The sequence below is a fragment of the Coffea arabica genome, chromosome 9e, assembly GCF_036785885.1.
Source record: "Coffea arabica cultivar ET-39 chromosome 9e, Coffea Arabica ET-39 HiFi, whole genome shotgun sequence".
NCBI classification, from domain to species: Eukaryota; Viridiplantae; Streptophyta; class Magnoliopsida; order Gentianales; family Rubiaceae; genus Coffea; species Coffea arabica.
In genome coordinates this window covers 2,485,705-2,557,793 of record NC_092327.1, presented here as the reverse complement: position 1 = coordinate 2,557,793, position 72,089 = coordinate 2,485,705, and the positions used below count along the sequence as shown (strand labels likewise).

The 72,089-nt window shown below is 33.6% G+C and overlaps 2 protein-coding genes across 4 annotated transcripts; both read right to left on the bottom strand.

Annotated features, from left to right (window-relative positions):
• Window positions 1-17,360: 17,360 nt before the first annotated feature.
• On the bottom strand, window positions 17,361-19,976 carry LOC113707835 (purine permease 21-like). 2 transcript variants are annotated; one of them, XM_072065450.1, is made up of 3 exons: window positions 19,852-19,937; window positions 18,875-19,011; window positions 17,361-18,645 (listed from the first exon to the last, which is right to left on the bottom strand). In XM_072065450.1, exon 3 carries the CDS (start codon window positions 18,626-18,628, stop codon window positions 17,531-17,533), a length of 1,098 nt encoding a protein of 365 aa, XP_071921551.1. In that variant the 5' UTR covers window positions 18,629-18,645; window positions 18,875-19,011; window positions 19,852-19,937; the 3' UTR covers window positions 17,361-17,530. The 2 variants fall into 2 exon arrangements, with proteins under 2 accessions (XP_071921551.1, XP_027085971.2); XM_027230170.2 differs by lacking the exon at window positions 18,875-19,011 and having other exon boundaries at window positions 19,852-19,976.
• Window positions 19,977-26,955: 6,979 nt separating this feature from the next.
• LOC113708843 (protein REDUCED WALL ACETYLATION 1) lies at window positions 26,956-39,759 on the bottom strand. 2 transcript variants are annotated; one of them, XM_027231483.2, is made up of 16 exons: window positions 39,449-39,759; window positions 38,294-38,385; window positions 36,588-36,725; window positions 36,444-36,500; window positions 36,282-36,354; window positions 33,164-33,322; window positions 32,747-32,896; window positions 32,363-32,618; window positions 31,542-31,657; window positions 31,367-31,453; window positions 31,137-31,225; window positions 30,987-31,049; window positions 30,786-30,842; window positions 28,081-28,177; window positions 27,810-27,967; window positions 26,956-27,362 (listed from the first exon to the last, which is right to left on the bottom strand). In XM_027231483.2, exons 1-15 carry the CDS (start codon window positions 39,482-39,484, stop codon window positions 27,812-27,814), a joined length of 1,626 nt encoding a protein of 541 aa, XP_027087284.2. In that variant the 5' UTR covers window positions 39,485-39,759; the 3' UTR covers window positions 26,956-27,362; window positions 27,810-27,811. The 2 variants fall into 2 exon arrangements, with proteins under 2 accessions (XP_027087284.2, XP_071922157.1); XM_072066056.1 differs by lacking the exon at window positions 38,294-38,385 and having other exon boundaries at window positions 39,449-39,588.
• Window positions 39,760-72,089: the final 32,330 nt, after the last annotated feature.

Genomic DNA, 72,089 nt, shown 5'->3' with positions numbered 1-72,089 from the left:
GATGGTTGTTGAACACCCGATGTGCGGGTTGGATATCGGATGACTTTTTTTAAACTTGAACGCTTCCGCATTTATTGTATCTAAGTTATTGACTCGTATGGTGTGGTCCGGCATTAAGTTTAAATGGAATTGCTTGAGTCCTGGCGAGAGCTAGGCAGGCGTCCCGCGGATACCCTTTGGTTCGCCTTAGGGAGAAGTGGGGGCGTCACAGTTGGTATTAGAGCGCTAGGTTAGCGCTAGGTTAGAGATCTATATGGGAGACATATTGGATGCTCTACCCTTAAAACCTGAGACCGGATAATTTAGTTATACCTAAATAGGTATTTGGGGCATACTAGAGCTTGGGGTAGGCATGCATAAACGACATCCGAATTAGATAGCGATTTAAATTTTAACTCGAAAGGTGCTATTATTTTGCAGGGATGGAAAACGAAAATGGAGTTCCGGCAGCTAACGGGAATGGCCATGCGAATGGTCATGTAGTGCCTCCTAGGCCTATCTACTACCGAGCTTTAGGTGGGGGAGCTCGTGCACGATACTCGCCAGCTCTTTACTTTGCATCGCATAATTTATTTATTCTTGCACTAGGCACGCCTAGATTATGGAAGGACTAAGAGGTGGTCGAGGCCGTGGTTGAGGCCGTGGTCGAGGTCGTGGGCGAGGGACTAGACAGGCCCAACCTCAAAGGGGTGACCAGGGATCGGCAACTGCACCGATCCAAGGTTAGGAAAATATTGAGGGTAATCAAGTGGCTACTGCCATTAATAGGATGACTGATATACTAGAGCGCCTAGCTGATAGACAAGACCCTGGACCATTTAACCAACCTGGGGGTCAAGAAAGAGAAGAGGATAGAGCCTTAGAGAGGTTCTTGAAATTTAACCCGCCTAAGTTTCTTGGCGAACCTGATCCTGAGGTGGCGGAAAATTGGTTGGAAAGGATGACCAACATATTCACTGCTTTAGACTACACTGAAGATAGGCGAGTGAATTTCGCTGCTTTTCAATTTGAGGGAGTAGCCCGTGCTTGGTGGGATCTGATAAAAGGAAAATAGGAGAGAACTCAAACCCCGTGGACTTGGGAGAATTTTACAAGGGAATTTAATGAAAAGTTTCTTCCGCCCTTAATCCAAGAGAAGAGGGAGGATGAATTTATCAAGCTGAAACAGGGAACTCTTAGTGTAGCGGAGTATGAAAGAAAATTCACTAAGCTTTCCAAGTATGCCCCTGAGCTAGTGGTTAATGAACGAAAGAGGATTAGACTGTTTATTCAGGGACTTAATGTGGAGGTACAAGAGGGCTTGGCTGCAGCCCAAATCTCTACATTCACGGAGGCACTAGAGAAAGCTCAGAGGGTAGAAAATGCAAGGATGCAAGTGAGAGACTTCCACAGTAGAAAAAGAAACTTTCCTAGCCATACCTCTGGTCAAGCAAGTAAGAGTGCACAACCTTCCAAGATAGGAAGAGGAGTTGGTGGAGTGAAGTCTGTTGGAGCTTCTAGGGGAGCTCTAACTAGAGGGGGTCGTAGTGGAACAACTCAAGTTAGGGGAGCACCTCCTACTGGATCGGCTATGACTCCTCAAGTTACATGTGGATACTGCGGTAAATCCAACCATTCTGAGAACGATTGCTGGAGAAAGTCGGGGAAATGTTTATTTTGTGGTAGTACTGAACATCAAGTCGCCAATTGTCCAAAATCACCAAAGACAGGGGGAAATGCTCAAAGACCAGAAAAGTCAGCCTCTAAGCAAACCAGTGCCGAAGGGAGTCGACCGAAAGTACCGGCCAGGGTTTATGCACTGGATTATCAACAAGTTTCTGAGGCAACTGAGGTGGTAGAAGGTACGATTCCAATCTTTCACCGTTTAGCTAGGGTTTTAATTGATGCAGGTGCTACACATTCTTTTGTAAACCCTAATTTCATGAGTGGGATAGACTTGAAGCCAATTAAGTTACCATATGATCTAAAGGTTAAAACGCCTACTGGGGATCAAAGTCTAATTGCTAACTTGGTGTATCAAGATTGTGAAGTCTGGATTGGGGAACGAAAATTATCGGCTGATTTGATGGGATTGATGATTAAGGGATACGATGTAATCTTAGGGATGGATTGGTTAGCCCGTTATAATGCTCAGCTAAACTGTAGGACGAAGGTTGTGGAGTTGCGTATTCCAGGAGAAGCAACCTTGAAACTGGATGTAAGGGGTAGATTAGTTTCGGCTGCACTTATTTCAGGAATTCGGGTTAGAAAATTATTAAGTAAAGGAGCTCAAGGGTATTTGGCTTTTCTTATTAACACCCCTAGTGATAAGGTGAATTTGGAGGACATGCCTGTAATGAAAGACTTTCCTGATGTTTTTCCTGAAGAATTGGAGTCCCTACCCCCGGATCGGGAAATAGCCTTTAAGATCGATGTAACTCCGGAAGTAGCCCCTATTTCTAGGACGCCATATCGAATGGCCCCAACCGAATTGAAGGAGTTGAAATTGCAATTACAAGATTTGCTAGAAAGCGATTTTATTAAAGAGAGTGATTCTCCGTGGGGAGCCCCAGTTTTGTTTGTTAAGAAAAAAGACGGGAGTTTGAGGCTATGTATAGACTATAGAGGATTGAATAATGTTACAACTAAGAGTAAATACCCGCTGCCCCACATTGATGAGTTGTTTGACCAATTACAAGGGGCTGTAGTATTCTCTAAGTTGGATTTGAGACAGGGTTATTATCAGTTGAGGATTTTGGAGAAGGACATACCCAAAACTGCTTTTAACTCAAGATATGGGCATTTTGAATTTGCCATGATGCCATTTGGGTTAACGAATGCTCCTGCTGCTTTTATGGATTTAATGCATAGGGTCTTTAAACCTTATCTAGACCAATTTGTGGTGGTCTTTATTGATGATATATTGGTGTATTCTAAGAATGTGAAAGATCATGAGAAACACTTGAGGGTTGTTTTGCAGACCTTAAGGGAGCACCAATTGTATGCTAAGTTTAGCAAGTGTGAGTTTTGGTTAGAAGAAGTGACTTTCTTGGGACACATAATTTCTAAAGATGGGATTAAAGTGGATCCAGCTAAAGTTGAAGCCGTTTCGAAATGGAAACGACCGGAAAACCCTACCGAGGTTCGGAGTTTTATTGGTTTAACAGGGTATTACCGGAGATTCATTCAGGATTTTTCGAAAATCGCTGGACCCATGACTGAATTGACCAAGAAAAATGGGAGGTTTATATGGAGTCCTAAGTGTGAGGAAAGTTTTCAGGAATTGAAAAGAAGGTTAACAAGGGTACCTGTGTTAGCTTTGCCAAACGGAAAGGATAGTTTTGTGGTTTACACGGACGCCTTTAAGGAATGTTTGGGATGTGTTTTGATGCAAAATGATAAAGTGATAGCATATGCCTCTAGGAAATTGAAACCGCATGAAGGTAATTACCCGACTCATGATTTGGAGTTAGCGGCCGTGGTCTTTGCTTTGAAGAAATGGAGACATTATTTGTATGGAATAACATTTGAGGTTTTTACGGACCACAAAAGCCTTAAATACTTGTTTTCTCAAAAGGAGCTGAATTTGAGGCAACGTAGATGGATGGAATTTCTGTAAGACTATGACTGTACGAATAAGTACCATCCAGGGAAAGCTAATGTAGTGGCCGATGCTTTGAGCCGTCAAGTGCAAATGGCTGGATTGATGATTAAGGAGTTTCAATTATTGAAAGAAGTGAGCTACTGGAATCCTCGATTGGAACCAAGGAAGGTAATTTTGGGGAATATTATAGTAACTTCCAATTTATTGGAACGTATTAAGGAATTTCAAGAAAAGGACACGGAAGTGCAAAAATGGGCGGAAAAGGTTAAAATGGGAGAAAAGACAGATTTTAATCTGGGGTCAGATGGAATATTGAGATTTCGGAATCGGGTAGTTGTGCCAAAGAATGAAGGGCTTAGAAAGGAAATCTTAGAAGAGGCACACCGATCAAAGTTTACGGTACATCCAGGAGGGAATAAAATGTACCAAGACTTAAAGAGTCTGTATTGGTGGGAGAACGTGAAGAGGGAAATTGCCCAATTTGTCCAAATATGTTTAATTTGTCAACAGGTTAAAGCCGAACATCAGAAACCATCAGGACTTTTGCAACCTCTAGAAATACCTGAGTGGAAATGGGAGAATATCACTATGGATTTTGTATCGGGATTACCAAGAACACAGAGAGGCCATGATGCGATTTGGGAAATAGTGGATAGATTGACCAAGTCGGCCCATTTTCTGCCGATTAACATGAAGTACCCGTTGGAGAAGTTGGCCAGGTTGTATTTGGATGAGATCATTAGGTTGCATGGCATACCTGTGAGTATCGTGTCCGACAGGGATCCGAGATTTGTTTCGAGGTTCTGGCAAAAGATGCAAGAGGTATTGGGGACTAAGTTGAACTTTAGTACCACTTATCATCCCCAGACTGATGGACAGTCGAAGAGGACAATTCAAACACTTGAGGACATGTTAAGGACTTGTGTTCTGAACTTTGGAGAAAATTGGAGTAAGTTTTTGACTTTAGTGGAATTTGCCTACTACAATAGTTTCCACTCTTCTATTCAGATGGCCCCGTATGAGGCATTTTATGGTCGAAAATGTAGGTCTCCAATTTGTTGGGACGAAATAGGTGAACGGAAAATCCTAGATCCGACCACAGTATCTTGGATTGAGGAAGCTAATGAAAAGGTAAAGTTGGTACGCCAGAGAATTCAGGCTGCCCAGAGCCACCAAAAGAGTTATGCCGATAATCGAAGAAAGGATTTGGAGTTTACTGTTGGAGATTTGGTATTTCTCAAGATTACACCTTTGAAAGCAAGCTTGATGTCCGGGAAAGGAAAGAAATTACAGCCAAGATTTGTAGGGCCTTATAAGATTATCCAACGTGTTGGGAGTGTAGCCTATAAGTTGGAATTACCGCCGAGTTTATCTCGAACCCATAATGTGTTTCATGTATCTATGCTTAAGAAGTATCATCCGGACCCATCACATGTCTTACAACCAGAGAGTATTGAGGTGGATGAGACCTTAACTTATGAAGAGAAACCGGTTAAGCTTCTGGATAGGAAGGTGAAGGAATTGAGAAATAAACAGATACCATTAGTAAAGGTCCTCTAGAAGAACCATGGGTTGGAGGAGGCAACTTGGGAGGTCGAAGAAGCAATTCGAGAAAAGTATCCAGACCTTTCGTCAATCAAGGTAAATTTCGAGGACGAAATTTCTTAAGGGGGAGAGGATGTGAGGACTCGAAAATTCTATTATTCTTAAAATCCCTAATTTTGGCTAAATTAATTATTTATTTGGATTTTTGCCACGAATAATATTTTCTAGCCTTATTAGACCTAAGTACATGGTTTTATAGTTTCGTTATATTTTTAAAGTGTCTCATTTCAAAAAAAATTATTTTCTTAAAAGCTTGATTAGAAAAAAAAGAAAAAGAAAAAAAGTGAGAACGTGTCTAAACACTTTAGCCAATTGGGAGTGCAATAAGCTCAAAAATTTGAGATATATACAATGGTCCTAAAATAGGCAATTTTAGATTTAAAAACTCAAGTGATAGTTGGTAGTACGATTGTTCTAAGAATTTCTCGAAGGTTTCATTTTATTGCGCCTAAATTGGAAATACGTGTTTTCACGTGCGCGCTTAATTGAGGGACTTTGGACAATTATTTTGGGACAATTAAGAATGAATAATATTTATATGAATGTAAGTGCCCTAGAGGTTTAGTGCACTAGTGCAACAAACTTAAGAGAAATCGAACACAAAACGCGCGCGTAGGCGCAATAGTTGCAAATGATTTTTACGTACTTAAAATATTACACGAGTAGCGTTCCTTATACGCCAAAGGATCAGCAAACCATTTCCTTTCTTCAAGCTCCTTGGACGGCTAGCAGCTGCAAAGAAACAACCAAAAACTTTCAACATTCCCTCTACAAATCTTACTCAATCTACCAAACTCTCAAAAAAATTCAACTACATCTACCTCAACACTTGGGAAGTCCATTTAGCTGCAAAAGGAAGGAGCTATCCACGGTTTTCTTCAAGCTTCAAAAGGGCCGAAACTTCTGTCTTGACCAACCATCAAAGTAGGTAATGATCTAATACCTTAAACTTATCCTATGGAAGTTAAATTACACTTATAAGCTTGAATTTGCATATGGGTTGTGGTTGATGTTGGAGAAATTGGAAAAGTGGGCTCTATGAATTCCCACTATTGGGTTGTTACTGATTTTGTGCTTGATGATGTTTATAATGTCGGATTAGTGTTTAAGTTAGTGGTTTGTTGAAGGAAAATTCGCTGGAAACTCACGTTGGGTGCAAAGGCCAAATCTGACCATTTTGCCCCTGCTTTGTTCGGCCACTTTAATGCAGAAATTTGAGGATTTAATGGCTTGATTGTGTTGTTTACATGTTGTAGAAGTTGTGTACAAATTTTCAGTGAAAAATGTTGAGTTTTGGTTGTTCAAAAGAATTTATTTCCCAAAGCTGGTAATCTGGAAACGGTTGCCGTCGTAACCAGACCAGTGTTCGTATTTCGACCATAACTCCGTACTCCGACGTCGAAATCAAGTGTCGTTAGCGGCATTTGAAACTAGACATATCCATATTTCCAACGGTATATAATGCACGTTCTGGTTCCATGTGTGTGAACCGCACCACTCTTCTGAATTCAGCTGCCCTGTTTCTCCGTTCTGCCGAAATGATTTGATGATGCTGCAACTCTAGGCTTAATTTCGAGCCAGTTGCATGCTGAAACTTAAAACGATTTCTTCTGTGAAATTTTAGCCCTATGAATGTATTTTCTAACAGTATCAACCATGTCCAAATCCAAGTTAAATTGAGTGAGTTATGATCAAAATACGATGACTGCCTTGTTCTTGAAAACCTTAGATTTGGACAGATTAGATGTGAGACTTGTTGTGGCCTTACCAAATGAATTTCTTGGTGCTAAACACCTACCAAATGTACCATGTATACTCCTTAGACGTTTCTTGTACAAATGAACCATGCTTGGAGGTTTTCCTTAGCCGAATGTTTGGAAACGGAGAGAAAGAGAGCTAAAGGCAGTTTGGCCTTAGTAATTTCAAACTTTGGTTGATTGGTTAACCACCTTCCCGAAGGTATTTTTCCACGAAAGTCGATAGAAATATCCCCTTCATATAGGAGTATTATACTGTAAAATTTGGTATCAATCCAAGTCCGTTTCGACACTTAATTAAAGGTCCAAAGTCGGAACCAAATCTGGAAATTTGTTAACAGTCTTGAAATTTACCCAACTTTGAGCTACCATATCTTGGTTCTCGAAACTCCGATTCTCGATCCGCTTGTTCTGCCCTAAACCATACTTACACCTCTAATTGAACTATAAATTTCAAGGGCTGGTTTGCAACGAGTGAATTCTGCCGAATTTTCAATGTTAGCGAAAAACCAACCCCGGCTCAATCCTGGGTGATTTGGAACAGCAACTTTAAGCTCATTTTTGAGCACTTTCCACTTCGATTCATGGAAAAGTGTCTTCCAAGAACTTGTAGTACTTTCTAAGAGGTTTCCAACGGTATAAAGTTTTCCAATTCTCGACTTATACCGAGTGAGTTACGATTTTTCAAAGATTCATAACAAAACTGAAATTTTCCAACTTTCAAGGAAATAGAGTTTTTCAAGAACCCTTTATTCTTTTGATATTATCTAAACGTTTTATCCCCGATTTCTTAGATAAAGACTTAAATACTTTTGAATGTTATCAAACCCCTCTCGAACCTCGATTTACGAGTAATTGAGGTTCATTTTCACGGAATCCCCTAGATTAATACTGGTGAACGAATTATTCCTCGATATTTGGGATTTGGATGATAATTCACTATTATTTGCTCAGGCGCACACGAGGACCTTCAAGAGGATCCACGGTGGACGCTTGAACTTTCCTTGACCTTATTTACACCTAATACTTGGTGAGTGTCAGGTGTATGTAAACTTGTTACATGTTTAATTGTTATTAATGATTGGAAATCTTGAAAGTGGAGTCGAGTGTGTACTTTACCACACTCGTTCTCATTAGAAATGAAATATTAATGGTTGAAATGCATTGAATGAATGATTGAAATGTATTGAATGAATGAATGAAATGTAATGGTATGCTATAGTTGCCTACGTCGTTGGAGTGAATCTCCTCGACACACAAGTGCACATGGGGACGCCCAAATCTCATTGACCGACCTTGGACTCGAGCAGGCATGGGCTTGGTCGGGAACCTTGGCGAGCCATGAGATATATAAGCTTGACCTAGTGAGAGGTCTTGCTTGGCATACTCGAGTAGTATCGCCACAAACAAATGACAGGCGGGCCCGATACAGGGGTATGTAAGGTGAAAGGGGACAGGTGGAGTTCTACGGACTAAACCTACCCGATTGACGGAGTGTCAATTCGTGGAGGTTATTGAATGTGCAAGTGGAATATAGCTCCTGAGGGCTCCAGTATCCTTGAATTGTTTCTGGTTATATTTCCAGTAAATTATTAATTACTAAAATATGGTTGCTTGACTTATAAATTGAGATTGTTATTTGAGCAATGTACTTGTATGTGTGTTCTTGGCCTCACGAGCGTTTTTGCTCACCCTGTAGATTTGTTTTCCTTAACAGGATTGAACTTGGCGAGGTATCGAAGAAACCTTCCTGCTACGCTTTTGTTTAGGGTTTCTATTACTTTTGACTTTGTCTTGGCTTTTGGGTTGTATTTTGGAATCCGAATGTAACTTTTGGAGTATGATGGTTGTTGAACACCCGATGTGCGGGTTGGATATCGGATGACTTTTTTTAAACTTGAACGCTTCCGCATTTATTGTATCTTAGTTATTGACTCGTATGGTGTGGTCCGGCATTAAGTTTAAATGGAATTGCTTGAGTCCTGGCGAGAGCTAGGCAGGCGTCCCGCGGATACCCTTTGGTTCGCCTTAGGGAGAAGTGGGGGCGTCACAGACCTACCTTCCTCATCACCTAAAATTAATTTTAACAATCTCAAAAGCAAGATTAGTTAAGAATGATAGATTCAAAGACACAAACTAAAACAAAAATTGACTCAACAAAACACTAAAAATGACATAAAACACATAAGACATAGCAAAAACAACAAAAATAAGAAAAATTGTCTAAATTAATAAAGTTACTCTTAACATCGATATTGACAAATTTTCCCCGGCAACAGCACAAAAAACTTGACGTGCGCTGGATACACATACACAAATAGCTCATCCACAATCAAGTTTTACATTTATAACATCCTAAATATTCTACACGCGATTTATCACAAGTATACGAATCGTGAGCGAGTATAGGGTGTTAAGGGTCGATCCCACAGCGAAGGTTTCAATTATCGGTAATTTTCAAACTCCTTTATTATTTAGACTATAAGCATGAAGTAATAGTAATAAATTAATACTAGAAAGCTCCTAGAGGTATGAAATTCCTCACTACTCTTGCTAATGAGATTATTGGTTAAGTGATGCTATTATCTTGACTAGTTATGACATAATTTCCTAATATATGTGAAACCTACTCTCGTAGTGAATTAACTATACTTGTAACTAAACCATACCTACTCTCGTGGTTATAAATTTAATTACAAGTTCATTTCTTCTATGAAATTACATGAAACAAGTCACTAAAGCCACAAAGGTGCTCCTCTACTCTCGTGAGTGAACTCCCTAGTTTTATCACTTCCTTGAACTAGTGTTAAATCCCAATTCTCATTGCAAACTTAACACCTTTAGATAATCACAACTAATGGCCGGTTAATCATGATTAGAAAAATAAAAGTGATAAATAACTTACTCAAAATAATATCATCCAATAACCAAATAAACATCACTAACAAGATATAACAAGTTCATCCATAACTCTAGGCATAAAACCATGAAAACAAGATCCAAACTTGTATTATAACTAAACATCAACTTAAATACAAAAGAGAAAGTGATAGGAGAGATGTCACTCTTGTCACATGAGTTTCAAACTCTCCATCTTTGTTCCTCAATCTTTATCCAAATCTAACTACAAATACAAGAAGGAAACACTACACTAACTAATCTATACTACCCTAACTAATAAACTAAGGAAACTCTAGTGAAGACTGCATATTTTGTGAGTTTCTCTAGTCTTTCAAAGTTATGAAAATATCCTCCAAAGGCTTCTATATATAGAGGAACTTCTTGCAAGAGACAAAGTGTTAAATCATGTTTTGAACCCATAAACAAGCTAGAAATGAGTTGTAAAACTTCTTTTGCAGTTGTCTTGGGCTGTTTTCACTGATATTCTTGCAGGAAAATGGGTCAAAAAACTTGTGTGAACAAAACACAAGTTGTTGAGCAAGTTGCAGCGGAAATTGAGGAATACGCAACTTGATAATATGCGACTTCAAACCACGTATTCATGAAGTCGCGTTTTCACTTTTGTGCATATGACACCACTTTAACTGCTCTTTTCTTAATGATGGAGGCCAAACTAACTCTTGTGCAAAACACAAAAGTTGTATCTCTTTAAGTTAGCTTTCCAATGCCTTAAGAATCATCCAATTTGGAGCTCTGTGGACTGATATATGATCAAAATACCCAAGACTGGTCAGAGCTCTGTTTCAGCTTACGACAACAGAGTTTCACTTCTGTATTTCGACTTTTTGACAAGGTAAACAACTGAAATGGACTTCGATGTCTTCATACCAAATGTGGATATGTCTCTTAGATTCAAAATGTTCAAGAATCACCTCAATCCAATACTTGTAGCTCAAGATATAGCTAAAATATCACAAGGTGTCAAAGCTGTGAAACTTGCTTCCTTTTGTTTTTGCTTGCATTTCCTCTTTTGCACTTCACATCTTCTTTCAACCACTTTAAACCATCATCAATCATCCAATTATCTTCTCAAGTCACTCCATTTGATGATTGAATCATTAAACCTACAAAAACATGAAGTTTTTACCATTAAAATCCATAAAAATGCATTTTTTCCTCTTAAACCACAAAATACATATTTTCACTAGAAACTTAGTTAATTAGCTGTAAAAATAGTTAAAACATACTAAAACTAACTAATAAAACACACTTAAAACACGTAAAATATATACCTGTCACACCCAACCAGCATCAGAAGAAACTAGATTAATGATACTATAATAAAAAACGGTAACAAGATCTCCATCTGTGGTGGTGGCAACATGATCAGCACTACCATCTTCTGACTTTCCTGCATCATTGCTCTTATGTTCATTCTTGCACTTAAAACAATTCTTCTGGACGTGACCTTTCTTATGACAATAATGGCATTCAACATTCTTGTATCAAAACTTGGATTTGCTTCTACTCCTGCCTTTGTCATCACCTCTATTCATTTGTCTCCCCTTCTACTCTACAATCAAAATCTCGGTCTGCGAAGATGAACCTTAAGTTTTTCTTCTCATCTCTTCATTTAAAAATTTTACTTTTAGTAAAGTCCATGGTCATCACACTATTAGGAGCAGAATTGGTATGTGAGACCCAAAATGTCTCCCGCAAATCAGGCAAAGTATTCAACAACCACAGTCCAAGAATCTCATCATCAAATTTTACTCCAACATTAGACAGCTGATCCAATAAACCTTGAAACTCATTCACATGGTCAGAGATAGGAGTGCCTTCCTTATATCTCAACTGTATCAGTTGCTTGAGTTAAAACAATTTATTTTTACCAGTCCTGGAAGCATAGAGTTGTTCAAGTTTATTCCACAGTGTTCTGGCATGTGTTTCATTAACAATATAATTGAAAACATTATGTTCCACCTATTGTCTAATATAACCACACACCTGTTGATGCTCAAAATCTCATTTTTCATTAGATTTGGATTCTGGCTTTTCTGTAGCAAACACAGGCAGGTGCATACTTTTCACAATTAAAAGGACTTTCATCATACCTTTTCATTTGTGATAATTCAACCTATTCAACGATATCATCTTGCTTGTATTAACCTCCATAATTCTAACAAATCAGAACAAGCTCTGGTATCACTCTATTGAGAGGTACCGGATTTCAAATAACCACAACACACAGCGAAAAACCTCCCCAATTTGTTAGAATAGCTTAGGAGCATTAAGCAAGACAAAAAATCAGCAACTAATGGAAGATAAATCAACCCACAAACACAAAAAAAAAAAAAAAAAAACAACAACAACAAGAATACACAAGAATTTTTACGTGGAAAAACCTCTCCAATGCGAAGAGAAAAGCCCACGAGACTCTTGAGTCCACCACATATTACTCCACTATCATCAATTAAAAATAGAGTACAACTTTCAGCAAGTACACAATTGAGATATGGCCTTAAACAATCAATAAAGTCACCAAATCCCAAATAAAGAACAAAGGTTGTGAAAAACTTCACCATAAAATAGTAATAGTCTGAAATTTATAAGTAAATATTGAACTGTTGAAATTCGATCTTCACCCTTCAAAATGTAGAACTAGATGTCCTCTAGCTTTAGTTAAAATTTCAAGCCGATTAGACATTGTTTTCTATGTCAATTGGGCGATTTATCACAACTGCTCAAACCAAAAACTTGCTAAAATTTCTCTGCAGAATTTTATGCATTTTCCCACTTTTCTGCTATTGGAATAAACCTAATTTGACCTATAAATAGGTAGTACAACTCTTTAATGGGTCTAGACAATTACCCAATAATTTTAAACTTTTCCACATATGTTGGGAGCCCAAAAACCCAACATAATTTTATGTTTTAATTGATTTATCGGTGCTTGGATGGTTGAATTATGTTTTAAATAGATTTTGATTCATGAACCATATGACGTGGGATTACTTATTCTTAGATTTCTCTTCCTTGGTTGAATCATCATTAGATAAATAATCTTATTAGCTACTATTTGGTTGGTTTTGGATTAGATGGGATGTCTTAGAAAATAACTCTCATCCTGTGTTTGGTTGGAGCTCCTATAAGGTAGGATAACTAGTTTATAATGGACAAGAGTATAACCAATAAGTAAAGGTATAAATTGGACTTTATATATCGGATTTTGATAAACCCAAACTTGGCTCGTCAAAAAGCAGAAGTTTTCGGCTTGGGGCTTTGAATTAACATTGTATGACTAAACTCATAGGTAGATTGAAATTTTAGGCCTAGCACAGAATTGGCCTAAGTTCACAATTAATACTTGATTATGTAGTTAATACTTACTATTAAAAAATTGCACATAAATCATAAATTATTTTAAAATTATAGGGCAAAAAGCTTATTTAGCCCTTAAACTTTAATGATTTTTATCCTTTTAATCCTTTAACTGTTATTTGTATACTTTTAGCTCATGAACTATTAAAAATGTATGCTTGTAGCCTTTTCGTCAGTTTGAGCTAGAAATGTTGACCGAAAGAGCATCACCATGATGTATGAGGAAAAATACAAAGTTTTTCCATCAAAATTGTAAAAAAATAAATAAATCCTAATTTAAGATTTTTATAAATATGTCATAAATTTGGAATCTTCATGACATGAGTAGTTCACCAGTCTAAAGTATTGGAAAATTTGACATCTATTGAGTATTGAATTAATTAGATAAAATTAAATTGGCAAATTTTCAAGTATTTCATGCCAAATTCTTTGTCAATCTGAACTCTCCACGCTTTAGGGAATATTTTGGTGCAAAATTCAAAAGAATTAGTGAATAATGTATAAAACAGTGATAGACCTGTCATCCTTGACTTTAGATCTAGTTATATCTAGTGCGATTCATTAAAAATAGAGCATGAATTTGAAATCTATGCGAAAATTGAAGTCCTAGATGTGATTTGATCAAAATAAGTATCATTTTAATAGTTCAAGGGTTAAAAATGTACAAATAATGATTAGAGGGATAAAACTATAAGATATTTAAAGTTTGAGGGCCAAATAGACCTTTTGCCCTATAATTTATTAAGCTATACACATTATTATATACATTTATATAAATAATTATTTGAGTTAGGCTTTGATGGCAACTAAATCAAATCTTATATTGGGGCCCAAACATTGCCGAGCCCAATAGCACATATAGCTTGGTCCTAAATTTTTCAGGTTGAACAGGCCGAACTTAAAGGCTTGACCCGTTTATCAAACAAATAGTTGAGGCAGGCCTTCATATATATGAGCTTTGTGTAGTCCGGACTCAAGCTAACATGTAAATTTTTGTCTTGGATGGGATTCAGCTTATTGAATCCCCAGTTAACAATGCGCAATATACATGCTTAACCTTTTATGAACCAAATTATAAAAAAAAAACCTTTTATGAACCAAAATTGACTAAGAAAGTATGGTTGTATAATTAACTAATAGGGCTAAATTAGTCCAATAGTTAGTTTTGCTTTTAGTAGGGGTAAATTATTCCAATAGTTATGTTATTAATAGAGACAAATTAGTTAAAAGTTTAGTTTTGTTACTGGTAGGGACAAATTAGTACAAAATTTAGTTATGTTATTAATAGGGGCAAAGTAGTCAAACATTTAGTTTTGTTATTAGTAAGGATAAATTAGTCCAAAACTTTGTTATGCTATTAATAGAGACAAATTTGCCAAACAGTAGATTATATTCTAGTGAAAGAGTGTGGTTATATAGTAGTCAAAATTTAGCATTATTTTATTAATAGGGATAAATAAGTCTAAAATGCTATCATTCCACCTCTCCTCATTCCAGGAAAACTAGTTCCACTTTCCCCATGTGATTCTTTTATCCCCCATATGGGGACTTAATTATGTTAGATAAGATGTCTAAATCTAGGGATGGCAATGGGGGCGGGTGCCCGCGGGGGTAAAAATGGGGCGGGGCGAGGGCAAAACTTTTGCCCCCGCCTTAGAACGGGGCGGGGGATGGGGCAACATACACCCGTCCCATCCCCCGCCCCGTCCCCCGCATAAAAAATATATATATACATATACATATATATATACACACACACACATGCACAAATGAACTGAATTTCTGGTCTAGTAGCAAGTTAGAAGAGCATTTCTGTGGAAAGCACTGATTTTCCGTCGACTTATTCTTGTGGGCTGTGGTGTAGTGGGATATCTTTCTTATCTCTTGCCGCTCTTTTTCAGATTTTCCGTTAATTCTTTGCTTCCTTAAACGAGAAAAGGCTCAGAGGTATTTCACTGCCAAATTTTGTTATTTTTTCTTCGTTCTTTCCTCTCATTTACTTGGTGGAATATTCTTACTCAGGCCACTTTTTGCTTTCCTCGCGGGGGATCGCAGGGGCAATGGGGCGGGGGTGGGGGGCAAGGGGCGGGGGACAGGGGGAGTCATTTGACAACGGGGCGGGGGACGGGGGAAGGATCCCCCACCCCATCCCCGCCCCATTGCCACCCCTATCTAAATCTATACATAAAAAGCAATCAAATATGAGATGACATATAATTAGTAATTCAATTCTGTGTCATTTCATGAATCAAATGAACCCTTATTACTTGATTTATCATTGCTTGGTATTTAAAATATTTGGTTTGGGTGAAAGCCAAGAGAAATCAATTAGAAAATTAGGGATGGCAGTGGGTCAGGTACTCTCAAAAATCTCTCTTATCAAGCCCTAACCCGCATATCTAAATCTTTTACCAAACCCTATCGAGTAATCGTACGGATTTTAACTTCCATTACCCAATCCTCTCAATTTCGAGTTCATCAGATATCCTCCGGCCGCTTATTTGAATAGTTCAAAAAAAGGTAATTAACTCTTGTCAAACTAAAATTAATATATACATCATGTTAAATCGACACATTATGTTATTCTCTTACCAAACCCTATCAGATTATTTATCGATTAGCCCTCATTAATACTAAATCCTAACGGATTATCCATCAGTCGTATAATTAGATTAACCATCGGGTTGAGTACCCGTGAGTATCAGATTTTACCCTACTCACTGCAATCCCTATAGAAAATGGAATAATTTTAGAAAACCTCACTCAAGATTTCGGTCAATTTTAATTGGCTCCCCTATGGTTTCAAATAGGGTTAATTCCACTTTGTCCCCCCAAACTTTGGATGATTACCCACTTCAGTCCTTAAACTTCAAAATGGGACACTTAAGTCCCTAAACTTATAAATTACCTCCCACTTAAGTCCCTAAACTTATAAAATGGGACACTTAAATCCCTAAACCCTTATAAAATGGGACACTTCGACCACCAACGACATTCAGGATTTGTTAACAATTTTCCTTAAGTGGGAGGTATTTATAAGTTTAGGGATTTAAGTGTCCCATTTTGAAGTTGAGGGACTGAAGTGGATAATCGTTCAAAGTTTGGGGGGACAAAGTGGTATTAATCCTTTCAAATATTACACCTACTTCCTCTATTCCAAATTACCATGCAACAAAGTCAGTCTATATATCTAAAAAAATATTAAATGCTGAAAAGCATTTTGTCTCTCAAAATACCCTTGCATACTAGCATTATATATTAAACCAAAAAAAAGGACTAAAAATATGCAATAAAAAGGAATTGAATTGATCTTACAAATTTATTTTGTGCTAACATCAAACAAAGTCAATGAGAGAATTAAATATCTAAAATTTCATTCAAAGAAATCCTTAAGAATAATATCAAATTTTGCTTGTCAAATTAAGATATTTTTTTAGAAGCTATTGTGACTTGCAAACAAGCTTTGACAGATTTCTTGAGCCATCTTTTGAGCATAACTTCTTGAATCATCTAATTTTCACCAACTATTCTTCCTGCAGCTACCAATATCTTAAGATGTGACTTGTCACCCTTACGTTGCAAATCACATTTTAAACCATAACTGCTTCATCAACAGTATTTCTTAATAATAGTTCTAAGCAGAAGAGGACAAGAGAAAGGCGGACGTCAGATATTCTTTACTAGTTGATTACTTCATCAGCTTAATTATGTTTTAGTCAATCGTTTAACCTTTTAATGTTTATTAACAGATTGTACGTTTTCATTTTATTGCGCATTATGAAGAAGCAGAAAAGAGTTCTAGTGGATTTCTTTTGTAGAATAGAAAGAGTTTAGCATATGAAATAGAATTGGACAAACGTCCTAGAAGAGTTCCTTACAAAAATCTCGCAAGGAATAGGAATTGGAGAAAAAGAAAGTAAATTCCTTGAAGATGCTAAATTCATAACCTTGTTCAATTACTAACGAAAGTAGCTAGGAAGGAAAACGACTTCAACTTCTAGGAAAGTAAATATTTATGTTTGGTTTGTCGATTTTGTGAAGGAATTTGAAAACAAAAATGAATAGTTAAAAAGAAAATTTATGTAAAAATAAACTTTTTTTTTTTGATAATTAACAAATGGCAGACAAAGTCATTTAACTCTCAACTCTGAGATATATTGCCTTGATCACTTCATACATTCCCGAGCAGTTTATCCAGACTTGTCGGAAAGACTAATGTTGTTCTTTCAAATTGACAACAATGTTGAAGAATAATATGTGTCCTTAAATGAACAAGAACATTTAGAAATTCTACAGAACAGTACTACTTGATTCCAACTGAGGAAGCTTCAACAACTTCATTGGAAGTTGAATCCCTGTCAGCCTTGGCCTTCATATCATCAAGATACTGCTGATAAACATATGATATAAATCCCCATAATGCTAAGAGTAAGGATAAGACCTTAGCACCAGTTACCTTATCATGGAAAAATACCACAGCTAGAACTGGAGCGACAGGCAAGCCTACAACACTAATGACATTGGAGAATAGAGATGAAACTTTGAAAATCAGTCCGTTGCAACCAAGATCAAAAACTTGCCATGATACCGCGGTCCAAAGCAAGGTCATGATATACGACACTTTCCCCAGCTTAAACTCCTCCATTTCTGACTTCAAACTCTTCCATTGTCCACTGACAAAAATCCCTATTGTGATTGCAACTGTTGCAACTAAGGACTTATATATTGTCAGATCAATTATCAGTCTGAAAGTTTCTTTTTTCAGTATTTTTTGAATGATGAGTTGTGTTGCAGAGAGCATAAAGGAATACAAGGCAGATGCAGCAATAGTGCATATGACCCCAGCTGTGTATTTGTTGTTAGAGGTTTTGTTGGAATCTTCAGAATCATCTTGGATTACGAGGACTACAGAGGAGAGAGTCAGCAACACGAGCGAGTTTATTATGAAAGGAGTAAGCTTCTGTGAGTTGAGGAAATATGCAAAGAGAGCATTGAAGGCTAATTGGCTCGTGTTGATTAGAGAAAAAGTGGAAACTGGAAGGTATTTTAGACCAAGTGAGTATAACAGAGATTCCCCTGCTAGACATAGACCAAGGAAGGTATAAGTTGAAGCTAAAACCACAAATGATGGCCGGACAATGCCAGTTTCTTGATTTCGAGTTTTTGAGGGTGAAGAAAGCAGGAAAGGAAGAAGTACTGGAAAGCCTATGTTTTGCACCAATGTAGCCATCCATTCACTATTTCCACCCTTGTCAAAATACAATCTTCCCAAGAGAACGCCAACTGTCTGGCCAGCAAGTGTGAGGATTGTATAAATGGCAACTTGAAGCCACCACGTATACTGCCTAAGGCATGGCGCATCTGATTGAAGGTCACCTTGGAAAATTCCAGGCGACATCATTTCTTTAGCTTCAGAACCTGGAAAACATAATTAAGAGGATTCTGCATCTCATTCCTGACATTCTTAAAACCAAGAAAGTAGAAGGGATGTAGCATTGGATATCGGCATAATTGCATTACTTCCAGATAAGGCTATCCATATGTCACTTAAGCTGAACAAATTTGGTCCGGAGTTTCCAACAACTCTTCAAATTGTATATGACATAACGGTTAAAAAAATATATATTTATATGACATATTAGTTCACCTTTAAGCTTGGTCTAGTTTCAGTACTTGCTGACCGTGTATCCTACCTATCCTGTCTGCTGGTTTCTATCATTAACAGGTAGTTTCAGTTGGAATTCGTCTATGAGCATTAATTTGTGCCAAACTGGTTAGCAAAACCTACCAAAAGTAGCATTATTATCATCCTTTATACCATGAAAAGGTGCAAGGTAAATAATTTCAGAAAAATTCTGCAAGAGTACAGGCATCAAAGATCATAAAACTTGCAACAGAATGTCAAATTTGGTACACTATTCCTGATATTCACTTACCTGCATTGCAAGAAGAAATCTGCCATTACCAGAGCACATAGGTATGCAAGTTTCAATTCAATTTTACTACTCACAACTATTTAGGGCAATCACGAAACAACAAGAACTTAATTTCTAACTGAAGAAACTGCAGGGTTCCTCAATGGGAATAAGAAATGCCTGATATTCTCTGCCTGATCAGCCTTCTGAATGATACTTGGAAAAAGCATTTATGGTTAGAGAAAAGATTAGTCCTACTGATATATATATATGTTTGCCATAAATATTGTAGTACAGAAAAGATGTCGTTACAAAATTAATCCCCTGAACATTTCCATGAAAGAAGAAAATTAATGAATCTGGATAAAACCTTGACATTCATATAAACCATACACAAGTAACTTTTGTTCTATCGCTTAACATTCTAAATCTCAAAATAACCAAATGCAAATATGGAGAATTACACCAACTTCTAAATCCTGACTGAAGAACAAATCACAGTCAAATACATGCTAAATACTAAATATTAAGTTCAGGGAACAAAGTACCACCTTATCTGATCATGACATCAACCTGTCTAAAAGAAAGAACATGCTGATGATTGCACCCCAACAACCCCCCACTCCAAAAAAACTAAAAATCAATGCAAGAAGCATAGTATGGAAAAGAACCAAGAACACTATCAATTCATATTAGATAAGTAACTTACCTTTGATGATTGATGACTGTTCTTGAGCTTCCTCCATCTTGCTAAACCTCCAAGACCTAAAAAAAAATTTTCACAACAAATACAGCACAATGGGGTAAAGATAAAGACGGAAAGCTGTGATATTATCGCTTAAAAGGGTTAAAGAGTAGATACATCAGCAAGCACTAGAGCACAGTACTCTAAAGCAAGCTTTTGGTATCAAAGTTGAAGACTACATATAATTGCTTGCCTTTTCTTCTTCTTTTTTTTTTGTTGGGAAATGTTTTTCATATGCAAATGGCGTCAAAATTAACAGTCAAACCTGCCTTTAAGTTGTGGAGCTTGCATCTACAATACTGTTCTGCATTACAAGTTTTTACCATTAAATTCACTTGGTTTTGTCCTCATAGAAATGAGCTAGCATTTAGCCAGTAGTGTATATTGAGCTAGTAGACTAGTTGCATAACATACTCCGGTTTCATTGAATGTGGTCACACTCTTTTACAAATCTCAAAATATTCTTCATTTAAACAAACGAAAGCATAAGTTATGCAACATCTAAGTTTCATTAAAAATGCCATGCTCTTTTGTACGTATGAAATTGATTGTCATTTCAAACAAATCAAAGCATAAATTAAGCTACATCTAAAGCTATATGAAGCTATTTTAGAATTTAAGGCAATGCAAATGTGTACACCGCCTAATTGTGAACCAAGAAAATTGTTTGTTAAATCAAGCAATAAACAATTAGTTTTCATCCATATTTAAAAGTGTCAAAGTAATTTGTGCAACTCCAGTCAAAAGTCTCACCTAGCTTTCAGATGGTAGCAGCAGCAGTTTAATCCTAGGATAATTTTTGTCTTTCTTTCTAAAGAAGGCAGGACCATGCAAAAGACCTGATCAATCATGAAAGCAACCCCACGATTATATAAAGGAAATTCTAGAATAGCATTATATAAAGTTAATTGATATGATAGGAATCTATAATTAAGTAACTTCAATGTCATTAACTTCTCAATCCTTTAATGTGGTTAATATGGGATCGAGTAAGTTTAGTACTTCCTTCATTCTAAATTGTTGGTCATGATTTACAAAAGAAATAACAAAATGACTTATATGTCGATTTACCTTCATGCAATTTCCAAAAAGAACATTAGGATCATTTAACAACATTGTATACTCTTATGACAAGTCATTCAAAATTTAGAACTCAAAAAGAACTAAACAAAATTTGAATCTAAATTGAGGAGCAATAATGACAAGAATAGTTTATTAGATTGTCAAATATGAGTTGTTCATAAGCATCACAGCATTAAATTTAGAGAAAAGATGAATCACTATATATCATCTTTACACGGATGATAACATAGTTAATCAAGCTATTTGGAAACTATACTAGTGATCATGAAAAGTTAGTTAGTGACTTCTAATCATGTCGGTAATTGATTTTGGCTACAGATACGTACGATGCACCTCTTTCATATCATGAGGGAATTGTTGCACTGTAATCTCTTACTTTCTTTTTAAAAAATCCAGAGATAGATAAATCTGAGTAACGGTTAAGTAAGTTTAGATTGAACCGGATTAGTAAAAACAATGGTTCATCCCAACAGTGATAAACCAAGTGATGTGAAATAAAATATGCCAACCCTCTTCCTCTCTGTTTTCATTTTTTCATTTTGGATAACACTGAACTTTGCTACGTATCAATCTTGCAAGCTCTTTAGTGTTACTTTTCTTTTCTTTTCTTTTCTGGAAAAAATTATTGAGACTGCAGCGTTGTGGAGAAGTGGTCTCTTTTCTAGCTTTTGGTACCTGTCTAAATGTTTTACCAATTTAACTATTCAGCCAAGAAAAATGATACATAAAACAAGGAGGGCATGGAGCGAGCACGGTTGCGGTTTGCCACCGTTGTGTCAGGTTATTGTACTTCTTACAATATTTGGTTTACAATTATATAAATTGTTGTACATTTTAGATATTTGGTTTACACGAACAAACTGCACTTCAAGCAGATAAAAAGAGAGGAAAAAAAATCAAGTATACAATAATGTAATTATGTAATAGGAACTCACTGCTCTTTGAGTGTAACTTCAAGAATGAAGATTTTACCCATATGGAACCAAAATTCACAATAACAGCTCTTTAAAGCTTAACTTCAATAAAAAAAAAAAAAAAAGAAGAGTTTAACTTCACTTATTGTACAAAGCAGATACATCGCTTATCCCGGATTACCAAGCTGAGACAAGAAAAGTTGAACTCTCAATCCATCCTTCTAGTTTTAACGGGATACCAATAGCGTTATAAAACGTAAAAATCTTAACCAAGATTCTTTAAAATTGTGATCCTACATTAATTCATCTTGGAAAACATCCATCATATGTAAGATCCTAAAAACCTACAAAAGATGGACAATATAGACTGTTCTTTGTTTTGCAGTGCTCAACATAAAGTACAAATACAGAATTAGAATACTCAAAGTTTAGGTACCATTCACTTAATTTTATGTTTGGACTGAAAATTGGAATCAATAATACGAATGGTTTAAGTTGTTCATATAAAATATCTGAAATACAGATTATTATGCTAATATTCTCTTTTTTTTTTAATAAATTATAGATATGCATTATTTACGATATTTTTGTGGTCCAATTAACATTGAAAAAAAATCTAGCGATCCTACTAGGATCATGAGCGAATTTGTAAGCTTTTGTAAAATAGAAGGATTTCATGCAATGAATCGAAATCATAAAAAAAAAAAAAAAAAAAAAAGAAACCATTCTAGGTATTTTTCTGCAACGTGGATGGTTTAATGCATAGATTCTGCATTAACAGTGGAAAAAATTTTAAGAAGGATATTCTGGATAATGTATTATAAGTGAAAGAATTTGAATACTTATGAAATATTCTATAGAAGGTGCACTATCTTTTCTTCATAATATTCTCAAAAAGCTTTTAAAAATGAATAATTTGTTTGTTAAGTAATTAACTAAATCGACTACCTATTATTGAACAGGTTCCATGATGATGGTAAAATTACCTAAGCATGGGACATAAGCACTAGGTTAAATTTTCTAAAAAGGCAATGTTTAATGTGTAGTGAAATGTAATGCAAGTTTAGGACATTAAACATGTAGGATAAATAAATAAATAAACTTCACAAAAATTTTAATCTTGCATTTCAAAATTAACTTGAGGAACTTAAATACTTCTTTATTTCCGTTTTTCAACGTTACAAACATCCGTATATTTTTCTTATTTTCTGTTTTTTCCCATTTGGATACTTGAGTGGCAAGTGTACTTCTAGCTGGACAAAATGCAACCTAATTTTCAACTCTAGTTTCATACCAAAGTATGATTATCTTGTTACTCAATTGTTCAAGAGAGTGGCAAAGTCAGGTTCTTGCAATTTTTTTTGTTTTTGTTTTTCCCGCGGGGCGGGGGGGGGGGGGAGGACTGAAAAACTAGGCACTATATAAGCCGGCCTAAAGTTTAGTTTAAGTTTAGAATTTTAAGCTTCTCAATTTATATTAATATAGTCTATATCTAAATTGTCTGTTTGGAAAATATGATGCAAATTTAATTAGCAAAAAAGCTTATTATTTGTGCTTAAAACACAACATTTGCTCCGATTGAATTGTTATACAAATTTAAGTCTTTTTTTTTTTTTTTTGCTTTGGCATATGACTTTCAAATGGAAAAATTTACCGTTTAGCTGTTAACATATATAGTTACAAACCATAATGCTCGCTGATAAATTTGTCCTAAAAGTGATGGCTATCCGTCCTACTTCTGTTACATGTTCCGAAATCATAAGGGGTAGCCAAATTGGAAGCACAAGTCAAATTATATTGTTATATTTTGCCAGTTTTACGTTTACATAAAAAGTCTCAACACTTTTTGTAGTGTAAATTTGACCTTAAACAAAAGCAGAAAAGAAATAAAAGCAACTCACAATACCAATTTTTATTCACAAATAATTGATGCAAAGGATCAATATTATTAAATAAGAGGAATTTTTTTCCTAGGAGCAAAAATGTGGGAAAAATTAGGAGGAAATCACGTTTATTTTTTTATGGGGACAGGGGAAAAAATAAGGACTTCACGTATATTTTCCCAAAATTGGATTTTTCTGAATGCATTAAAGTTTTGCTTGCTGCACTGTAAGTGTAAAAGTGTGCCATAAAACTTGCACCACTTTTGGTTTCCCTCTTATTAGTGCTAAATTGATAAGTGAAGCTTGGCTTAGCAATGAAAAATTTCGTCAAGTGTCTTGATCCGATAGAGGACTAAACTGGTTCTTATGAAACTCGAGGACCAATCTGGTCAATGCCCCAAAAATGGCTACCTTAGACATAAATAATCCACATAAGATTAGTAGGGTAAATTACACAAACCATTCGTTTGATTTAACATAATGGTAGGGACTCTTTTTTTTCTTTTTCTTTTTTTTTGGGGTCGGTTTTACAAAAGTTAGAATCAACTTTGAAGTGTACCTTGTACGTACATACTAATTCTCCTTGAAACCCTCTCCCTCTTATGCATATTTTTATTTTAATTTTATGTTAATAGAGGAGAGATAAAATTTAAGAAGTGAGAAAGATAAAATTTGGGGTCGGTTTTAAGAAGTGTACCTTGCATGCAATTTTTTTTTTTCTCGGATACCATGTACACAGCATCGTATTGGTTCTAAATTAATGGAGGTATTTCCCAAATAGTTGCTAATTCATAAACAGTTGTAGTTTTCGAAAAGAGTTCTCAAAACTTTTGATACAATCATACATCTTTTAAACAATGCATTTGTTAGATATGTTTTTTAAGAAAAGAAAGCCTAGACAAATAAGGGTCCTTTTGGTTCACGGATTGGATGAGATGGGATGACTTATTCTCAGATTATTAATCCTAAGTTAAGTCATTCTCGGATAAATAATTCAAGTTATCTAGTGTTTGATTGGTTTTGAGTTGGATACGATATGTTAAAAAATAATTCCATCCTATGTTTGGTCGGAGATTGGATGAGGTATTACCAAAGCACCCCTTAATTAGTAGATTCTTTTTAATAAAGTAATTTAATATTTTTTTAATAAAAATTTTAATATTTAAAACTTTTATTAAAATATAGCAGTTTGAAACTTTAGAATTATAAAGTAAATCAAGGTTTCGAGTTGAACTCAAACTAATATATAGAAGATTTTTTTTTGGGACCGAGTTTGAATTTATTGAAGTTGTCATTCATAAAACCTAATTGATAAGGTTATGTATTTATATAGAATTTGGTTTAGAAAATAAACTTAGTAAGGGTAATTTAGTCCAAGGGCAATATAGTCCTTCTATTATAATGTTAGTATGGCAAATTAGTCAAAAAATTTAAATTAATTAATAAGAATAAATTAGTTAAAATTTTTAAAATAATGAATAGGTGCAAATTAATCAAAATTTTTAATATAATTAGTAAGGAGTCCATTTATTATCATATTATTGTGTGCGAATATGATTATATAATAGTCAGTATGAATTTGAATCTTTCATAAGGCAAATTAGTCCAAATATTGTTATGTTGGTGGTAGAGGCAAATTAATAAAAAAAACTTTAAAATTAATTAGCAAGAGCAAATTATTCCATTCATATTATATTATTCATGTGAAAGTAGAGCTATATAATTATAAGAGTATAAATTTATATTTTTTGTAACTATAAATTATTCTAAAATTTTATTATCCTATCTGTTAATCATCCCAAAATGACTAATACCACCTCCCCTATGGAATTATTTTATTCCGTGAATAGGAAATTAATTTAGTTATGTAGAATGTATCATCTCATGTATAAAATGCAATCAAACATGGAATGACATAAGGTGATTAATCTAATCATGTATCATCCCATGAACCAAACAAACCCTAAAAGAATTGCATTTGGTCAATGTATCTTTTAAGGAAACATCGAATGTGTTTTTTTATCCTTGGAGAGGAGATTTGAAAAACGCCATCTTTTCAAACTTGATTTTAAATAGTCTCACCTTTTTGGTAATTTAGTCTATAAGATAATGTCACTAACAAATCTTCGTGGAACTCAGACGCTCCACAGACAATTAAGATCAAGAAAGTACGAATTTGATCAGAAGCTGCTACACAAGTGTGGCATGGTTCTCTTTTATCCAAGGTCTAGTGGATCAACTAGTCATAAACGAAGAAAATGATAACCACCATCCCAACAAATGACATCCGTAAACACCCACTTGTTTACATTATTTTGAATCCAAAATCACAACAATACAGGGAAAAAAAAAAAAGAGGATTCATCAAGGCCCAGCTTAAAGCTCGTATGAATATCAACCAAGTGACTGTGAATCCCCTATTCTCTTTTTTTTTTTTTTTCCGAAACGATAGAAATTTTCTCATAATAAGGAAGTAAAATTACATTGTATGAGCGAGGGCTCAAATTTGACTTTACAAAAGTGGACTAGGCCACTGATGAGCTTCAGGTTCCTCATCAAAGAAGAAGTATGGCTAATCTACTCAGTTTAGTACTGAGTCTATCCCTATCACCAGGTAATCTATCAAATGAGCATTTCCTAAACATTGAGCAAAGATCTTTTATATCCTCCAGGTGAGTTGCCAGTTTTAAGTTACTAAAAGCTTGATACCGTATGATATTTAGAACCTGAATGCATGGTGTTCGGATCTTGATATGCTGCCATCCTTTCTCCTTTAGCTTATAAAGTGCCAGTTTGATGGCCAAAAGATTGTCCTGCACTGCTGATCCAGTGCTTCTCTCATTCAGTATCCAAGCTTCGCATTTTTGGTTCCAATTGTTTTGTGCTGCAACTCCAATTCCCATATTTTGGCCTTCCACATGTTGACCCACTTCCACGCTAATGTTCAGCAAGTAATCATCCTCCCCCATCCGTTCCTCCTCATCTTGTACTGCTTCTGTTTCGGACATGCTCAGCTGATGTTGTATTTGTTGTGATTGGTGATACTCCTCCCAGTCCTTAATTGCTTTCCTAATGACTTTGGTGAATCCCCTATCCGACTCTCACAAAACTCTCCTTTTGTATAAACTTAAAGAGCGCTCCCCCACCCCCCTCCCACACACAAAACAAAATGAAAAAAAAGGCAGACAGAAATGGAAGTCATCCAAAAATTCCATTACCAATTACAAGCTGTTGCTGGAGAATACACATCTAAACCTACATGCCTACATTTTTCAGACCAATAATTGCTACACAAGATTTATCAAGGGCAAAAAATAGAAAAATATATAAAGAATATGGCACGTTATAGTCCAGAATTTTACAAAGATTTTGTTCCTATATTTGTTTATCCTCCGCCAATCAGTTGTGGGGTAAATGGAACATCTGTTCGGAGTCTTCAATGGAGCAATTGTATGCGCTGTTCCACAAAATTGTTGGAAATACAAAAAGCTTTATAAGCTACCTTTGTAGCAAAACCTTCCATCTCCTAGAAATTTACCCCATACGTTTCATCTGTATGTGCAAATGTGGAAAGAACTTTCTAACAGTTTCAGACCTGTTAAAACAAGTTGCAGAAAGTATAAGCACAAGTAACTTAGCTTAAAAAGCATGAAGAACAGAAATCTTGATTCCATAAAGGTCCATGGCCAGGTTTTATATTTAAAAAAAAAAATGCCTTTACACGTGCCATATGCTAGTCGCATACTTGCATAGCATCACTAAGTACAGTGAGACACAGACCAATGCAGAAACATCATAGACAAATATGTCCTATATGAACTCCAAAATGTCAAAAGTTAAGTGAGTCATAGATCAATGAAGATAAATTAACACAATAACAGCAAGCATGGATAAGCATACTTCGCAGCCAGTAGGTAAAGACATACTTTACAGAGACGATTGACCCTGAATTTGATAAAAACTCTCTCTCTCTCTCTCTCTCTCTCTCTCTTGTGTGGAGGTGTGTGTCTGCAGCATCTTTTAAAGCAGGAAACAGACTTACAATTAATGAGGAATCTGAAGAAGAATGAAAGAAATGATGTATAGACACACAGAAATTGCAGCTCCAGCAACCAAGTTGTAAAACAGCTTCTGGTTGTCTCTTGTGGGAACAAAAACTCCCTTCAGAGTATTCGTTAGTTCAAAAATCCTACAGGATATCTGAGATGCCAAGTACAATTAAGCCAAAAAAAAAAAAAAAAACAGTTTAGATTATTCAGAAAATTCAAGTACTTCAATTGTTTATATGACAGAAAAAGAAGATATCTGCTCACCAGGACATAAATTGCAGATGTGAGCATGAAATTGAGCATAGGGTAATCTGGAATAAATGACAGTAGCCACTTAGGCTGTCCATTAGGCATATTTGACCTGCAGACAAAAGAAAGAAACGAGATATAAACAGGAAGTTGACATAATGTAACGGTAGAAATCGCATATCAGCAGCAAAACTAAGAAAATCTATTTTTTTAAATTTTTGCCAAAGAAACTCAAATACTTATCTCTGCACAATGCATATAAGAAACATTTTTCTTGGCATTTGACATCCTTCTGATGCAGCCCAATTGTGAAAGAATTCATAAAAGAAAAAGACATCATGCAGACAGGGCTAATACATAGAAAAATAAAACTGAATAGAATTCAACCAAGTTTTATAAAATTCTCATAAACTTTTATTGCTCAACACCTTGAACAAATTAAATTTACTAGGACTCAACTCCACTTGGACCCAAAGGTGACTCCATGAGTATTTAAATGAGTTTCACCACAAAAAATGTGTTTGACCCATATATACAAGACAGAATAAGAGAAAGGCAAGAAAAGCAATTCTTACAAATTATCTGCACAGCTTTTAAACAAGCACTTCTCAACTTTCACCCATCTCTACAGAAATGTTTCAGCAAAAACGGTAACTCTTCGTTGAACAGAGAATTCTATGTGTCCTCCAATTTAATTCATGCAATCCCATTTAGTGCCTCCACACACACACAAACACACACACATGTGTGTTGTGGGTGTGTGTGTGTGTGACAACTATTTTCTTTCAACTATACTGTATATCATGCAGATGCAACCTTCAGGGAGATGCTAAGACTACCTTAAGTCATAAAAACACCTAGTTGAGAAATTGGCTCCATTGTATATACTGAAAAAGTTCAGCATCTCTTCGAATTAAAACCATAAATGTGTTGAATTTGAATGTCTTTTACATGCCATATTTGATCATTATTAATGACCCTTTTTGGTTATGTCATCAATTTATATTTCCAATAAAAATGATTGATTCAAACTTCTAAGCCCACGGTTTTCAAGTTTTAATTAATGCACATTACTATGATGATTTTGCTATGCCTAATTACACATATTAGCTTTTTTCTGTCATTCTTTTCGTTTTCAGATGAATTACTAGAATATAGGCTTCACAATTGGCCATTCAGTTCCACTGATAGATGTATAATATTCTTTCAAGTTCAGCAAACATAACGAGAAAGAAAAGTTAAGCATTCAGCAACAGTGTTTGTCATTTCTAGATGAAGGCAGAGGTGAGTGCTACGATATTCAATTTTTGAGTAGTATTAAGAACTTTTCAAATGAATATGTATCTTCCAATTACTTCTGACAGTCGTAATCCTCAGTTTCTTGAAAAACCAAATAAATAAATGGCCCAAACTCAATATTCTAACTGAAAAGAATTATCAGACTTCCATAACAAATGACTGGTTAATTCTCGTGTATTTCACAGAGGATGAGCACAGATCATTACTATAAGAGTAAACTGCTTGACTATAGTATTACTTTAACACTTGTTGACACAAGTTTCAGATCCAATATTATGTCAGAAATCAGAACAAGCACCAGTTGGTTGACAAAGGGCTTAGTAGCCAATGCACGAACCAAATTGTCTCTAATTTAAGTAACCTACATTCACCATTTCCTGAAATTAATGCAGTATCTGACCAAACCAAACAGCAGTTGGCTGATAAACAAAGCACGGACCAATGTTTTCTCTACTTTAAGTTACCCACATTTACCATTTCCTAAAATTGATTCAGTATCTGACAATGCAGAATTATCGGTGCTGGTTTCTTCACTCTCCTTTCTCCTTGTCCTTCTCCATATTTTTCATTTTTCTTCTATTTAATTGTTAAAAAGGATTTCTTGAGGGTATATACAAATGAAAATAAGGAACTTCTGAGCTAGTACTAGAATTTTCACCAAATTTGACACATATTTCCCTTCTTTTCTTCCTAGCATTCCCAACTAAGTCCTCCCCAACTAGACCAGAACTACAGCCAAAGTATGCCCGAAAAGGTACGAAACCATGATTGGTAATCTAATGGGGAAAAAAGCATAAACAAGAGTAATTACCATCAGGAAGAAGAAAAGTACATCAAAGATTATCATATATCTACATACCACGAAAAGCAACAACTCTTCAATTATATACTTATCCAGTCTATTAAATTAAATCTTACATTTGAACATTTTCTATAAATCAAAATCATTGCAAATCTCTCAAACAATTTGTCCACTTTAGAAATTTTTAATTGAGTGTATTACTTCTTTGATCAGTAAAAATTTTTGCCTATAGATGATGATGGTTTCTTAAAATGCAGTCAACATGATCGATTCTAGAAATTAGCTCTTCTAGCATGTTGATTTGTGCAATTAACTTGTTCTCATAATCCATTTCCATTACAGCAGAAGAGAAAGAAGCATCCAAAATGTTTGACTAGTTTAACTAATTTGACTAGAAATATGAAGATTAACCTGAAAACCGGTAATGGATAATATAAAGAACACATTATGCATGAAAAAGGAAAACTGTTGGACCCGTCCCCTATTTTTTCACATAAAAAATGACAGTAGAATGAGCCAATAAAAATATTCATTCATAAGAAATTGTCAGTTGCTGCATACATATAGGTGACATGTATTTTCCTGTACAAATTGATGCAAAACAATTAAAGACCCGTACCTCAGCCATATGTGGAACTGTGAGATGTAAGTTTCTAGAGTAATTTTGCCAAGCCACCTAGTATAAAAGCAATGGAACGATCAGAGAAGCCTAAAAGTAAATGCTTGGCCTCATTTAAAACCTAACAATTTGATAACTTGCAGAAATACATGAGCGCACCTGCATAACCAGAGAAAGAGAGAGAGAGAGAGAATGACTTACGCAAATAGAGTCAATGAGAAATTTCGAAGCTCCTGGGTAAAGTTCCGCAAACAGATGTAAACACTAGCAAGAAAAGAAAGAGATGTCAGTAATAAACTGAGACAAAATTGCATAGTAAAGCTCAACTATAGTAAGAACAGTAAAACACACGTTATGGGAATCCACGATGTGTATGGATGGAGCTTGTTGTAAGCAACCTTGTCCAGCTTGTAAATATATTCATACCACAAGTACCCAACCTTGAAAGATAGTTCAAATGTTAAATGTTAATTCAGGGTAACAAATTAAGAACATGTAATAGCCTCAAAAAAAGGGAATTAAAATTCCAATAATTGGTGGTAGAACCCAGCCCCCCCCCCCCCAAAAAAAAGGCAACTTACAACTACTGAAGCTGTAACAATGAATGTCTTGATAGTTCGTCTACGCTTGGGTTCAGACTCCTCCAATTTCTCCATCAACTTTTCAACCTATGGCAACATAAGGTACCACACTGTAATTGCTCCAAACTGAAAAGCATAAGCTTGCTCCAGACGTACAATATACATTGGACATTACATTGGGATGAAAGTAGGCATATATCATTCCAATAATCCATATATAGCGATCAAGTCCAGATCTGAAATGCCATTCATGAAGTCGAGGAAGATCAGGCTTTGCAGGATCAGTGTACTCTGCCAGGGAGCACAAGAATTTTCAGGTTCTCAACTCCCAATGTACTATAAAAATGCAGCTGATGTCTCAATTTTTTTTTTTTTGAACTGTCAATTAACACTATTCATGCTGCTACCACTAACTATCAATTATGCAACTGTCATTCTTTCAAATACTACTACTACTGATGTCATTCTTCTCCTTTCTGCTTTCAGTTATAACTTTTGCTGTGAGAATAGAACAGTCAACTACATTTTGCAGTCTGACATGGCAAGATCTCTGCTCATGCATTTGTCAAACAAACAAACAAGTCTCCCAGCCTTTACAAACAGGATTACAACATTCCCAGATTACACAATCAAAACCCAGATTTTAAGGAACGACATGCAAAAAAATGTTTCCTGTAGCTAAATCTGTCTGTTACGCAACTGGCAGTTTCCCAAATTAACAAGCAAAAGACAATGTACCCCTAAATTCTCCTCTCCACATTTCCTCAGGGTACAGTGTACTTATAAAACTAGTATGCAGTAAAACTCCCCACAGGAATGTATAAAAATCATTTATAAGTGATCCCAAATTTCTCAGACCAAACAAATTGGAAGCTAAAAGGTTCAGCATTCTCTTATGTCTATCTACCATGTACGTAACAAATTATCCAAGTGCACTCAAGCATAAGAATGCAGAGAAACAAAAAATAGCAGATAAATGCTGGAAGAGTTACCAACCTAGTAGAAAAGTGAAAGGACTCCATATGAGGTCAAAAACTCCAGGAATTTCCCATATCACAATTACCACAAGAAAGCACATAAAGATTTTCAAAGCCATAACTGATCTTATCTCGTTATAGTTATGGCCAATACCCAGGGCACCATACACCATCAGAGTGAAAAGCGTGTGCATGGGGCAAATATAGTACAGCGTGTAGTCATTGTTAAGGATGATGCAACATAATGCCACAAAAAAGTTTAGCCTCCACATCATCTGCATAAAGGAGATAAAAAAAATCATATATTTAAAGATAAAAGGGAATGCAATAAGATACACACTCATAGCTACTTTAGTAGTATGATACATGAAAACAAGAAACGTTAGTGTAGGAGGTTAGTTACCTGAGCAAACCGAGCCAGACTAAAATCCTTCTTGATGTAATAATAGGAAAAGTTACCAAAACCAGTCATCCAGACGTATGCAGCAATAAAAATACGAATAGCATTATATATCTCAACTGCCGCAAAATAGTGATACATTAAGAATAGGACCTGGTTAGAACATGAAGAAACACAATTAGTCAAAACAGTATGGATGATGCATAGAATGCTAACTATTAAAAAAACCAAAGTTGTATGCGGCTGAGAAACTGCAAAGAGACCACTAAGCTAACAGGAGTGAGCAGAGATTTCGCACAAGTAGATTAACTAAAAGGACCTGAGGGGAGTAATGGAAGAGAGAGAGAGAGAGAGGTTCAGGAACATTCTTTGCATACAATCCAGAACAGCATTGCATGTACACAGAGCGGAAGTACTTGCCTGCATCCATCCTTTCCACTCCTCTGTCTGATGGCGATTTAGGTAAAGCAAGGTTTTCCCAGAGAATGCTGACTTGTCATGATGCTTTTTCAGAGAAGTCATTGCTGAAGCTATGATAAGAAGAATGTAAAGAAAGAGGAAAAGATCCCGATTGTAGCTCTGTTCATAGAAAACAACCAACAAACAAAGAAAACTGATTATGATGCATGCACTAATAAACATGTGCTCAAACCTCGTGTGTCCAAAGAAAAACCATCACACCAATAAACTAGATCTCCTTGAGCAAATAACAACCATATTTCGATTCTACCAGACAAATATTGATACAAATAAAAGTTCCCAGTGAGAAAGCCTCAAAATTCACAAAACTTGCACAGTTTGATTAAAAAATGGCAAAATGGACTTGAATGCCAATTCAAAACCAAAATTTCATAAATAAGGCCACAATAGGATGTCCTGGGTCTTTAAGATCAAATCATGGGATCACAAGATCATGCAATATTTAGATACAGCTTCTTTCAATCATTTAGGTGTAAGAAATTCATAAGGATTTGCCTAAGACATGTTTAACATAGCCAACAAGTTTAGTTTTCACACCAAGCTCGTAGCTTGCAGTGGTGGATAAGACATGCCAAATGAAGCTTACAACTCTCTCGAGAAGGATATGCACAAAACCCTCCTAAATTTAGTCCAGTTGCACTTTAACCAGCCACCTCCCCCACCCACCCCCTCAACACCCCCCTCCCCGCCAAAAAAAAAAAACTATTCTTGATACGAATTTAACCCTGCTTGAGTTTTTTGGAAGAAGTGCCCCTACCAAACGAAAATTTTTCCTATTTATTCTGCCTTTTTTTTTCCATTTTTTTCTTTGTTCTTTTTCCACTTTAATTCTTTTTCTCCCTTTTCTCATCTAAGTAGCTGTACTTCATTCCCTTTACTATTACTTTTTGTTCATTTAGAATTAATATTCATCTAATTTTATTTATTCTTTTAGTTTATTCTACTTTGTTCAGTTATTTTTGCTAGTGACATTAATCGCAATATCTATATCATAACAAAACATATGGTACCTATTAGAAAGCCTATTCCATATAGCAGTTTGATATATTAAACCAAAAGCAAAGTAGAGCTTAAAAATTAACAAATTAATTAATCATAATATAATGTTTCATCAACTATTTTTCTTTGTTAAATAGTAGAGTATCAAAAGTAAATAAAAATGGCGGTTAGACTCTTTGCTTACTTTCTTTTGCTATAAAAAACTGATGGTGTAAGTCCCCGTCTGCTTATATTTGCTTAAATACTTCAATTTCAAAATTAAATATGCTTAGCAAAGCAATAAATATAAGTACTTTGTTATGCTATGAGTTTATATGTGTTAGTAGTTCCAAAAAAAAAAAATTACAACAAAAATAACATAAGATAAAGTAAAATCTAGAAATTTAATCATAAGTATGCAAACAATAATAGGAAAGGAATCACGCAGCTGGTAGCATGAGAGAAAGGAGAATAAGCAAAAGTATGTATTAAAAAAAAGGAAGAAGGAGAAAAGAGAAAAACAATATAATTTAGATTACATAATCATGATATAAAATTGCAACGGCAGTTTTGTCCAACAATATTAAGCAAGGGTAGCATCTATTAAAAAAAAAATTTTTTGTTTCGGTTGTTGGTGGGGGGGGGGGGGGGGTGTTTGGTGCTAGTGCATTCAGCCCTTTTGCGATATGCACATCATAACATCCTTGAATTAGTAACAATTATAAAACAGTCTCTAGTACTAATTTTGGTTCACTTAAGAAACTATGATCGACTGTACAAGAATTGGCAGCTGAAAACTCGGATACATATATATCAGTCAAATAGCTTGCTAGATGAAAAGGAACACAATAATTTCAGAAACAAGAAAAAGTGCAGAAGGATTTCCACTCCGAAGGGTGATAGAAAGAAGGAAAGAAAGGTTTAAAAGTAAAATAAAACTTGAAAGAAGAGAAGATGCAAGGGGTTGCTGGTAGAACTGCGATACCAAAAACAAGAAATATCAAGAGGATAGAGCTTGAAGAAATTATAGCATAGTTTCAAATGCCACATGTCTCCAATACTTCATCACTTATTCACCTTGAATTGAGGATGGAAATATATGATTTTGGAAAGTTTAACCATAGCCTCACATTCATAGCAATCACCGACAACAGATCTACAGAGCATTGCTCTCGTAGTCAAAGAGAAAAGGAATTAGTTAGGAAAGAACTTTATGAGATCTTTTCCATAACCACTAGGCAATTCAATTAGCATAACATACCTAGCATTGCCTTTCCTGAGTAAGTGAACAAAGACAAGAAGAGTTCAATTTTCCCAAGCTAAATCCTCTAAGACATAGAGAACAAATTGAATTACCACTTTCTCGCTAACCAAACATGTGAATTGCAACATAACTACTGAAAAGATGCAGTAGATTCTTATAAAATATGAGCAAACAGAAGATAGCAAACCATTAAGCAAATTAATCATCAGTTTTGACCATTTAAAACAAATTTAAAATCTAAAAGTCAGTAAAGACTGTTTTGGATATAACTTCTTTAAAATCCAAGAACAGATACACCTCTGACTGGCATCCTGCAAAACCACACAAGTGCTGAAAAGAGGAATACTGTAATCTAGTGGTCCTAAAACAACAAATTTCAACAAAACACCTTGTCTTAAATTCCGATGCTCTAAAATATAACTCACATAAGGTGAAAGTTCTGAGGAGATAAACAGGAATGTACCAGAAACTTTAACAGTGAGATGCCAGATATTTATAGAATCCTTAGATAGTTGCTTGCACATACACAGAAGACATACAAAAGGAAACACCAAAACTTCAGTTGAATCATATTTTCTCTTCTAAGTTTACATATGAGCATCCCATTTTCCATAGTATATAAGGGTTTGTAAGGATTTATTTTGGACTGAAAGTTCCTGAAATATTTAAACCTCCAAACATTGAGGACAGGCATACATTGAAATCAACCAAAAGTTTACTTAGCAAACAATTAAAATGACCATCTGGGACCACCATACAGCAATGACAATAAAACTTAATGATGACTACACAGAGAAATGAAAAGATATAAAGCACCTTCGTAGAATCTGCAAACAAATTTGTCCGGTCACACATGTAGAAATATATCAAAATTCCCCCCATTTCGGACCTAAATCAAATTGTAACATCATCTGTGAGACAATTAAGTCAAAGTCATACACGTCACAAAAAATTGCAAAATATAACCAAATTGATTACATTGCTCTAAGGGTTGCTCGATTATCTAGCAAAAACGAGTCCTCCATTGTTAGGAACCTAGAAAATTAAGTACTCAGTCAGATGGTTCAAAGATTATGAAATTAAAAATGCTCCAAAGGGATATAAAAATCATAAGAAATTGACCTAATTAAGTTCGTTTTAATGGATGAACTGGACAACTTCACAGATGGTGATTTAGTGAGACCTCCTTCCAGCAAGACAGCTCGATCATCTTCCTTGATCGTTTGACTTTCCATTTCCACTAGATTATTGTCTGAATGCCTGCCAACCAAAAAGTCAAAAATTCAACATATGAAAGCATGAAACTGAAATTTTACTATATTTTGCTTTGATTGGATACATAGAATAGCAGTTTTGGTAATTATAAATAGACAAAAGGTTCAGTTTCCCAATGATCGTGATGGCACAAAAAGGTAATGCCCATTGCCAAAGACACAAACATGACTGCCACATATCCCAAATGTTAATCACGTACACTTAGTTTGAGGTAAGCAACTTTTTTCTTTTTTCTTTGTTATTCTGTTTTATAGAGTTCTGAAGAATAGTACAATAAGAAAAGTAAATCAATGGCCTGGACTCTAAATGATTACTACTTTCTTCGATTTCAAATGTGAATGGTAGAAACCAGCCTGAAATAAGAGTGGATTCAGAGACAGTATTAACACTGGGGCTACTAAATTACAAGTTGAACTTGCTCCTTTTATGCAATTCTGCAAAAGTAGAAAAGGAAGCCAAAAAATTTCAAAGCTGGTTCCTTAGCTGTAGACATAGCAATAAAGGGCAAGGATTTCCATGTACTGGAAGAACGCAATATAACTGCTATAAAATGCATGGTTCTGGAAACATTTTACAATCTTACAACTTGTAAATAAAATTCAAGTTGATGAAACGACCTTAAGAACTAGCTTCTACAATCTCTATAATGTAATGGGTGAAAGTTCAGCTACCCAGCATCATATTGTAGAAGACTATAAAGATTCATATCTAAAAGTATTAAAGGATAATTCAGGCCAAGACATAAATTTACTTTCGTTCTCCTGTATTCCCCCACTTTCGCATTCAATAGCATATGATAAAGTTGCATAATACGTACTCCCGCCTTCCCATTGTCAATTTCATATTTCCATTTTGTCAATGTCCCAAAGTAATGGTCATGTTTTAAAAGTCAAGACAAATATTACTAAGCTGCTCATTTTGCCATTCAGACAGCAAAAATACCAAGGCACTCCAAACAACTTGAATTAAAGGGATGTGTAGCAAATTCATCCAAAGCCACCACATACAGACACAATGATTACTTGTCTCCATAAACAATTTGCATTCCCAAAAACCGACTGTAATTTATGGGGGTTATAAATACATATCATGTCATGTCCGACAACCTCTGAAAGAAAATAGTCTTATAATCACCAACTTTATTTCATTGGTAGTAAATGAAATTTCATTAGTAATAAATGAAACTTATAAGTTTTTTGCCATAGATTTCTGCATACGTAGTTAAATCTTTAGAGAAAAAATGATGCATGAAGATATTTACACTCCCAGTGATATGAAATAACAATGCATGAAAAGAAAGTCGGGACTTGGGCATCACAAACATGGATAATAAAGAGAGAAAAGAAAGGCAAAAAAAGCTAATATTTCAACAAAAAAAAAACTAGTCTGAATGTGTAAAAATCGTAACTTTATTTGGCAGGTGTCTATTTATTTGACAAGTGCCCTTTGTTTTCTCTTTCACGAATCATTATCTAGTCCAACTATATGTTATTTTCTATTTGGTTGTTTCTCAGACTTAGCACAGCTATCAATGTTGATCAAGTGTAGCTTACACTTTAGAGGGTGATGATGACTTCTTATACTCTAAACGCTCGGCATATATCCATGCTACGATGACAGGAATAACTCCAAGAAGAAATGACACCTGAACCATGAGGAACAACCTTGTTAAATGTGTAGAGCAAACAACATAAAGAAAAATGCTACCAACAGGCTAAAAGAGGTAAAAAGAAATATAAGTACAAGTAAAACATTTACCAGGCAGCCTATGCAGCTGTAAGAAATGACCTACCAAACTTAAGACCAAAGTGTATTCATATCTACCCAGCATGGTAAGAACAGTGTGTCCGAAAACAAGAATACAGTGTTCCTTGCAAAATGACCACATAATACAATAGATAACCTGTTACTCTGATTTGTTTTGAAGGTAAAATGTGCCAACAACACCGCCGAAAACCTCACTTTTTTCCTAAAAAGTATGTCTCTAATATTTGTCACAAATCAAAATGGCCAGTATAATTAGTTAGCGCCGAGCTACTTTTTGCTGACAACACACCAATCAGTCACTTTTACACACTAAAATTAAGTAAAATGCCCTCTATTTCTTGCAACCAGTTGTTAAAAACAAGATCAAATAGTTTCTAAACAATAAAATCTTTTGTAGATTATATTCCTAAAAAAGAAATTAAATCTATTTCATTTCCAATTGCTTCAGAGCTTACATAATCCTTCGTACACAAGTTCATACTTCCAACTTCATCCCTCTTAAACCCACAATCGTCATTCTCCTTAATCGTTCATCATTTCTTATCTGATCATCCACTTCGTTATGTTCTACGTATGAATTCCACACCTTCATCTTCTTTTTACTAACAAAAATGCCAACCACTTCCAAATCCTTACCAATACTTATCAACACTAAAATCAACAGCCAATCATTCAATACAATTCCACTCCATCAGTTCGAGTTCGAGCTCATGTTCAAGTTTCATCCAAGTTAAATCTCAAAATACTTCAGCAAAACTAACTAATTCAACTAAAACCAAGCTCTATATACCAAAAATTTAAATAAATAAACGCATGCAAATGTACATATGCATCTACAGGCGCATGTAAATTTCAATGAGGAAGCCAAATTTACAAAAATTTCAAATCTCAATAACGAATCAAATTCACCGGCGGCAAAATAAATAAAACTGGAAACTAACCTCTCCAGGCGTCACAGGACCAGCAGCCACCGCCATTTTTCACAAATCTGGAGAAAAAGAGAATTTCCAGAAATTTACAGAAATGCAACAACAGGCGCCGTTGAAGCAAAGCCCTTTAAGAAAAGTTTAATCGAAGTAGCATTTGATTCAGGAAAATGTTGTTGTCGGATCCAGGAGTATTTATGAAGATGAGGACAAAGATGGAATATACAAGAAAGTTAAGGGAGAGAAAAGGGAAATAATAATATATTTGAAGGAAGGAGAGATCTGAAGCAAGCAAGGAGTGGAGAGACTAGTATGTTGTCGACGTCGTCGTTTGCTTCAAGATTTGGGGAAATAAAATAAAGAATCGAACAGATGTCGGAGGAGACGTCAGCGTCGTCGTTTTGCTTTGTCACGGTCAAGGAAGTGGAGGCCAACCGTTCGAAGCATGGCGTAATGGTGGGGTTCGAAGGTTGTTGTGGGGTTTGGTGTGTTGGCCAGTTGGCCTTAAACGCGGATTCTGAATCAAAATTCATTCGTGATTTCTTTGATTAGTTGCTCCATTCTTTTCATTTTCGTTAGCAACATGGAAAGGTTGTTTCTGCTACACTAGCTAGTACCAACTCGTATTTCATCCAAGGATGGTTGCCAACTCATGGACCGTAGACACTCGCTAATACGTCTAGACTAGTATAAATATCCTTGCTACGCACGGCGACGATATTATTGAAAGGAATTAAATGGGAAGGTGAAAAAAAAAAAAAGTAAGAAATTTGTAACAAAATAATTAAAATCTAATATTTGTTTAGCAATAGTTCAAACTATGATAAAATATGTACATTATTTATGAACTACCTTTTTATGGAAGTTAAATCCTAAAATAAAAATAGGAATGTATAATAGAAAATAAATGATATATGGATAAAAATAAATGTAATAGCATGCTTATTTTGATTTGGAAATGAAATACTTATAAACATTATGCATTTAATTTGATAATTTTGTACGAAAGTACGAACATTCTTCACACTAATCAACCTTAGCACGAAAGCCAACATTGATAGATTAATTAACTCTATTGAATTTTGTGGAGTTCATGCTACAAATGAGAAGGCACAATCTTTGCATAAATTGATCCGTTGGTTAAACAACGTACCTTCATTTTCCTAAGAATTAAGGGCATATAGAATTTGAAATCAGCGTATTTTTTATATAGTTTATAAATAGTATTATATAAAAATAAATATATATAAAGAAATTCTACAATCCTTTGCAATTCTCTAACATAAGAAGTATCACAATGAAATACAATTTGTGCATGTTTGTACGCATTTCTTTCTTGGAATTGAACTTCTTGAACCTTTTGGAGTACTTCTATGGGATCATTTCAGTTTAGTTTCATTTTATGATTACTTGTTTTTTCCTTTACAATCTTACAAGTTTGAAATTGAGGTGTCATTGAAATGCTTGCAGGTGGGATTCCTCCATACTCATAGGTGAGAATAAAATTGAGTAGAGATCGTTAGTTTTTTAGAATGATTTTATATTATTAGTTAGTTATTATAGGATTATGGTAATTGTAATTCAAATGGATTGCTAAAAACTTGCACATATGATTTCTATAGTGGTCGCTGCTTGAATGATTTGTGTTATCAGTTATTTAGAACTTGGTTGTTGAAATTAGTGGGTCTCTTAAATTTGTTGATGTGATCCGCGTACTGGTATAAGTATTTGGATTTTGGTTGTTGAAATTAGTGGGTCACATACATTTGAATTCTTGAGAAGGATAAGAGTCACTTAATATATCTAAATTAAAATAAATATAAAATTGTAGGAAAATGGGATTGGAATTTTGGAGGTTTGTGGAGGATTCTAATAAAAAACCCTCCCTCTGATACATATAGATATAGATATAGATTACAATTTATTTAGCGGATAAATACACGTAATTACAATTATAGCACTTCCTACATTTAGACACTTTTCTAAATTAATTAGAGTTTTCTAAAAAAATTAATACCTAATATCTCTCTTAAAGAATGCTTATTGGGCATCCGTTAACGAGACTGTTTCATAAACAGCATATATGGATATGGAAATACCGTTACTCCCAATACTAACCAATACTAACTCGTATTTCATCAAGGATTATTGCTAACGAGTGGACTGTAGACACTCTTTAATATGCCTAAATTACAACTTATTTAGTGGATAAATACACATAATTACAATTAAATCACTTCCTACATTTAGACACTTTTCTAAATTAATTAGAGTTTTCTAAAAAATTAATACCTAGTACCTCTCTTAAATAGTGCTTATTAGGCACCCATAAACTAAACTCTTTCATGAATAGCATATATGGATTGACAATATAATGATCTTTAAATAGTTAAAATATGACACATGATATTAGTAGTTCAAAAACGGTTTTAATAAAATGACATAAAAACACATAAAAAAATATCCTAGCAGATGAAATTGACCCTCTATGCATTTACCAATAAATCTTTCTATTTAGTCTCTTTGATTTGTTCAAATTTTTATACTAGTCAAAAATTGTTGTGATATTAATAATAATGAAGATTCCTAATAGTGATGATTCTATAAATGCTCTATGAGTTTGAATTGTCCAATAATTCTAGAGAAAAGTTCTACATATTATGATTTCGATTTGTCTATTGCTTTTGGACTTTATTATTATTCTTTAAGTGGAGCTTTTCAATTTTAGCCAATATTATAATTCTTTTTTTTTTTTAAGTTTTAACACTTTGTAGTTAATAGGGTAGAACTATTAAAAATATGCTTTTGGACTTGATCATTATTCTTTACCTAAAGGTTTACAACTTTAATTAAAGTCTTTTTTTTTTTAAGTTTTAAGACATTGTACTTGAACTAATTTTTTTTTTTGGGAGAGGAATGAGTTGTGTGGTTTTTTTTGGGGGGGGGGGGGGCAGGGAATGTAAGTGAGAGGGTTCGGATTTGAACCCTTCTACTTACACTATTAAAAAAGAAAAAAGTTAATAATTTATAATAAATTTTAAAACTTTGTAGTTAACATTGTAGAAGTCTCAAAAAATAGAAAAATAAAAAAATTACTTTTGGACTTGATCATCACTCTTTACAAAGAAGTTTAAAACTTTAATTAACATTATATTATTTTTAAAAAAAATAGGACTTCTTTTTTTTTTTTTACATCAACCAATATTACAGTTTTTTTTAAGTTTTAGGACTTTGCTATGAATAATGTAGAAATATCCAACAAAAAAATAACACAAAATGATCATTTAATATGATTGGGGAGAATTTTGGCATTCAAATTGTCAGACAATATAGGTAATGGGCTTTTCTGTCATTCAAAACAATAATGAGCAATTGTGGAGTGCCTGAAGTTTTTTCGAAGTACCAATATTATTTATACATTCTTACTAGTTCTTCAGCCATTCTTTGAATGGGTCTGCACATAGTATGATAAAAGTTTTGATAATCTAAAATCACACAAATGCAAAACTGTATAAAGCACAAAACAAAAGTAGTACATTCCTATTTCAAAATTCCTAATGTTCTTATTTAACAAACATGCACCAAAAAGTCAAAAATGTTATTCAATGGATAACAAATCAATAACATAGCAAATAACTATGGAATTAATTTAATTGCTTTGAAATTTTATTTTGTTCATCAACTTTTTTTGTTCTTTTTGTGAAGTAATCTAAATGGATAGCATAGCAAATAAACAAATAATGAATGGGTTTATATTGGACGATAGCACCCGAGAAGTGATGTACTAGGTGCATGTGTGTGAGTTTATTATGGATTTATTTGTGTGAATTTACAATTGGTGGAAAAAACTTATTAATTTAACTAAGAAAAGTTAGCTTTATGTTTGACTAAATTTGATGATGACTAATTAAAATAGACAGAACTAAGTTAAGGAATATTTATTTGACCAATGTTGAGGAGTGTAATTGATTGAAAGAAATAAAACTAATTGCAATAATTAAGTTTTTTCAGCTAGAATCTTTCTTAATGCTATAATCCATATATATATATATTTAAATAATCTTGATTTCACTATTAGCTTTGATAGAAAAAAATTAGTAAGTCGAATTTGATTAATAAAAAGAATTCAAGAAAGGGAAAATCAACGTCAACGTAAATAAAGAAGGAAATTAAGAGATTAATTGGAATTTGCCATAAAAAAGATGATAGAAAATATGAAAATTTTTCAAATTTTAGTGATCGTAATAAATAATCAAGATGAATAATAGGAATAGAGAATGTGATTAGAAAGAGTTTAAAATAGAAAATGGAAAACTATGGGTTGATTGATAAGAAAATCAAGTAAGATATAATTAATACAAATGTACATAAAGTATTAAATTAATAGTTGTATGAAATTTACCATAAGTAAGGAAGTAAAAAGAGAATGAAATTGATTGTTACAAAAAAAAAAGAATAAAAACCACCAAGAAGCAAAAGCATTAAGTATGTACACATGGTGGTAAGAGAGGACATTCACTTGGTAAAAGATAAAAGTGTCTAATGCAAAAATCTACCAAAAGAGAAATTGTATGACATTTAAAATATGCATTGAAAATTATGAATTAATAGATTGGTTGAAGTTTACTATAAATAAAGAATTATTGAATTATAGAAAGAAGTGAAACTACCCAAATTTTAGTAACAATAATCAAGCTAGCTAATAAAAATAGATGTGATTGGAGAGAACTAAAAGAAACAAAAAAGAAAATTATGGGTGCCCTGATAAAAAGGTTTAACAAGGCATAATTAATACAAATATATATAAAGTATAATACTAAATAGATTGATGAAAAATTTCAATAACTAAAGAATTGAAAAAAGGAATGGGAAATAAGTGGGTAGGGAAAAAAATGGGAAGATTGACTATTACTAAAAGTAAAACACTTCAGACACATCCATTCCATGTGATGAAAAGATAAATCGTATATTTCGCAGAACGTGAGAGTAAGCATTAAACAACTTACCAATATAAGAATCAAACACGAATTACTATAGGATTAATTACAATTTCCACCACTTAACTATTTGGTAATTGAATTTTGTACCCTAATTTTTTAATTTCAACAATAAACCATCTTTAACTTTTAATTTTTGGTAATCAAACATGATCCACTGAATTTCAGTTGGTGAAAAAATCATTTGCACACTTGCTCTTTCTTTTTTCCAAAATTATACTTTTTTATCACATAATAAAGGCACAAACTTTGCACAAAGAATTAACTAATAAACAAAGGATTTCAATTGCCAAAAATAAATAAGTATATGTATGCAAAATTTGGCCACCCAAGATGCCCCCAAAACCCAATTGTTATGTGTTGTTTGAGGAGATAATAACAAAAACCAACCCCCTCCACTCATTTCTTGGCCCCAGTTCTAGAGAAAATACTACAATACTATCGTCATTCCTCTTCTTTCCTTGTCCTAAAAGAAGAGTTTTGCGTCCACTATCTTCGCACAGAGGAGCAGAATGAGGGTGTCATGAAACTTTTATGTTTGACAAAAATAGTGGAGTTTGGAGGGATTTAAATCAAGATTTTTTGTTGGAGAGTTGAAATTGAAAATATAGTGTTGATAAAAGAAAAAAATTAAACTTTTTTTTATTGTAGGGAAAGACAACCATTCTAATGGGTTTAAGAGATAAAGTGGTTATGGGGGTGGTGATGTGACTGTTGTGACGAGATTTGGTTGGGGATATTTTCAAAATTTCTCTTTTTCGTCTATTGATTTTTTGGTATCAATTTGTCTAATTAGTTTTAAGAGATTACATTGGTAGTGAGATTAAGTGATTATGGTAGTATGGTGGTAGTGGTATGATTGTTAAGGGTGATGACATTTGAATACACTACAAAATAAGGCCTTTTTGTGATGATAGAAAATTGCCGTAATAACTGCAATATTCGCCACAAAAAGTTATTTGTGATGATGATTTCGACACTAGAAATTCGACCCAGATAACTCGTGGCTAGAAGGCTTTTATAACGAGTAAAGGGTGGTCAGCACAAAAGTAATTATGACGACATCATTTGTTCGTTACCATTAAGTATTTTTAGTGACGATGGAATCATCACAATGAGTGGTATTTGGTCATCACCTTATGTTCTACTCATCACAAAAAAAGTATTGAATTCAAGATTTGACATGAAATTTTGTGACCATATTTTCATCATAAAAAATCCACATATTTTTGTGATAGTGCATTGGCACAAAATAATCGCAAATATCCATTGTTGCTTGTAATAAAATGTTCTAATTTTGTCGTCACAAAAACATTCAATACAATATCTCTATTGTTAATGACAAAAAGTGTCATAAGAATTTGTATCCTATTTTAATAGTTACTAATATGCTAAACATTAATTCAAATTTGAAACACATCATACAATTAATGGCCACTGTTAATACTACAAAATGAAAAATGCCACCATCATATTGGCCATCATATTAAAAGTCAATGTCTAAATTTGTCATAGTATCTTTAAACATACACATCCAACATAGCAAGTTCCTAAATTATTCTACCAAGTTGCTAGTGCTTCTAAGTAGCAGTGAATTTCAAAAGATTCAAATCCCAAAAGAGTACTAATATCGATAATATTTACTCCTAACCATGTACATTCAGTTGGATATTGCAAGTCAGGAGAGAAATCCACAAAATGCGAGCCAAAAAAACTGGACAAAAGCAGTGAGCTCAACCTAAAAAAAGACATAGAAACTGAACTTATTGTCCATAAAACCACAAAGAATTGAAGAAAAAAGGAATGTACATATTGTAAAGAATTACATTTACTGCAAAGAAAAATACTGCCAATAGCTACATACACAATTAGAACCATCTATCTTTGGTATATTCATGAACCTTGAGAATATGCTAGGTTGTTTGACTATAAAGAGTTTTATGCACCATATTTTCAAGGGCATTGAAATAGGTTGTGATAGGGTAGATAACCACATTTAAGAATTTAACATAAGTCATTAAAAGAGTTGGATTAGTGTTCAACGGTGTGAGTGTAAAGAGTTCTGATCAACAAAACATTTTAGCATAACCAAAATTCAACATCCTATCAAAAGAAATCTAAATCTTGTATTTATTGAGAAAAATCAGCACCCTATCAATCTTGATTGATTTTAGCATAACCAACAAAACACTCGTTTTAACCATTGACCAAGTTTAAAATGTAAACTTACATCAATTAAATGGGTAATTTTGGTTAGATCTCTAAGCAAGGAACTCTTCCATCTTCTTCTCCAGTGCCCCTTGATTCTCTTTAAAACTTTTGTTGTAAGTCTCTTGCCTTTCAAAACGTTTCTCATATCGGCATATTTGTGGTTGTTGGCTCTCAAGTTGCACTTTTCGTCTTTCATGCTGATCATTGGCATTGCACAAATCTTCTTTACATTGGCTTAACTCTTCTTGCAATTTTCTTGCTGCAAAGAATGAAGTAGCTTTACCGTTCTTGGCAATCAAAGGAACTACAACTCCATATCCAATCCCATTTACTTGAGGTTTTTTACTATTTCACTTAGTTCCCTTGTTATTTTAAAAATTACACTTACTTCCTTTGATTTGACCCTTTGGTAACCAAACTTTAAAATAGAGTAAAAAATTTAATGAATACCATAAAATGTCCTTATCTTACAAAGTTTAATTTGTTCTTCTAAACAAAAAAAATTTGTCAAGTTTTTCATACGAATATTTGTTATTTAAGTAATCAACTATTACAATAAATCTTTTGCTATAATACTGTATTTTTCATAGTGCTTTATTGAGAATATAAATTCTTTTTAAGATAGAGAAGAAAGTGTTTTTTTGTTTCTTTTAAATTTTATGGACTATTTTTTTTAATAAAAATTTATGGACTAGTTTAGTGATGGAACTATCATAATTTGGCAGTGATTTTGGGCCATTTGTTTTTAATCATTGTTGATTTATCCTTGATTTTGATACCCAAAAAAAAGAGCTAAAAAAAAATTGCAGGATATTAAAAGCTATCAAAAAAATTATTAGTTTAATGTTTAATTTGGATAGATATTAGGGACAATATTGATAGTTTTTCTATATTTCTAATGAAATATAAGATAAATAAATAAGAAGGAAATGGTAACAAAAATATAAAATCCATCCTTTGCATATAAAAAGTCTACCTCTATAGTAAAATCACAATCAATAAGCAAATAAAAGAGAGAACTAATGAGTAATTGCTAGACTTTTTTGCTTAACAAACATAATAGTCACTTCTTTATGTTCTAACTATCAATTTCATTTTTTCCCCTAATTTGACAATAAAATTCACAATCTGCACCTTGTTAATTTGGTAATTTCAATTGGTTAACATTTGTAAAGAGTAAAACTATTGGAAAAAGAAAAAGAAAGGGTCTAAAATTTTTATAGTAAGAAAGAGACAGGATGAAAAAAACATAGATAAATTTTAAAATTGGTAAAAAATTGATAGTGATATGATTGATAACAACGGAATGCGATATTGGTGAGAGGGAGAAAGGGTTGTAGTAGAAAAAAAAGAGAAGAATATGAAAGAGAGGGGGAGTGATGGAGGAAGAGATGAAAATTAGAAAATTGATGAAAATTATTTTTTGAAATTAGGAAATGACAAGTATAATAATAAAAAGTATTTTTTGGCTTTAAATGTCCCTTTATGAATTAACTATTAAGTGGAGGATATTTTAATCATTTGATTGGACCAATGGCGGTATATGTAATTATTGAAACCTCAAGGGAGTCGAGTGAAATTATCAAAAACCTCAAGGGAGGTTTCTGAAATTATCCCAAAGAAAAAAACAAAGCAGCTGCACCCAGATGGACAACATTCTCAATTCCTGATATCCATAATTACCATATTGACTTATTCAGCTTATTTCCATCCTTAGCATCAACTACTCTAATATATAGTGTATGGTACTCACAATGTTATGCTACATTCCTCCCAATTCAATCCTGAAGCCATTACTCAGACTCAAAGCAAGAAATCACTCGAAGTAGAAAATAGGGGCCTGTCTGGGAACCATTTACGGGACAATATCGGCCTATTGCGCTGAGACAAAGGCAGTCATCTGCAGCTCCTTTAATTCATTACGCATGGTGCTAGGGAATTTGGTCTTGCTCTCGTCAACCTCACCTACCTTAGCAGCAGTAGTCTTAGATGAATCGTCTTCTTGTCCTGCTTCGAACCTTGGGGCTAGTCATCAACTTGGGGAGCAAGATATCCATCTGCAACTAGGTGGACCAATTTCCTGTGATGTTCATCATGTTAATTATGCAGCATATCATTTTGATTAGGTGTTAGAAAATTGGCTTAATTTCTTTTAGGTAAGTTTTTTGTTTTATGTGAAAGTAATTAGTTTCCTAATTGGTTTTAGTTACTTGAAGTTGTAACCAAGAAATTTTATATTTTATTTAGAATTAGAAGTTATTTCTTATTCTATACAAATCTAGGAATTAGAACTAGTTTCCTATTGTTTTTTGGGTTTTTGGCTAGATAATATTCCATATAAATAGGTGGGTTGGCATACTACACAAAAACACATAAGGGTAGCCTTATACATAGGGGTGAGAGAAGGTTCTTGGGAGATGAGAGATGGTATACAAGGGTTGGACTTGGGTTCAAATTGTATTCTTGCATAGGATTTTCCTCTCATAATAAAGAACGGGTTTCTCTCCGTGGACGTAGGCTCAATGGTGGAGTCGAACCACATTAAATATTATGTCGTTTATCTTTCATCCTTGTGACTTGTTTATCATTAAATTATTATGTACTTGATATCTGAAGAAGGAACTATTTCACTAGCTAGAACCATATCTTTGAACAATTCGAACATCATATTAAATGCCTTGTTCGTCATATAATTTATTACTTTCACATTCAGTATGTTAACAAAAAAAAATGTAATAGAGAATATTTTTCACAACCTTGATATAATTCCTGTTGAGCATCAATTAAAAGTCTTTCAAAATTTTTTCCATCCCATTCACATGAAGAATAATATTCCTGCGCATCAATGAATTCTCCCAACAAAGTTTCTAATTCATCCTCAACTTCTTCATTACCACCATTAACAGCATTTGCCTCCACATTATAACTAAAGTTTTGGTTTATGATGCACGGTGGTACACTCAATGATTCTCCATGGAAGATCCAATTTTTATAAGTTCTCCAAAAACCATTATTGTGTATGTCCATCTAAACTTGCAAATAGTTTTGTTTAGTTGAATTCCTACATATAGCAAAAGGGCAGAAAATTTTATTTGAACTAGTGGAGTTCATCCTAGCAAATTTAATAAATTCTAGAACACCGTCCTTGTATGCCTTTGAATATGAACTGCTATCATTAATCCAATTTCAAGTACCTAAAAGTTTAAATCATTAGTGTCATAAACATCTCAGGTTTTATATTGGTACTTAATTTTTAAAGTTTTGGACTCATGATACAAACAAATTAGCATATCACATGCTTCAATTATGGAAATCATGCAATCTAGTAACAAGCTTTAAAGCATAGAAACAAGTGGACATGGATTAGACAAATTATGAATAAGTTAAAAAGAATAAAGTATAGCTAACAAAAATTGAAATGTAAAATAGCAAAGTACTTAATAGAATATACCCAAAGCAGCAAAATTAATAGCTTGCCTTGTATGAAAAACTATATCTCTCTATATATTGGAAGGAAAATTAGTGGATTTGAATAACAAGATCCCAATTACTAATTTTAATAAGTTATTTAGAGAAAAAATAGCGAAAAGCTGCCAAACTATATATCCAAGCACATAATTTATCTGCCTTCAAGTCTGATAATTACTCAAACCAAGTGGAGAATAAAAACGAGGTCTTGAATTACGTTGCAAACAATCTTCAATTCTGGAAAACCGTTATCGCTGCACACCTTTAGTCACCACGTCATGTTCACAATAAGGAACCAAGCTAATTAAACTTTCACTAAAAACCAAAATCAAACTTTCAAATCCAAGCTAATCAATTCCAAATTCACACAAATTTGAAATAATAAGAAGAGGAAAACACAAAATAGTTGACAAAAACAGCGGTTAAGAATAATTTTTACCGAAAGAAGGCTATCAGGTTTGGTCTCTACGCACTAATGAGATAGGGTTTTGCAAAAAAATTGGGGTTTAATTGTTAAAATTGTAAGGGCTGGGTGATTTAAGGCTGGTCTTGTTTTCCACTAGAAAATAGGAAAAAGGAAAAAGCAGCTTTCCTGGTGAGAAATAGATGTGGGAGAGCTTCGGCCTTTAAGTGTAGAGAAAAGAATGTGAGATGTGATTTCAAGTGAAAAGGTTTAGTGATGGAAAAGTAGAAGCATCGGTGAATAACCAAGCAATCCTCCTGTGAAAACCCATTAGAAAACATCCTAATCTCTTATTCAATTCCTTTGTATTCAACCACTCTTGTATCTTTTCAATATTTTAATAAGAAGAACAAAGTTTGGAGAATTCTACAATCATCAGATTCAAGCTTCCGTTAGCAACTCAAAAATTTTGTAAGTTCCATTGTTTAAATAATAGGCTATGTTCATTTCAAGTTCAGTTTATAACCTGGGTAGAAGTGGTATCAGAGCCATATTTTATTTGTAATTTTAATTCTGAGCATAACATTAATCCTTCTTTTTTCACAAAAGCAAATAATTGTCCAAAGGTAATATTTTCAAATGAAATTACATTTTTTTTTCTCCAAACTTTTTAAACTGGGCGCAAATAGGTCAAAGTTATCAGATTAGGGTAGAAGTTTATTATAATATGAATAGCCTGCATATATATACCTTAAAAGTCTACCTCTATAGTAAAATCACAATCAATAAGCAAATAAAAGAGAGAACTAATGAGCAATTGCTAGACTTTTTTGCTTAACAAACATAATAGTCACTTCTTTATGTTCTAACTATCAATTTCATTTTTTTCCCCTAATTTGACAATAAAATTCACAATCTGCACCTTGTTAATTTGGTAATTTCAATTGGTTAACATTTGTAAAGAGTAAAACTATTGGAAAAAGAAAAAGAAAGGGTCTAAAATTTTTATAGTAAGAAAGAGACAGGAAGAAAAAAACATAGATAAATTTTAAAATTGGTAAAAAATTGATAGTGATATGATTGATAACAACGGAATGCGATATTGGTGAGAGGGAGAAAGGGTTGTAGTAGAAAAAAAAGAGAAGAATATGAAAGAGAGGGGGAGTGATGGAGGAAGAGATGAAAATTAGAAAATTGATGAAAATTATTTTTTGAAATTAGGAAACGACAAGTATAACAATAAAAAGTATTTTTTGGCTTTAAATGTCCCTTTATGAATTAACTATTAAGTGGAGGATATTTTAATCATTTGATTGGACCAATGGCGGTATATGTAATTATTGAAACCTCAAGGGAGTCGAGTGAAATTATCAAAAACCTCAAGGGAGGTTTCTGAAATTATCCCAAAGAAAAAAACAAAGCAGCTGCACCCAGATGGACAACATTCTCAATTCCTGATATCCATAATTACCATATTGACTTATTCAGCTTATTTCCATCCTTAGCATCAACTACTCTAATATATAGTGTATGGTACTCACAATGTTATGCTACATTCCTCCCAATTCAATCCTGAAGCCATTACTCAGACTCAAAGCAAGAAATCACTCGAAGTAGAAAATAGGGGCCTGTCTGGGAACCATTTACGGGACAATATCGGCCTATTGCGCTGAGACAAAGGCAGTCATCTGCAGCTCCTTTAATTCATTACACATGGTGCTAGGGAATTTGGTCTTGCTCTCGTCAACCTCACCTACCTTAGCAGCAGTAGTCTTAGATGAATCGTCTTCTTGTCCTGCTTCGAACCTTGGGGCTAGTCATCAACTTGGGGAGCAAGATATCCATCTGCAACTAGGTGGACCAATTTCCTGTGATGTTCATCATGTTAATTATGCAGCATATCATTTGGATTAGGTGTTAGAAAATTGGCTTAATTTCTTTTAGGTAAGTTTTTTGTTTTATGTGAAAGTAATTAGTTTCCTAATTGGTTTTAGTTACTTGAAGTTGTAACCAAGAAATTTTATATTTTATTTAGAATTAGAAGTTATTTCTTATTCTATACAAATCTAGGAATTAGAACTAGTTTCCTATTGTTTTTTGGGTTTTTGGCTAGATAATATTCCATATAAATAGGTGGGTTGGCATACTACACAAAAACACATAAGGGTAGCCTTATACATAGGGGTGAGAGAAGGTTCTTGGGAGATGAGAGATGGTATACAAGGGTTGGACTTGGGTTCAAATTGTATTCTTGCATAGGATTTTCCTCTCATAATAAAGAACGGGTTTCTCTCCGTGGACGTAGGCTCAATGGTGGAGTCGAACCACATTAAATATTATGTCGTTTATCTTTCATCCTTGTGACTTGTTTATCATTAAATTATTATGTACTTGATATCTGAAGAAGGAACTATTTCACTAGCTAGAACCATATCTTTGAACAATTCGAACATCATATTAAATGCCTTGTTCGTCATATAATTTATTACTTTCACATTCAGTATGTTAACAAAAAAAAATGTAATAGAGAATATTTTTCACAACCTTGATATAATTCCTGTTGAGCATCAATTAAAAGTCTTTCAAAATTTTTTCCATCCCATTCACATGAAGAATAATATTCCTGCGCATCAATGAATTCTCCCAACAAAGTTTCTAATTCATCCTCAACTTCTTCATTACCACCATTAACAGCATTTGCCTCCACATTATAACTAAAGTTTTGGTTTATGATGCACGGTGGTACACTCAATGATTCTCCATGGAAGATCCAATTTTTATAAGTTCTCCAAAAACCATTATTGTGTATGTCCATCTAAACTTGCAAATAGTTTTGTTTAGTTGAATTCCTACATATAGCAAAAGGGCAGAAAATTTTATTTGAACTAGTGGAGTTCATCCTAGCAAATTTAATAAATTCTAGAACACCGTCCTTGTATGCCTTTGAATATGAACTGCTATCATTAATCCAATTTCAAGTACCTAAAAGTTTAAATCATTAGTGTCATAAACATCTCAGGTTTTATATTGGTACTTAATTTTTAAAGTTTTGGACTCATGATACAAACAAATTAGCATATCACATGCTTCAATTATGGAAATCATGCAATCTAGTAACAAGCTTTAAAGCATAGAAACAAGTGGACATGGATTAGACAAATTATGAATAAGTTAAAAAGAATAAAGTATAGCTAACAAAAATTGAAATGTAAAATAGCAAAGTACTTAATAGAATATACCCAAAGCAGCAAAATTAATAGCTTGCCTTGTATGAAAAACTATATCTCTCTATATATTGGAAGGAAAATTAGTGGATTTGAATAACAAGATCCCAATTACTAATTTTAATAAGTTATTTAGAGAAAAAATAGCGAAAAGCTGCCAAACTATATATCCAAGCACATAATTTATCTGCCTTCAAGTCTGATAATTACTCAAACCAAGTGGAGAATAAAAACGAGGTCTTGAATTACGTTGCAAACAATCTTCAATTCTGGAAAACCGTTATCGCTGCACACCTTTAGTCACCACGTCATGTTCACAATAAGGAACCAAGCTAATTAAACTTTCACTAAAAACCAAAATCAAACTTTCAAATCCAAGCTAATCAATTCCAAATTCACACAAATTTGAAATAATAAGAAGAGGAAAACACAAAATAGTTGACAAAAACAGCGGTTAAGAATAATTTTTACCGAAAGAAGGCTATCAGGTTTGGTCTCTACGCACTAATGAGATAGGGTTTTGCAAAAAAATTGGGGTTTAATTGTTAAAATTGTAAGGGCTGGGTGATTTAAGGCTGGTCTTGTTTTCCACTAGAAAATAGGAAAAAGGAAAAAGCAGCTTTCCTGGTGAGAAATAGATGTGGGAGAGCTTCGGCCTTTAAGTGTAGAGAAAAGAATGTGAGATGTGATTTCAAGTGAAAAGGTTTAGTGATGGAAAAGTAGAAGCATCGGTGAATAACCAAGCAATCCTCCTGTGAAAACCCATTAGAAAACATCCTAATCTCTTATTCAATTCCTTTGTATTCAACCACTCTTGTATCTTTTCAATATTTTAATAAGAAGAACAAAGTTTGGAGAATTCTACAATCATCAGATTCAAGCTTCCGTTAGCAACTCAAAAATTTTGTAAGTTCCATTGTTTAAATAATAGGCTATGTTCATTTCAAGTTCAGTTTATAACCTGGGTAGAAGTGGTATCAGAGCCATATTTTATTTGTAATTTTAATTCTGAGCATAACATTAATCCTTCTTTTTTCACAAAAGCAAATAATTGTCCAAAGGTAATATTTTCAAATGAAATTACATTTTTTTTTCTCCAAACTTTTTAAACTGGGCGCAAATAGGTCAAAGTTATCAGATTAGGGTAGAAGTTTATTATAATATGAATAGCCTGCATATATATACCTTAAAAGTCTACCTCTATAGTAAAATCACAATCAATAAGCAAATAAAAGAGAGAACTAATGAGCAATTGCTAGACTTTTTTGCTTAACAAACATAATAGTCACTTCTTTATGTTCTAACTATCAATTTCATTTTTTTCCCCTAATTTGACAATAAAATTCACAATCTGCACCTTGTTAATTTGGTAATTTCAATTGGTTAACATTTGTAAAGAGTAAAACTATTGGAAAAAGAAAAAGAAAGGGTCTAAAATTTTTATAGTAAGAAAGAGACAGGAAGAAAAAAACATAGATAAATTTTAAAATTGGTAAAAAATTGATAGTGATATGATTGATAACAACGGAATGCGATATTGGTGAGAGGGAGAAAGGGTTGTAGTAGAAAAAAAAGAGAAGAATATGAAAGAGAGGGGGAGTGATGGAGGAAGAGATGAAAATTAGAAAATTGATGAAAATTATTTTTTGAAATTAGGAAATGACAAGTATAATAATAAAAAGTATTTTTTGGCTTTAAATGTCCCTTTATGAATTAACTATTAAGTGGAGGATATTTTAATCATTTGATTGGACCAATGGCGGTATATGTAATTATTGAAACCTCAAGGGAGTCGAGTGAAATTATCAAAAACCTCAAGGGAGGTTTCTGAAATTATCCCAAAGAAAAAAACAAAGCAGCTGGACAACATTCTCAATTCCTGATATCCATAATTACCATATTGACTTATTCAGCTTATTTCCATCCTTAGCATCAACTACTCTAATATATAGTGTATGGTACTCACAATGTTATGCTACATTCCTCCCAATTCAATCCTGAAGCCATTACTCAGACTCAAAGCAAGAAATCACTCGAAGTAGAAAATAGGGGCCTGTCTGGGAACCATTTACGGGACAATATCGGCCTATTGCGCTGAGACAAAGGCAGTCATCTGCAGCTCCTTTAATTCATTACACATGGTGCTAGGGAATTTGGTCTTGCTCTCGTCAACCTCACCTACCTTAGCAGCAGTAGTCTTAGATGAATCGTCTTCTTGTCCTGCTTCGAACCTTGGGGCTAGTCATCAACTTGGGGAGCAAGATATCCATCTGCAACTAGGTGGACCAATTTCCTGTGATGTTCATCATGTTAATTATGCAGCATATCATTTTGATTAGGTGTTAGAAAATTGGCTTAATTTCTTTTAGGTAAGTTTTTTGTTTTATGTGAAAGTAATTAGTTTCCTAATTGGTTTTAGTTACTTGAAGTTGTAACCAAGAAATTTTATATTTTATTTAGAATTAGAAGTTATTTCTTATTCTATACAAATCTAGGAATTAGAACTAGTTTCCTATTGTTTTTTGGGTTTTTGGCTAGATAATATTCCATATAAATAGGTGGGTTGGCATACTACACAAAAACACATAAGGGTAGCCTTATACATAGGGGTGAGAGAAGGTTCTTGGGAGATGAGAGATGGTATACAAGGGTTGGACTTGGGTTCAAATTGTATTCTTGCATAGGATTTTCCTCTCATAATAAAGAACGGGTTTCTCTCCGTGGACGTAGGCTCAATGGTGGAGTCGAACCACATTAAATATTATGTCGTTTATCTTTCATCCTTGTGACTTGTTTATCATTAAATTATTATGTACTTGATATCTGAAGAAGGAACTATTTCACTAGCTAGAACCATATCTTTGAACAATTCGAACATCATATTAAATGCCTTGTTCGTCATATAATTTATTACTTTCACATTCAGTATGTTAACAAAAAAAAATGTAATAGAGAATATTTTTCACAACCTTGATATAATTCCTGTTGAGCATCAATTAAAAGTCTTTCAAAATTTTTTCCATCCCATTCACATGAAGAATAATATTCCTGCGCATCAATGAATTCTCCCAACAAAGTTTCTAATTCATCCTCAACTTCTTCATTACCACCATTAACAGCATTTGCCTCCACATTATAACTAAAGTTTTGGTTTATGATGCACGGTGGTACACTCAATGATTCTCCATGGAAGATCCAATTTTTATAAGTTCTCCAAAAACCATTATTGTGTATGTCCATCTAAACTTGCAAATAGTTTTGTTTAGTTGAATTCCTACATATAGCAAAAGGGCAGAAAATTTTATTTGAACTAGTGGAGTTCATCCTAGCAAATTTAATAAATTCTAGAACACCGTCCTTGTATGCCTTTGAATATGAACTGCTATCATTAATCCAATTTCAAGTACCTAAAAGTTTAAATCATTAGTGTCATAAACATCTCAGGTTTTATATTGGTACTTAATTTTTAAAGTTTTGGACTCATGATACAAACAAATTAGCATATCACATGCTTCAATTATGGAAATCATGCAATCTAGTAACAAGCTTTAAAGCATAGAAACAAGTGGACATGGATTAGACAAATTATGAAAAAGTTAAAAAGAATAAAGTATAGCTAACAAAAATTGAAATGTAAAATAGCAAAGTACTTAATAGAATATACCCAAAGCAGCAAAATTAATAGCTTGCCTTGTATGAAAAACTATATCTCTCTATATATTGGAAGGAAAATTAGTGGATTTGAATAACAAGATCCCAATTACTAATTTTAATAAGTTATTTAGAGAAAAAATAGCGAAAAGCTGCCAAACTATATATCCAAGCACATAATTTATCTGCCTTCAAGTCTGATAATTACTCAAACCAAGTGGAGAATAAAAACGAGGTCTTGAATTACGTTGCAAACAATCTTCAATTCTGGAAAACCGTTATCGCTGCACACCTTTAGTCACCACGTCATGTTCACAATAAGGAACCAAGCTAATTAAACTTTCACTAAAAACCAAAATCAAACTTTCAAATCCAAGCTAATCAATTCCAAATTCACACAAATTTGAAATAATAAGAAGAGGAAAACACAAAATAGTTGACAAAAACAGCGGTTAAGAATAATTTTTACCGAAAGAAGGCTATCAGGTTTGGTCTCTACGCACTAATGAGATAGGTTTTTGCAAAAAAATTGGGGTTTAATTGTTAAAATTGTAAGGGCTGGGTGATTTAAGGCTGGTCTTGTTTTCCACTAGAAAATAGGAAAAAGGAAAAAGCAGCTTTCCTGGTGAGAAATAGATGTGGGAGAGCTTCGGCCTTTAAGTGTAGAGAAAAGAATGTGAGATGTGATTTCAAGTGAAAAGGTTTAGTGATGGAAAAGTAGAAGCATCGGTGAATAACCAAGCAATCCTCCTGTGAAAACCCATTAGAAAACATCCTAATCTCTTATTCAATTCCTTTGTATTCAACCACTCTTGTATCTTTTCAATATTTTAATAAGAAGAACAAAGTTTGGAGAATTCTACAATCATCAGATTCAAGCTTCCGTTAGCAACTCAAAAATTTTGTAAGTTCCATTGTTTAAATAATAGGCTATGTTCATTTCAAGTTCAGTTTATAACCTGGGTAGAAGTGGTATCAGAGCCATATTTTATTTGTAATTTTAATTCTGAGCATAACATTAATCCTTCTTTTTTCACAAAAGCAAATAATTGTCCAAAGGTAATATTTTCAAATGAAATTACATTTTTTTTTCTCCAAACTTTTTAAACTGGGCGCAAATAGGTCAAAGTTATCAGATTAGGGTAGAAGTTTATTATAATATGAATAGCCTGCATATATATACCTTAAAAGTCTACCTCTATAGTAAAATCACAATCAATAAGCAAATAAAAGAGAGAACTAATGAGCAATTGCTAGACTTTTTTGCTTAACAAACATAATAGTCACTTCTTTATGTTCTAACTATCAATTTCATTTTTTTCCCCTAATTTGACAATAAAATTCACAATCTGCACCTTGTTAATTTGGTAATTTCAATTGGTTAACATTTGTAAAGAGTAAAACTATTGGAAAAAGAAAAAGAAAGGGTCTAAAATTTTTATAGTAAGAAAGAGACAGGAAGAAAAAAACATAGATAAATTTTAAAATTGGTAAAAAATTGATAGTGATATGATTGATAACAACGGAATGCGATATTGGTGAGAGGGAGAAAGGGTTGTAGTAGAAAAAAAAGAGAAGAATATGAAAGAGAGGGGGAGTGATGGAGGAAGAGATGAAAATTAGAAAATTGATGAAAATTATTTTTTGAAATTAGGAAATGACAAGTATAATAATAAAAAGTATTTTTTGGCTTTAAATGTCCCTTTATGAATTAACTATTAAGTGGAGGATATTTTAATCATTTGATTGGACCAATGGCGGTATATGTAATTATTGAAACCTCAAGGGAGTCGAGTGAAATTATCAAAAACCTCAAGGGAGGTTTCTGAAATTATCCCAAAGAAAAAAACAAAGCAGCTGCACCCAGATGGACAACATTCTCAATTCCTGATATCCATAATTACCATATTGACTTATTCAGCTTATTTCCATCCTTAGCATCAACTACTCTAATATATAGTGTATGGTACTCACAATGTTATGCTACATTCCTCCCAATTCAATCCTGAAGCCATTACTCAGACTCAAAGCAAGAAATCACTCGAAGTAGAAAATAGGGGCCTGTCTGGGAACCATTTACGGGACAATATCGGCCTATTGCGCTGAGACAAAGGCAGTCATCTGCAGCTCCTTTAATTCATTACACATGGTGCTAGGGAATTTGGTCTTGCTCTCGTCAACCTCACCTACCTTAGCAGCAGTAGTCTTAGATGAATCGTCTTCTTGTCCTGCTTCGAACCTTGGGGCTAGTCATCAACTTGGGGAGCAAGATATCCATCTGCAACTAGGTGGACCAATTTCCTGTGATGTTCATCATGTTAATTATGCAGCATATCATTTTGATTAGGTGTTAGAAAATTGGCTTAATTTCTTTTAGGTAAGTTTTTTGTTTTATGTGAAAGTAATTAGTTTCCTAATTGGTTTTAGTTACTTGAAGTTGTAACCAAGAAATTTTATATTTTATTTAGAATTAGAAGTTATTTCTTATTCTATACAAATCTAGGAATTAGAACTAGTTTCCTATTGTTTTTTGGGTTTTTGGCTAGATAATATTCCATATAAATAGGTGGGTTGGCATACTACACAAAAACACATAAGGGTAGCCTTATACATAGGGGTGAGAGAAGGTTCTTGGGAGATGAGAGATGGTATACAAGGGTTGGACTTGGGTTCAAATTGTATTCTTGCATAGGATTTTCCTCTCATAATAAAGAACGGGTTTCTCTCCGTGGACGTAGGCTCAATGGTGGAGTCGAACCACATTAAATATTATGTCGTTTATCTTTCATCCTTGTGACTTGTTTATCATTAAATTATTATGTACTTGATATCTGAAGAAGGAACTATTTCACTAGCTAGAACCATATCTTTGAACAATTCGAACATCATATTAAATGCCTTGTTCGTCATATAATTTATTACTTTCACATTCAGTATGTTAACAAAAAAAAATGTAATAGAGAATATTTTTCACAACCTTGATATAATTCCTGTTGAGCATCAATTAAAAGTCTTTCAAAATTTTTTCCATCCCATTCACATGAAGAATAATATTCCTGCGCATCAATGAATTCTCCCAACAAAGTTTCTAATTCATCCTCAACTTCTTCATTACCACCATTAACAGCATTTGCCTCCACATTATAACTAAAGTTTTGGTTTATGATGCACGGTGGTACACTCAATGATTCTCCATGGAAGATCCAATTTTTATAAGTTCTCCAAAAACCATTATTGTGTATGTCCATCTAAACTTGCAAATAGTTTTGTTTAGTTGAATTCCTACATATAGCAAAAGGGCAGAAAATTTTATTTGAACTAGTGGAGTTCATCCTAGCAAATTTAATAAATTCTAGAACACCGTCCTTGTATGCCTTTGAATATGAACTGCTATCATTAATCCAATTTCAAGTACCTAAAAGTTTAAATCATTAGTGTCATAAACATCTCAGGTTTTATATTGGTACTTAATTTTTAAAGTTTTGGACTCATGATACAAACAAATTAGCATATCACATGCTTCAATTATGGAAATCATGCAATCTAGTAACAAGCTTTAAAGCATAGAAACAAGTGGACATGGATTAGACAAATTATGAAAAAGTTAAAAAGAATAAGTATAGCTAACAAAAATTGAAATGTAAAATAGCAAAGTACTTAATAGAATATACCCAAAGCAGCAAAATTAATAGCTTGCCTTGTATGAAAAACTATATCTCACTATATATTGGAAGGAAAATTAGTGGATTTGAATAACAAGATCCCAATTACTAATTTTAATAAGTTATTTAGAGAAAAAATAGCGAAAAGCTGCCAAACTATATATCCAAGCACATAATTTATCTGCCTTCAAGTCTGATAATTACTCAAACCAAGTGGAGAATAAAAACGAGGTCTTGAATTACGTTGCAAACAATCTTCAATTCTGGAAAACCGTTATCGCTGCACACCTTTAGTCACCACGTCATGTTCACAATAAGGAACCAAGCTAATTAAACTTTCACTAAAAACCAAAATCAAACTTTCAAATCCAAGCTAATCAATTCCAAATTCACACAAATTTGAAATAATAAGAAGAGGAAAACACAAAATAGTTGACAAAAACAGCGGTTAAGAATAATTTTTACCGAAAGAAGGCTATCAGGTTTGGTCTCTACGCACTAATGAGATAGGTTTTTGCAAAAAAAATTGGGGTTTAATTGTTAAAATTGTAAGGGCTGGGTGATTTAAGGCTGGTCTTGTTTTCCACTAGAAAATAGGAAAAAGGAAAAAGCAGCTTTCCTGGTGAGAAATAGATGTGGGAGAGCTTCGGCCTTTAAGTGTAGAGAAAAGAATGTGAGATGTGATTTCAAGTGAAAAGGTTTAGTGATGGAAAAGTAGAAGCATCGGTGAATAACCAAGCAATCCTCCTGTGAAAACCCATTAGAAAACATCCTAATCTCTTATTCAATTCCTTTGTATTCAACCACTCTTGTATCTTTTCAATATTTTAATAAGAAGAACAAAGTTTGGAGAATTCTACAATCATCAGATTCAAGCTTCCGTTAGCAACTCAAAAATTTTGTAAGTTCCATTGTTTAAATAATAGGCTATGTTCATTTCAAGTTCAGTTTATAACCTGGGTAGAAGTGGTATCAGAGCCATATTTTATTTGTAATTTTAATTCTGAGCATAACATTAATCCTTCTTTTTTCACAAAAGCAAATAATTGTCCAAAGGTAATATTTTCAAATGAAATTACATTTTTTTTTCTCCAAACTTTTTAAACTGGGCGCAAATAGGTCAAAGTTATCAGATTAGGGTAGAAGTTTATTATAATATGAATAGCCTGCATATATATACCTTAAAAGTCTACCTCTATAGTAAAATCACAATCAATAAGCAAATAAAAGAGAGAACTAATGAGCAATTGCTAGACTTTTTTGCTTAACAAACATAATAGTCACTTCTTTATGTTCTAACTATCAATTTCATTTTTTTCCCCTAATTTGACAATAAAATTCACAATCTGCACCTTGTTAATTTGGTAATTTCAATTGGTTAACATTTGTAAAGAGTAAAACTATTGGAAAAAGAAAAAGAAAGGGTCTAAAATTTTTATAGTAAGAAAGAGACAGGAAGAAAAAAACATAGATAAATTTTAAAATTGGTAAAAAATTGATAGTGATATGATTGATAACAACGGAATGCGATATTGGTGAGAGGGAGAAAGGGTTGTAGTAGAAAAAAAAGAGAAGAATATGAAAGAGAGGGGGAGTGATGGAGGAAGAGATGAAAATTAGAAAATTGATGAAAATTATTTTTTGAAATTAGGAAATGACAAGTATAATAATAAAAAGTATTTTTTGGCTTTAAATGTCCCTTTATGAATTAACTATTAAGTGGAGGATATTTTAATCATTTGATTGGACCAATGGCGGTATATGTAATTATTGAAACCTCAAGGGAGTCGAGTGAAATTATCAAAAACCTCAAGGGAGGTTTCTGAAATTATCCCAAAGAAAAAAACAAAGCAGCTGCACCCAGATGGACAACATTCTCAATTCCTGATATCCATAATTACCATATTGACTTATTCAGCTTATTTCCATCCTTAGCATCAACTACTCTAATATATAGTGTATGGTACTCACAATGTTATGCTACATTCCTCCCAATTCAATCCTGAAGCCATTACTCAGACTCAAAGCAAGAAATCACTCGAAGTAGAAAATAGGGGCCTGTCTGGGAACCATTTACGGGACAATATCGGCCTATTGCGCTGAGACAAAGGCAGTCATCTGCAGCTCCTTTAATTCATTACACATGGTGCTAGGGAATTTGGTCTTGCTCTCGTCAACCTCACCTACCTTAGCAGCAGTAGTCTTAGATGAATCGTCTTCTTGTCCTGCTTCGAACCTTGGGGCTAGTCATCAACTTGGGGAGCAAGATATCCATCTGCAACTAGGTGGACCAATTTCCTGTGATGTTCATCATGTTAATTATGCAGCATATCATTTTGATTAGGTGTTAGAAAATTGGCTTAATTTCTTTTAGGTAAGTTTTTTGTTTTATGTGAAAGTAATTAGTTTCCTAATTGGTTTTAGTTACTTGAAGTTGTAACCAAGAAATTTTATATTTTATTTAGAATTAGAAGTTATTTCTTATTCTATACAAATCTAGGAATTAGAACTAGTTTCCTATTGTTTTTTGGGTTTTTGGCTAGATAATATTCCATATAAATAGGTGGGTTGGCATACTACACAAAAACACATAAGGGTAGCCTTATACATAGGGGTGAGAGAAGGTTCTTGGGAGATGAGAGATGGTATACAAGGGTTGGACTTGGGTTCAAATTGTATTCTTGCATAGGATTTTCCTCTCATAATAAAGAACGGGTTTCTCTCCGTGGACGTAGGCTCAATGGTGGAGTCGAACCACATTAAATATTATGTCGTTTATCTTTCATCCTTGTGACTTGTTTATCATTAAATTATTATGTACTTGATATCTGAAGAAGGAACTATTTCACTAGCTAGAACCATATCTTTGAACAATTCGAACATCATATTAAATGCCTTGTTCGTCATATAATTTATTACTTTCACATTCAGTATGTTAACAAAAAAAAATGTAATAGAGAATATTTTTCACAACCTTGATATAATTCCTGTTGAGCATCAATTAAAAGTCTTTCAAAATTTTTTCCATCCCATTCACATGAAGAATAATATTCCTGCGCATCAATGAATTCTCCCAACAAAGTTTCTAATTCATCCTCAACTTCTTCATTACCACCATTAACAGCATTTGCCTCCACATTATAACTAAAGTTTTGGTTTATGATGCACGGTGGTACACTCAATGATTCTCCATGGAAGATCCAATTTTTATAAGTTCTCCAAAAACCATTATTGTGTATGTCCATCTAAACTTGCAAATAGTTTTGTTTAGTTGAATTCCTACATATAGCAAAAGGGCAGAAAATTTTATTTGAACTAGTGGAGTTCATCCTAGCAAATTTAATAAATTCTAGAACACCGTCCTTGTATGCCTTTGAATATGAACTGCTATCATTAATCCAATTTCAAGTACCTAAAAGTTTAAATCATTAGTGTCATAAACATCTCAGGTTTTATATTGGTACTTAATTTTTAAAGTTTTGGACTCATGATACAAACAAATTAGCATATCACATGCTTCAATTATGGAAATCATGCAATCTAGTAACAAGCTTTAAAGCATAGAAACAAGTGGACATGGATTAGACAAATTATGAAAAAGTTAAAAAGAATAAGTATAGCTAACAAAAATTGAAATGTAAAATAGCAAAGTACTTAATAGAATATACCCAAAGCAGCAAAATTAATAGCTTGCCTTGTATGAAAAACTATATCTCACTATATATTGGAAGGAAAATTAGTGGATTTGAATAACAAGATCCCAATTACTAATTTTAATAAGTTATTTAGAGAAAAAATAGCGAAAAGCTGCCAAACTATATATCCAAGCACATAATTTATCTGCCTTCAAGTCTGATAATTACTCAAACCAAGTGGAGAATAAAAACGAGGTCTTGAATTACGTTGCAAACAATCTTCAATTCTGGAAAACCGTTATCGCTGCACACCTTTAGTCACCACGTCATGTTCACAATAAGGAACCAAGCTAATTAAACTTTCACTAAAAACCAAAATCAAACTTTCAAATCCAAGCTAATCAATTCCAAATTCACACAAATTTGAAATAATAAGAAGAGGAAAACACAAAATAGTTGACAAAAACAGCGGTTAAGAATAATTTTTACCGAAAGAAGGCTATCAGGTTTGGTCTCTACGCACTAATGAGATAGGTTTTTGCAAAAAAAATTGGGGTTTAATTGTTAAAATTGTAAGGGCTGGGTGATTTAAGGCTGGTCTTGTTTTCCACTAGAAAATAGGAAAAAGGAAAAAGCAGCTTTCCTGGTGAGAAATAGATGTGGGAGAGCTTCGGCCTTTAAGTGTAGAGAAAAGAATGTGAGATGTGATTTCAAGTGAAAAGGTTTAGTGATGGAAAAGTAGAAGCATCGGTGAATAACCAAGCAATCCTCCTGTGAAAACCCATTAGAAAACATCCTAATCTCTTATTCAATTCCTTTGTATTCAACCACTCTTGTATCTTTTCAATATTTTAATAAGAAGAACAAAGTTTGGAGAATTCTACAATCATCAGATTCAAGCTTCCGTTAGCAACTCAAAAATTTTGTAAGTTCCATTGTTTAAATAATAGGCTATGTTCATTTCAAGTTCAGTTTATAACCTGGGTAGAAGTGGTATCAGAGCCATATTTTATTTGTAATTTTAATTCTGAGCATAACATTAATCCTTCTTTTTTCACAAAAGCAAATAATTGTCCAAAGGTAATATTTTCAAATGAAATTACATTTTTTTTTCTCCAAACTTTTTAAACTGGGCGCAAATAGGTCAAAGTTATCAGATTAGGGTAGAAGTTTATTATAATATGAATAGCCTGCATATATATACCTTAAAAGTCTACCTCTATAGTAAAATCACAATCAATAAGCAAATAAAAGAGAGAACTAATGAGCAATTGCTAGACTTTTTTGCTTAACAAACATAATAGTCACTTCTTTATGTTCTAACTATCAATTTCATTTTTTTCCCCTAATTTGACAATAAAATTCACAATCTGCACCTTGTTAATTTGGTAATTTCAATTGGTTAACATTTGTAAAGAGTAAAACTATTGGAAAAAGAAAAAGAAAGGGTCTAAAATTTTTATAGTAAGAAAGAGACAGGAAGAAAAAAACATAGATAAATTTTAAAATTGGTAAAAAATTGATAGTGATATGATTGATAACAACGGAATGCGATATTGGTGAGAGGGAGAAAGGGTTGTAGTAGAAAAAAAAGAGAAGAATATGAAAGAGAGGGGGAGTGATGGAGGAAGAGATGAAAATTAGAAAATTGATGAAAATTATTTTTTGAAATTAGGAAATGACAAGTATAATAATAAAAAGTATTTTTTGGCTTTAAATGTCCCTTTATGAATTAACTATTAAGTGGAGGATATTTTAATCATTTGATTGGACCAATGGCGGTATATGTAATTATTGAAACCTCAAGGGAGTCGAGTGAAATTATCAAAAACCTCAAGGGAGGTTTCTGAAATTATCCCAAAGAAAAAAACAAAGCAGCTGCACCCAGATGGACAACATTCTCAATTCCTGATATCCATAATTACCATATTGACTTATTCAGCTTATTTCCATCCTTAGCATCAACTACTCTAATATATAGTGTATGGTACTCACAATGTTATGCTACATTCCTCCCAATTCAATCCTGAAGCCATTACTCAGACTCAAAGCAAGAAATCACTCGAAGTAGAAAATAGGGGCCTGTCTGGGAACCATTTACGGGACAATATCGGCCTATTGCGCTGAGACAAAGGCAGTCATCTGCAGCTCCTTTAATTCATTACACATGGTGCTAGGGAATTTGGTCTTGCTCTCGTCAACCTCACCTACCTTAGCAGCAGTAGTCTTAGATGAATCGTCTTCTTGTCCTGCTTCGAACCTTGGGGCTAGTCATCAACTTGGGGAGCAAGATATCCATCTGCAACTAGGTGGACCAATTTCCTGTGATGTTCATCATGTTAATTATGCAGCATATCATTTTGATTAGGTGTTAGAAAATTGGCTTAATTTCTTTTAGGTAAGTTTTTTGTTTTATGTGAAAGTAATTAGTTTCCTAATTGGTTTTAGTTACTTGAAGTTGTAACCAAGAAATTTTATATTTTATTTAGAATTAGAAGTTATTTCTTATTCTATACAAATCTAGGAATTAGAACTAGTTTCCTATTGTTTTTTGGGTTTTTGGCTAGATAATATTCCATATAAATAGGTGGGTTGGCATACTACACAAAAACACATAAGGGTAGCCTTATACATAGGGGTGAGAGAAGGTTCTTGGGAGATGAGAGATGGTATACAAGGGTTGGACTTGGGTTCAAATTGTATTCTTGCATAGGATTTTCCTCTCATAATAAAGAACGGGTTTCTCTCCGTGGACGTAGGCTCAATGGTGGAGTCGAACCACATTAAATATTATGTCGTTTATCTTTCATCCTTGTGACTTGTTTATCATTAAATTATTATGTACTTGATATCTGAAGAAGGAACTATTTCACTAGCTAGAACCATATCTTTGAACAATTCGAACATCATATTAAATGCCTTGTTCGTCATATAATTTATTACTTTCACATTCAGTATGTTAACAAAAAAAAATGTAATAGAGAATATTTTTCACAACCTTGATATAATTCCTGTTGAGCATCAATTAAAAGTCTTTCAAAATTTTTTCCATCCCATTCACATGAAGAATAATATTCCTGCGCATCAATGAATTCTCCCAACAAAGTTTCTAATTCATCCTCAACTTCTTCATTACCACCATTAACAGCATTTGCCTCCACATTATAACTAAAGTTTTGGTTTATGATGCACGGTGGTACACTCAATGATTCTCCATGGAAGATCCAATTTTTATAAGTTCTCCAAAAACCATTATTGTGTATGTCCATCTAAACTTGCAAATAGTTTTGTTTAGTTGAATTCCTACATATAGCAAAAGGGCAGAAAATTTTATTTGAACTAGTGGAGTTCATCCTAGCAAATTTAATAAATTCTAGAACACCGTCCTTGTATGCCTTTGAATATGAACTGCTATCATTAATCCAATTTCAAGTACCTAAAAGTTTAAATCATTAGTGTCATAAACATCTCAGGTTTTATATTGGTACTTAATTTTTAAAGTTTTGGACTCATGATACAAACAAATTAGCATATCACATGCTTCAATTATGGAAATCATGCAATCTAGTAACAAGCTTTAAAGCATAGAAACAAGTGGACATGGATTAGACAAATTATGAAAAAGTTAAAAAGAATAAAGTATAGCTAACAAAAATTGAAATGTAAAATAGCAAAGTACTTAATAGAATATACCCAAAGCAGCAAAATTAATAGCTTGCCTTGTATGAAAAACTATATCTCTCTATATATTGGAAGGAAAATTAGTGGATTTGAATAACAAGATCCCAATTACTAATTTTAATAAGTTATTTAGAGAAAAAATAGCGAAAAGCTGCCAAACTATATATCCAAGCACATAATTTATCTGCCTTCAAGTCTGATAATTACTCAAACCAAGTGGAGAATAAAAACGAGGTCTTGAATTACGTTGCAAACAATCTTCAATTCTGGAAAACCGTTATCGCTGCACACCTTTAGTCACCACGTCATGTTCACAATAAGGAACCAAGCTAATTAAACTTTCACTAAAAACCAAAATCAAACTTTCAAATCCAAGCTAATCAATTCCAAATTCACACAAATTTGAAATAATAAGAAGAGGAAAACACAAAATAGTTGACAAAAACAGCGGTTAAGAATAATTTTTACCGAAAGAAGGCTATCAGGTTTGGTCTCTACGCACTAATGAGATAGGTTTTTGCAAAAAAAATTGGGGTTTAATTGTTAAAATTGTAAGGGCTGGGTGATTTAAGGCTGGTCTTGTTTTCCACTAGAAAATAGGAAAAAGGAAAAAGCAGCTTTCCTGGTGAGAAATAGATGTGGGAGAGCTTCGGCCTTTAAGTGTAGAGAAAAGAATGTGAGATGTGATTTCAAGTGAAAAGGTTTAGTGATGGAAAAGTAGAAGCATCGGTGAATAACCAAGCAATCCTCCTGTGAAAACCCATTAGAAAACATCCTAATCTCTTATTCAATTCCTTTGTATTCAACCACTCTTGTATCTTTTCAATATTTTAATAAGAAGAACAAAGTTTGGAGAATTCTACAATCATCAGATTCAAGCTTCCGTTAGCAACTCAAAAATTTTGTAAGTTCCATTGTTTAAATAATAGGCTATGTTCATTTCAAGTTCAGTTTATAACCTGGGTAGAAGTGGTATCAGAGCCATATTTTATTTGTAATTTTAATTCTGAGCATAACATTAATCCTTCTTTTTTCACAAAAGCAAATAATTGTCCAAAGGTAATATTTTCAAATGAAATTACATTTTTTTTTCTCCAAACTTTTTAAACTGGGCGCAAATAGGTCAAAGTTATCAGATTAGGGTAGAAGTTTATTATAATATGAATAGCCTGCATATATATACCTTAAAAGTCTACCTCTATAGTAAAATCACAATCAATAAGCAAATAAAAGAGAGAACTAATGAGCAATTGCTAGACTTTTTTGCTTAACAAACATAATAGTCACTTCTTTATGTTCTAACTATCAATTTCATTTTTTTCCCCTAATTTGACAATAAAATTCACAATCTGCACCTTGTTAATTTGGTAATTTCAATTGGTTAACATTTGTAAAGAGTAAAACTATTGGAAAAAGAAAAAGAAAGGGTCTAAAATTTTTATAGTAAGAAAGAGACAGGAAGAAAAAAACATAGATAAATTTTAAAATTGGTAAAAAATTGATAGTGATATGATTGATAACAACGGAATGCGATATTGGTGAGAGGGAGAAAGGGTTGTAGTAGAAAAAAAAGAGAAGAATATGAAAGAGAGGGGGAGTGATGGAGGAAGAGATGAAAATTAGAAAATTGATGAAAATTATTTTTTGAAATTAGGAAATGACAAGTATAATAATAAAAAGTATTTTTTGGCTTTAAATGTCCCTTTATGAATTAACTATTAAGTGGAGGATATTTTAATCATTTGATTGGACCAATGGCGGTATATGTAATTATTGAAACCTCAAGGGAGTCGAGTGAAATTATCAAAAACCTCAAGGGAGGTTTCTGAAATTATCCCAAAGAAAAAAACAAAGCAGCTGCACCCAGATGGACAACATTCTCAATTCCTGATATCCATAATTACCATATTGACTTATTCAGCTTATTTCCATCCTTAGCATCAACTACTCTAATATATAGTGTATGGTACTCACAATGTTATGCTACATTCCTCCCAATTCAATCCTGAAGCCATTACTCAGACTCAAAGCAAGAAATCACTCGAAGTAGAAAATAGGGGCCTGTCTGGGAACCATTTACGGGACAATATCGGCCTATTGCGCTGAGACAAAGGCAGTCATCTGCAGCTCCTTTAATTCATTACACATGGTGCTAGGGAATTTGGTCTTGCTCTCGTCAACCTCACCTACCTTAGCAGCAGTAGTCTTAGATGAATCGTCTTCTTGTCCTGCTTCGAACCTTGGGGCTAGTCATCAACTTGGGGAGCAAGATATCCATCTGCAACTAGGTGGACCAATTTCCTGTGATGTTCATCATGTTAATTATGCAGCATATCATTTTGATTAGGTGTTAGAAAATTGGCTTAATTTCTTTTAGGTAAGTTTTTTGTTTTATGTGAAAGTAATTAGTTTCCTAATTGGTTTTAGTTACTTGAAGTTGTAACCAAGAAATTTTATATTTTATTTAGAATTAGAAGTTATTTCTTATTCTATACAAATCTAGGAATTAGAACTAGTTTCCTATTGTTTTTTGGGTTTTTGGCTAGATAATATTCCATATAAATAGGTGGGTTGGCATACTACACAAAAACACATAAGGGTAGCCTTATACATAGGGGTGAGAGAAGGTTCTTGGGAGATGAGAGATGGTATACAAGGGTTGGACTTGGGTTCAAATTGTATTCTTGCATAGGATTTTCCTCTCATAATAAAGAACGGGTTTCTCTCCGTGGACGTAGGCTCAATGGTGGAGTCGAACCACATTAAATATTATGTCGTTTATCTTTCATCCTTGTGACTTGTTTATCATTAAATTATTATGTACTTGATATCTGAAGAAGGAACTATTTCACTAGCTAGAACCATATCTTTGAACAATTCGAACATCATATTAAATGCCTTGTTCGTCATATAATTTATTACTTTCACATTCAGTATGTTAACAAAAAAAATGTAATAGAGAATATTTTTCACAACCTTGATATAATTCCTGTTGAGCATCAATTAAAAGTCTTTCAAAATTTTTTCCATCCCATTCACATGAAGAATAATATTCCTGCGCATCAATGAATTCTCCCAACAAAGTTTCTAATTCATCCTCAACTTCTTCATTACCACCATTAACAGCATTTGCCTCCACATTATAACTAAAGTTTTGGTTTATGATGCACGGTGGTACACTCAATGATTCTCCATGGAAGATCCAATTTTTATAAGTTCTCCAAAAACCATTATTGTGTATGTCCATCTAAACTTGCAAATAGTTTTGTTTAGTTGAATTCCTACATATAGCAAAAGGGCAGAAAATTTTATTTGAACTAGTGGAGTTCATCCTAGCAAATTTAATAAATTCTAGAACACCGTCCTTGTATGCCTTTGAATATGAACTGCTATCATTAATCCAATTTCAAGTACCTAAAAGTTTAAATCATTAGTGTCATAAACATCTCAGGTTTTATATTGGTACTTAATTTTTAAAGTTTTGGACTCATGATACAAACAAATTAGCATATCACATGCTTCAATTATGGAAATCATGCAATCTAGTAACAAGCTTTAAAGCATAGAAACAAGTGGACATGGATTAGACAAATTATGAAAAAGTTAAAAAGAATAAGTATAGCTAACAAAAATTGAAATGTAAAATAGCAAAGTACTTAATAGAATATACCCAAAGCAGCAAAATTAATAGCTTGCCTTGTATGAAAAACTATATCTCACTATA

Excerpts from the sequence above, each read along its gene's own strand:
- LOC113707835 (XM_027230170.2), bottom strand. The coding sequence starts at position 19,888 with ATGGAGGAAGCTCAAGAACAGTCATCAATCATCAAAG. Across the intron at positions 18,646-19,851 it reads ACAGTCATCAATCATCAAAG|GTTCTGAAGCTAAAGAAATG; the intron begins GTAAGTTACTTA and ends TATGTTTTCCAG.
- LOC113708843 (XM_027231483.2), bottom strand. The coding sequence starts at position 39,484 with ATGGCGGTGGCTGCTGGTCCTGTGACGCCTGGAGAG. Across the intron at positions 32,619-32,746 it reads GTCTGGCTCGGTTTGCTCAG|ATGATGTGGAGGCTAAACTT; the intron begins GTAACTAACCTC and ends TCCTTTATGCAG. Across the intron at positions 31,226-31,366 it reads TTGTTACAGCTTCAGTAGTT|GTTGGGTACTTGTGGTATGA; the intron begins GTAAGTTGCCTT and ends CTATCTTTCAAG.